Source organism: Amblyomma americanum, chromosome 8, assembly GCF_052857255.1.
Source record: "Amblyomma americanum isolate KBUSLIRL-KWMA chromosome 8, ASM5285725v1, whole genome shotgun sequence".
NCBI classification, from domain to species: Eukaryota; Metazoa; Arthropoda; class Arachnida; order Ixodida; family Ixodidae; genus Amblyomma; species Amblyomma americanum.
Window position 1 is genome coordinate 44,580,775 of NC_135504.1, and position 72,089 is coordinate 44,652,863.

Below are 72,089 nucleotides of genomic sequence, written 5' to 3' on the forward strand. Positions count from 1 at the left end.
TTTTAACCTACCTTTGATTTAGGGACCAACTGTATTAGCATAATACTGAACCTATTACAGAAGAATTAACACTTAGAACTGTTTTCTTTGCCACGAAGAAGGTACATACAATACTTTATTCCGAAGAAGCCAAAATATGCATGGATGCTAGTTGAGATATAAGCAGTAAATGTGATCCTCTTTCTCGGGACCATTGGTTGGTGCGCCTGATTTCCCTGGCTTAAATGTTCTGCTTGAAGGTATTGTATCATGCATCATATTTTCGGTTAATAAAAAGAAGAAACAGACGTAGCAGCATTGTTCGTGTACAACGTACAAAGGCACTGGCCTTAGAAACAGACCTTTTCCATCGACGACCCTCTCTTACATAAGGCATTACTAACACTGGACGAACGAAGGATGGGTATTGAGAAAAACTAAATGGCCCGAGTGATTGGGGCAATTGCGGGTTTAGGAAATAAAACGAACTATTCAGAGTTTCGGTAATTAGGGATTTATTCAGGGGCTCAGTATACTGGCAGCGCACATTTTCGGTAAGACCACTCTCAAGCTGCAAGGAGCTTCAGTGCAATAGTAATAAAACAAAATCAGCGTTCTGTGTGTTCTCATGGTTGAGCCTTTGTGGGATCAGGTTTAGGAGATGTTAGAGGCCTTCGGATGCCCATCTGTGGCGGTATATACTCACGAGATCTGCCCCGCCGTGAAATTTAACGACGTATGACACTAGTCGATGAAAAAATGGGTGGGGCCATGGAGATGCAGTTTTTGTTTACTCAGGAAGAAAAGCAGTGATAGGCCAGCACCTGCGCGTTGTCAGCGGCGCTGTGTAACATATTTGCCACAGCTATTTACGTTACCTTTAGTTTCAACCAACTGTGTTAGGGTCTGAGGCCGACGTAGCTAACGCCGAATTGTAACATCTTGTCTTATGCAGGGAAATGTCTTGTTATCAATTATTCGGAGGGCAGGAAAGTTTCTTACTGCAAATAATACTAATACTAATAATAATAATAATAATTGGTTTTGGAGGAAAGAAAATGGCGCAGTGTCTGTCTCATATATCGTTGGACACCTGAACCGCGCCGCAAGGAAATGGATAAAGGAGGGAATGAAAGAAGAAAGGAAGGAAGAGATGCCGTAGTGGAGGGCTCCGGAATAATTTCGAGCACCTGGCAAAAGTAATAATAATAATAATTGGTTTTGGGGGGAAAGGAAATGGCGCAGTATCCGTCTCATATATCGTTGGACACCTCAACCGCGCCGTAAGGGAAGGGTTAAGGAGGGAGTGAAAGAAGAAGGGAAGAGAGAGATGCCGTAGTGGAGGGCTCCGGAATAATTTCGACCACCTGGGGATCTTTAACGTGCACTGACATCGCACAGCACACGGGTGCCTTAGCGTTTTTCCTCCATAAAAACCTGGCGAAAGGTCAAAACCTAAATTCGGAATTAGTTTTGAGCCGTATCCTGCTGCAAAAGCGGCCCGCAGATGAGTCAGCAGCCGCTAACGTCCAAATCATAACGCGAAGGGAAGAATTTCCGGAGTGTTCGTATTTCTCAGCTATAAACGCGTCATACCACTGCACCGCACCCTCAATGAGCAAATGACTAGGATAACACATTCCGGTGAGAGCATAAATTCAAAGAGGCTTAGTTGCAAAGAAAGGTCGGCCAATGATTACTCTGCGGGCTGCTTTCTTGGACTTGTGGAGGGAGAAATGTTATGACACGAGAAGAGAATAACAGCGGCTTCCAAGGCTCAGCTGGATTCATAAGAGAGTTCAGTGCATTGTGATGACAAAGCTTCACAAATGCCACTTCAATTTGTTTTGCGCTGCTTTTTTATGGTCTCCAACTTGCATTGTTCTTTTAATGATTTCCATCGAAAGACAAGCCGCTGTGTTTCGTATGGGGTTGGATCTGCAGCCAGCATGACATTTATTAAAGGGCAGCTTGCGATCTCAAAGTTGTTTGTGCGACCGTCTCATTTCTCACGCGCTAAAGAAAACAGGCCTAGATAAAGGGCAATGAAAACACAAGTGAGAGCCTAGATGGTTTTGTTCATAGTGGAACAACTCGTTTCAAGGCAACGCACAATGTTCTGATCGTCATATTTCGACTGAAACTATTTATTCACGGAAACCTAAAAAAAATATAGAAGCGAAAGCAAAGCCGCCACGGGACTGGCAGAATGGCACTCCACGAGTCTTTTGACTCCTCCTACCTTGAGCGTTGAGTTAAAAAAAGGCGGGAGCCTTCACGTTTATTCCGACTTAAATTAAGAAAACCGGTGGCACAGGGCAATAATTTTAAGTTTCTAAGAATGCCTTCAACGTATACACCGAGTTCCCGCGTTAAAGAGGCGAGTTCAGATTCCTTTATTGGTTTCAGAAATGTTTTGGCAGACGTACTTGAGCATCCTGTCCCGATCTGCATTTTGCGATGAGCGACCCGACTGCATTCGTCTTACGTTAGACCGGCGGCACGTTTGGGGTGTTTTGCCTCTCGCATACGTGCTACGTTCAGAGAACTATGCTCCACCTGTGGTACGTCCATAGTCTTCTGTCACCGCGACCACATGCCACTACGCCGCTGACAATTTTACACAAGAATTTATATCGATTGAGATTTTAAGAGCGTTAGCTCTTACTCATCACGTTTCGCGATTTCCGCTTTCTTGGGGTCTGCTACCACATTCCTTCGGCGTGAAATTTTCTTCTAAGTCCGACGAATTCAAGGTGGCGCCCCCAGTAGTTAATCGATATAGCATCCCAATTGGTGGTTGATTGGTGACGTCACTGATATATCGAATTGGCGATAGATTGGTGATGTCACCTATAAATACATGATACCAAATTCGCGTATCCATTGGTGTACCTCACTTTAATCTCATACCTAAAAAATCTTGCGATTCGCTGAAGACATTGCCTTGCTGAGTCACTCAGGAGGTGAACTGTAAATCATGATCAATGAGTTAGACAGGCAGAGCAGAACGCTTGGTGTAACTAGAGCAATAACTAACTAGGGCCTAACTAGGGCAATAACTAGAAGGATAAGAGTGGAGAGGAGCGCATATGGCAGGGTCTCTCAGATTATAAATGGCAGTTTACCAATTTCCCTCAAGAGAAAAGTGTACAACAGCTGTACCTTACCGGCACTCACCTGCGGGGCAGAAACTTGGAGGCTAACAAAAAGAGTTCAGCTTAAGTTAACGCAGCGCTAGCCACGGAAAGAAAAATGATAAGTGTAACGTTGATGCCGGAAGCGGGCAGAGTAGGTGAGAGAACAAACGCGGGTTAATGACATCCTAGTCGAAATCGCGAGGAAGAAATGCGCTTGGGCAGGGCATGTAATGTGAAGGCAGGATAACCGCTGGTCTCTAAGGATAACGTAGTTGATTCCAAGAGAAAGTAAGCGCAGCAGGGGCCGGCAGAAGGTTAGGTGGGCGGATGAATTAAGGAGTTTGCAGGCGAAGGGTGGATGCAGCTGGCAAAGGACATGGTTAATTGAAGAGACATGGGAGAGCCATTTGCCCTGCAGTGGGTGTAGTAAGGCTGATGATGATGATGATGATATCAATTCTAGTAAACCAAACAGCTAACGCTCGTTTCCAACGCCTTCCAAGCTGTGTCGGCTTCTTTATTTAATCTCGGTAGTACTCTGTATCACTGGCTGCGGCTGACACTAGTAGTGGGGACTGGCCCACGACAACATGGCAGCACGAGACAGCTCAGATTCTGAGGCTTCCAATGAACGTCGGTCACTGAGTGGACAGCATGGATACTACTGGCAAGGGCAGTGCTGGTCGACTTGGTTTTTCTGCAAGGAAGATGTGAGCTCTCAAGAGATTCACCGCCATTTGTGGAAATGTGCGGCGAGCACGCAGAGTGCTAAAGAATCATTTTCTCCTGTTTGAAAAGCTGGAAAGCAGGTCACGCGTCATTGGTGAAGGGTACTAGACCCGGACGGCCACTGACATTGATAACAACCGCGATTATCTCAGAAGTTTAATATTAATGGTATCTCGAGATTGGGCGACGCGGTGGCTTGTTAGCGCTTGTACGCTTGCTTTAGTCTATATTTTTGTGCTACAAATTATTTTGCGTTTAGCCGCCGCGGTGGCTCAGTGGTTATGGTGCTCGGCTGCTGACCCGAAAGACGCGGGTTCGATCACGGCCGCGGCGGTCGAATTTCCATGGAGGCGAAAGGCTTGAGGCCCGTGTTCTGTGCGTTCTCAGTGCACGTTGAAGAACCCCAGATGGTCGAAATTTCTGGAGCCCTTCTCTACGGCGCCCCTCATAGCCTGAATTGCGTTAGGACGTTAAACCCCGTGTACCATAGACCATTATTCCGCGTTTCGTGTTCTTCCAATGCATGCACTCCAGAACTCTTATTTTACACGTTCTTGCTGGTGAATCTATTTCTAATTTTGGGGACCCTCATTGCATTTTCTAATTTCATAGACTGTGTTTTTGGTGGCTTATGAATTGCGAATTTCGGTACATTTCTTTCTTTGACGTTTTTTCACTCAGTTCTTTTAGGTGTCGAGCGAACGGTCGTACAAAAGACTTCATTTCTATCCTCCAGCGGTCTGAATGTATTGCATTGTGCACCTTGACGGGCGTCAACATGAAGTACTTTCACAAGTACATAAAAACTTCCGCTGGCGTGGTCACGAAAATATATGGCGTTTGCGACACACCAACGTATTGCCCGTTAATACATGGCGCCAGAAAGATGGAATTTTTGTATATTGGGTGTTGTGCTAGAAATAATTGAGCATTATTTCATCATTTGCAAAGACGCAATGCTGTTTTGGGATACCGTAAAGCTGGCATTTAAGAAGCGAATTGATTTTACTTATCTCCCTGTGATACCTCACAGCGCTGCAGTATGAAGACGAATACAAAGACGTGTTGTTCCTTACTGAACAGCACAGCCTAAAGAAAGCTGCTTTGATACGCCGACAACGTGAGCCTGTGGTTTCAAGATCCTATTTCATCTTAAAAATGTGTATGGCCAGAAATACTTCGAAACCGAAGTGCCTCATTCCTTGGTCCTTGGTGACCTCCTGGTGACTTCATCAGCCGTTCCTTCACTCTACTGCTTTTATACCTGCGCGTGTTTTCTTTCTAGTTGGCTGTGATACCGCTTGCTGGAGACTTTTTAAATGTTGTTATATACCATCGTTTCAGTATATTAATGCCATGCTTTTATTCGGTAGCGCACCCGTTTCGGGCGCTAAATGGCTCCAAAGGAGAGGGCTTCCTGTCTCCGCACCGCTTCAATAATTTTGCGCTCGTGCACCATTCTTGTGACGTGTACGTTATGGAGCCTTGCGTAGAACACATTGTGCGATGAATTTTGGACGACAATTTCGTTGTTAATCTTTATTATTGTCGTAATCATTTAAAAACCGCATTCTTATAATGACCAGCAATCAGTGATCCTGCTCACTGTAAGATTCGGCTGTACGCAGTACAGTTCGAACATGTATTCGCAGGACCAATGAAGGTTTTCCATGCGGCTGAGTGTAGTCCATAATGTGCAATTCGTTTGCTCTGCAAAGGAGAATAATGCACATCGGCTGTTTTAATGCGAAAGGATTACTAGGCTATGTCTAGAAGGTCGTGTCCGCAAAATGTGTCCGCAGCAGTTGTGAGGTACTTAAAAGAGGTAACGTGAAACAAATGGTAGTAATCGAAAGAAGATGATGTGAGGATGCTGCGCAAGAAATATTTATGTCGAGATTAGTAAGAACAAAAAAATGTCCGAAACGTGAGCGGAGCCAGAACAACGTGTGGCGCCAGATTTGAAAACTCAAAGTGGGCAATGGATGGAACTTGATTAAGCAAGAAAATTAATTGTGGTAATTGGGAAGTAGAATGAAGTTATATCAGTGCTTAATCGAGTAGATGTCAGGAGAAGGGTCAAGTGAAGCAAAAAGAGGCGACGAGTGAAGCAAAGAGAGGCAAGGCGTGGCAAAGATAAACGAGGAGGCGTCAATCCTTTCGCATTCCTTCATTGCGGGTGCCAGCAGGCACCTCAAACGTTTTTTTTTTTTGCCCCTACATCCTAGCATTCACCGTAAGTTCGACTGCTGCCGCGCGTAGGTTAACTGTATTGCCTGTACTCAGTTCTGTGTCTATTAATCATACGAGGCCACCCGGGATGCTTTCGAGAGGTTTCTTAAAAAAACATAGGCTCAGCTAGTAGTACATTTGGCTGCTGACTGAAGGCTCCTGGCTGTCTCATAGGACTGTGAACGCTTCGACCGAAAGACCTTAGGAAATGCGATGAGGGCACGAGTTCAGCGCATGCGTTCTTGAAGAATGACGATATATGGTGATTTGGAAACCCACAGGCATCACGACAGTACCGGAAAATGTTAGTCGAGCCTGACTTAAAAATTCCTTATAGAAAAGCCAGGCTAGTTGGTATTGCCAGGGTAAACAATCAGTAAAATTGTGCGCAATGTGTTTTCTTTCTTTTTCATTATGTTTGCTTTTCTTGCTTTAAACTCCAATCTAAGTAAAGGTCTGGAAGTTTTCATGAATTGGCTCGAACCTGATTTGTTTTATTTCATGAAAGTCATGCCCACGCCTACAGTCGCATATTCGTTACGGCGTGGCTTATTACAGCGAACAGTTTCTCCACCACACGGCACAGACGCTTTTCGATCTGCAGAGGCTCATTATTACATTTCTATTGCAGATATAAATTGCGGAGTTTGTAGCTAGATCTTATCCGACCTACTCTGATCTATGCACCGCACAGCTCACTAGATAACAATCCAGACCGGAATTGACTTTGATAGCAGTAAATAGTAACGATATCTCTACAAGTAGACATTGTATAACTGACTACCCATAGCAACACTGCATGAATGACAATGTAGGGATGAGATACATCGCTAAAACCAAGGAGCATAGGGATGTATGTTTTTTTTTATTTTGCGGTATTCTTCAATGAGAGGTTAATAAAAGTAGGAGAAAAAAACAACCACATGCCGCCATTGGGAGCTAAACCCGAGACCTCCGAATTTCGCGTCCGGTGCTCAACCAACTGAGCTACTGCGAGGGCTGACCAATCTTCAGCTTTCGGGGGTCTTTATGTGTAGTGCAACCGAACCTTGATAGCGTTCACCTGCGCCATCCTCGCCCATATTGGCGGACGTAGTACGCTCTGTATTACCGTGAGTGCCACGTATGAAAGTGGTCGAATGGGGAGGGCAGAGGCTGTGCGAGAGTCCCCTTATAATATTCGCTTCCTTCATGTGTGTCATAACGAGCACCTCTTTCCATTCCCTTGTCTGCTGAATATGGGGAGAAGGACAGGTTACCTTAATATCCAGGTCACTTTGGAAGCACAGGGTGGTGAAAATGAAAAGTACAAGGCAAACAGGAAAAGTAACCCTCGCAGAGTGCATGCGCTCCTACGGCAGCAGCCAGAAGATTTGGAATAGCAAAAACAAAGAGAAGCACAAGAGGCGACAATGCATTTCTGTAGAAGCAAATGCAGCGTTTTAAGAATTTTTTTTTTTCACTGCTTCGAGTATTTACCGGAAGAGCCTTTCTCTTTTCATGAAATTCGTACGTGTGGAAACCCAGAAGAATGCCCCCGGGAGTGATTCTGGTATAGAGTGTCCCACCGACATCATCTCGCACAGCTACAAACGCATTTAACTAGCCTATCCAAATAGATTTAAATACTGCGTAAATTATTTTCTCCCAATTGCACGGAAGTACCAATTCAAACAGTACGCCACAGATTGTATGGGACCATTCAAATCAGCCATTTTTTTTCTCACAAGCATCACTATACCTGAGGTTACAAGATAACACATATTCGATAAAACAATCTACACGCCGTCACGTTTGAACAGAAAAAAACTAAAGAGCGTTGTTACCTCTTCCACTAATGAAATTCAATCTCCTGTTTGACGCGTACCAAAACCCAAAGCCAGAGCACTGCGAGGAGTTACGGATAAATGGGCCTGCTTCAGAAGGCGCTGTTCTACATTCTCGTAAAATTTCGCCTTTTAACGCGTAGTATCAGAGGCCCCTTGGGGCCAGAATGCGTCGTTGTCTTAAAATTCACCCCTTAGATGGAAGGATGTGTCGTCACCCGACGGGAGCATTTCTATTGGCTCTAATGAAGTCACCGCATGACGGGAGGCGACGTCATTTCCTTTAAAGGCACCGGCAGCTTCTAATGGCATCGCACTGCCAACATGCAGGGTGTTTCAGTGAAGGTGAACAAATTTTTTAAAAAATCCGGGTTCGCTTTTTCAGCTATGAAAGCGGCTTTTGCGCCACAATAATAGCTGCGTTGGCGGACATCAGGAAGCATATAAATAAAGATAACTAGTTCGCCCCTTGACTAAATTTTGATAATTAACTTTTTAACTGTAACAGTTGGGCTACTCGTTGCGACTAGAGACCTGTAGCCGGTTGTTAGTAACAGCCATCTCAGTATTTAGAATTTCGAAAACGCGATTACCGTTGACGCCGTAGCTTGGAAAAATTTGGCTATTTCGACTAGTTACGTGCACTGGAGGGGTTGATTTACCTCCATGATTTGCGAAAGCGCACGTATTTTGGCACGATATTAGCAGACGTTGTTGGGCCACAGCGCAAGGGTTATTCTGTTTTCTAGATTCTAAAAACTGATATGGCTATTGCTTACGACCGGCTAGAAATCCCCAATTTCAACCCGTCGCCTAACTATGACAGTGGCTACGTTGGTCAATTTTTCCGCCTGCTTTTTAATGTCCTCCAAAGCAGGTATTATCGAGCCGTAAAATCCGCCTGCATACCTTAAAAAGCCTGTTTATAAACTTCCGGTTCACCTTCGCTGAAACACCTGGTATAACAGAATTAGGTATCCACGTGAATTTTTCAGTTTCATTCCCCGCTGCCCATTCATGATATTCATTCCTTTTTTATCTTTCCTGTCTTTTTTCACACATCAGCGCCGTGTACTAAATAGATTGTACTCTAACCTAACTTACTACACCTATATCTTCTTATCCTCTCTTTTGGCAGACAAACCCGATGTCGTGTTACCGTCATGAACTGTGTAAATCTGTCTTTCTTAAGTTGCTTTTTCTTTCTGTCCTTGTTAGGCTCATGCTCTAGGAAAAAAAAATTACAACGGTTCCAAGAAAGAGTGCTCAATATTAGGCGAGTTAAAACGGCAAGATTACCCTGATAATCAATGATGTAATCATAGTAAGTTTGTCTTGCGATTTTCACTACACTGTCCACGACGCGGACGACGAGCACTTGAAACTATTCAAAATCTTCCATTGATCGACATTAAAGGATCGACAGAGTAACTTACCCTCTGGTCTCGGGTATTCATCGCCGATTAGAATACAGTTTTCGCTAGCGTACAAGATGGAGTACATTGGCTTACAATCTGGTGGCCGCTTTCCACCACCTGTAAAAAAATGGCTGGGGCTCAACATGGCTTAAACCTAGTTATACGAGCGAAAGCTCTGTTAACCATGGTAACTACTTTTTCATAGTAAATACCAAGGTCAAAGTCAAGGTTAGGTACCCAGTGGTACCGGGATGGTATACAGTTGTCCTCCGGTGGCTTGCTTGGCTGTAACGCAGGATGGTTTGCGTCAGTTCCGCCTTGAATGCTGTTCCTCTCGTGGTCATACTACCATATCACGTGGTCATACTACCATAGCTTGAGTCATACAACCACGCACTTAAATTGAGTTTGACCTTGTGAGGAATTGAAGGTCAATGTTTCATGCACATCGATATCGGAAGTTGTACCCCGAGAAGTAGTGTTCTAGCTCTTTATATCGGTGCCAACCTTATGCCACCAAGAGCAGCAGTGGAGACTCGCTATGCTAAGTATATGCATGGTACTCGAATATGTTCATGCAGATTACAATAATAAAAAAATATCGTTTCAGAAATGACACCAGCTGCTTTCATACTGATGCTCAACGGAGAGGGTACCATCTAAAGATCACTCGCAGTGAGCACGAATTGAAGCAGATCAGTTTTCATTTTTATAACTCATGCAACCTATGGCCACTGCGTAACATGAACTGGTGGGCACGTTGGTCAGACATTCGACAGTTTTAGCTGTGCGTACGCAAGTGCTTGCGTAAGCAAAGCGCTATGGCGCTGCGTGCGTTACGCTGTCCGCTCCGAAGTATAGTTTTAGCTGGCCTAGCCATAGCGGCCCTCAGGCGCACGTGGCGCCATCTAGTGACAAGACGTCAAACCACATCAACACTCGAAGAAAATTTAATCCGTGATTACTGATAACTAGTGTGAGTGCATTTGGAGTCTTTTTTTGTTCTATGAAGAAAAACTATGCAAACTGACGAAAATGTAAGAACTGGCTAAAAGCTGGAAAACTGCTACGCCAGGTGTCGTTGCTACGAGGAAAACACGCTGAATTTAGTTAGGCCTAGGAGCTTGAAAATGGCCAAATTATCTGAAAAACCGGCTAGTTATCGTTTATACCGCTACGTGTGAGCAAGAGTAGGCGAAATAAAAGCGAACCGCTACCATTTGAGCGAGCTATTGCGTCGGAGAATCCAGCGGCGACATGGTATTTATTCCGAAGCGGGCGAGCAGGCGCCGCCATCTTGTCAAAGTTAGCGTACGCAAGCCACGCAAGCGCCGCAAAGCAAAGTCCGCTGGCTAGCGTACGCAAGGCTTACGCTTGCGTTCGGCGCATGCACACTACCGTCCCCGCAAACTCCTTGCGTACGCTAAGCCGTTGCGTACGCACAGCTAAAACTGCCTATTGTCTGTATTGCAACAGCGCAACGGCAGAGGCCAAAGGAAGAGCTGCGTCTCAGCGCTGTGTCTCGTCACTTCTCTTCCTTTGGCCAAAGGAAGAGCTGCGTCTCAGCGCTGTGTCTCGTCTCTTCTCTTCCTTTGGCCAAAGAAAGAGCTGCGTCTCAGCGCTGTGTCTCGTCCCTTCTCTTCCTTTGGCCAAAAGAAGAGCGGCGTCTCAGCGCTGTGTCTCGTCCCTTCTCTTCCTTTGGCCAAAGGAAGAGCGGCGTCTCAGCACTGTGTCTCGTCCCTTCTCTTCCTTTGGCCAAAGGAAGCGCGGCGTCTCAGCACTGTGTCTCGTCCTTTCTCTTCCTTTGGCCAAAGGAAGAGCTGCGTCTCAGCACTGTGTCTCGTCCCTTCTCTTCCTTTGGCCAAAAGAAGAGCGGCGTCTCAGCGCTGTGTCTCGTCCCTTCTCTTCCTTTGGCCAAAGGAAGCGCGGCGTCTCAGCACTGTGTCTCGTCCCGTCTCTTCCTTTGGCCAAAGGAAGAGCTGCGTCTCAGCGCTGTGTCTCGTCCCTTCTCTTCCTTTGGCCAAAGGAAGAGCGGCGTCTCAGCACTGTGTCTCGTCCCTTCTCTTTCTTTGGCCAAAGAAAGAGCGGCGTCTCAGCGCTGTGTCTCGTCCCTTCTCTTCCTTTGGCCAAAGGAAGAGCGGCGTCTCAGCGCTGTGTCTCGTCCCTTCTCTTCCTTTGGCCAAAGGAAGAGCGGCGTCTCAGCACTGTGTCTCGTCCCTTCTCTTCCTTTGGCCAAAGGAAGAGCGGCGTCTCAGCACTGTGTCTCGTCCCTTCTCTTCCTTTGGCCAAAGGAAGAGCAGCGTCTCAGCGCTGTGTCTCGTCCCTTCTCTTCCTTTGGCCAAAGGAAGCGCGGCGTCTCAGCGCTGTGTCTCGTCCCTTCTCTTCCTTTGGCCAAAGGAAGAGCGGCGTCTCAGCGCTGTGTCTCGTCCCTTCTCTTCACTTGGCCAAAGGAAGCGCGGCGTCTCAGCACTGTGTCTCGTCCCCTCTCTTCCTTTGGCCAAGGCAAGAGCTGCGTCTCAGCGCTGTGTCTCGTCCCTTCTCTTCCATTGGCCAAAGGAAGAGCTGCGTCTCAGCGCTGTGTCTCGTCCCTTCTCTTCCTTTGGCTTCGTGCCGTTGCGCTGTTGCACTACACAAATATGGTCCCTAACAGACGATACAAACGGGGTTATTAAAGAGCGCTTACGCAAAAACATTTGTGGGATGCAAAGACGCTAGAAAACGTTTTCTTTTCCATCTAATACCAAAGACAGCAGCCCAACCGAATTGAGACTAGACGAAAAAAGCTGAGAAAGAGGTATTCGTGGATCCTTAACAGAAAAAAAAAAAAAAATTGGCAGTGGCTTTACTTGGCTAACCCTGGAATTCAGTGAAAAGGAAGCACGCTTGCTGAGCGTTGAGGCTCGTCCAAGGCAGCTCCGCTACACGCTCGCGACAGCCGTTCTATATATAACCACACAACCACGTGGCTATGACGTGGTATCACATGGTCTTACGACACCTCCATCGGATGTCATCACGTGGCTTCACATCACCCCGTCGGATGTTCTTAAGGTCAACCCAAATGTCACCCAATGTCAAAGTCAACGGTCATGGGTCAACGGTTCGACACCATAACTGTGCCACATATTGTCATACACAGCTAATGTGTTAAGGTTGAAGGTCATTCTCCGGCCTACGCGACGACTGCGTTACCTAGCGTAGGGAAGCTATTTGATTCAAAGGTAGTCTAATGCAGTATTTAACAGAAAAGTACTGGACAGGCGTATTTTGCTTCGGGGAAGTTGTTCATGAAAGCAATTTTAAAGCTCTAGTGCTAAATGCCCCATGTCCCAGAAAAACCGGTGCTGGCCTTGCCTGGCGCCGTAATCGACAGAGCCGTGTTGTCACTACCACAAACCTCTCGCGGTAATTCAGACTTTTGTGCGATCACACTCTTGCTTTTCGTATATGCAGGGTCTTTCACCTAAGACTTTAAACAATTTAAAAAATATCGGCTTTTTGAGCTAAAACAGCGCTTTTTTCGGCATAGCATTTTCAACGTTGTAGTACATGAGAATACAGCCAAGACGGGCTAACTAACAGGCTGGTTAACTAGTATTGAATTGAGTAATGAACTTTTAACTATCATTGTTAGGCTCTTAATTATTGAGAGACGTGTAGCCCACTGTAACTAATGTCCATATTAGTTTTTAGAATTGCGAAAGCGCGATTGCCATCAGCGCTGTGGCCGGACTAATACTGGCTACATCGCGACAAAATACATACGCTTTTGTGAAGCTTGCAGGCAGAACCAACTCTTCAGTCCACGTAATTTGTCGAAATAGCCAACATTTGTCGGGGAACAGTACCGGATCTAGTGTGTTCCGGCCTGTGTCGTGCACTACCCTTATGAAGGGCTGATTCGTGTGAGTCCAGAAATTGACGCCACCGTGGCCAGCCCGTAAATAAATGGCTGAATCTTCTTTGGACACCAGCGGATCGCGAATCACTTCAACAAGAAGTAGAAAATACTTACCTTCAGCCGCTATAGCAAGGTATGCTTCATCTCTCTTCTCTGAGTAACTCAATTTGATCTCAAGGTCGTATGATCTGCAAGGTAATTTTACACGCCCTGTAGGACTTTCAAGCATGTTCCCGCAGTAAAATAACCTGTTTCAAGTTTGCAAGTTGACATGATGAGCCTCATTATGAATGAAATTAAGCAAACCCAGAAGTTGAGCGAGTTGGGTAACGTTCATGATGAAAAAATAGTGTGAAAGGAACATAGGGACGGAAAGAGAAAGACGCAGACGAGCGCTAACTCGAAACTGGAGTTTATTGCTGAAACACGCAATTTATACAAGTCAGTTTGAAAAACCTAAAACAAGCAGCCCCCCTCCCTCTCTTTGGAAGCCCAAGTCAAAGGGACATCACGGAGACATATGTGAGACTATGGAGGCATACAGGATATGGAAATGTCTAACTCGAAACTGGAGTTTATTGCTGAAACACGCAATTTATACAAGTCAGTTTGAAAAACCTAAAACAAGCAGCCCCCCTCTCTCTCTTTGGAAGCCCAAGTCAAAGGGACATCACGGAGACATATGTGAGACTATGGAGGCATACAGGATATGGAAATATCTAAATCTGTGTCAGCGAGCCCTCTGTTACATGGCAGACTGTGAAATTGATTTTTTTAGTCTCCGCATTAAATTGCTATTCTTTTCGATAACTGGCCTTTTTTTTGCTGAATTGATTCTTACCTAGGAATCAGTGGTACAGTCGCGGGTAAAAAAGATTATCACACAGGACGGAACAACGGAGCACCGTAATGACAACGCGTGGCGCTGCGGGTTACGAAGAGGCTGATAAGGAGAGTGCTGGGCCGTTCCCATTCTACAGTGTTAGGGGGGGTTCGCGGAGTGTGACGTCCCAGCAAGATATATTTTTCTGCCACGCCCTCTCTTTTTCTTTATACAGCCTTGCTTTCGCAGGCGAATGGTGAAGATTAGGATAATTTTTTGTTTTTTTTTGCTTGTTTTGCAGTTATTTTTGCGAGCAGCCTCAGCCGCGCTGCTGAAGGATGACTGTGAAAGAAGAGGAAACAATTGCCTGAAATAGGATGGTTTATTGGATGTTGCCTAAGCGATAGGCCAAGCGAAGAAAAACGGTGATATCGCTCAGCCTGTTCGCGATGGGCGATAACAGGTGTTATAAATTAGACCCACGCCCTAAGAATCTCGCCAGAAGGAAAAAAGACATGCCGCGCGTCAACCTCGCTACATGAGCGGAAATCCTGACATTAGTTCAGGAAGGCAGGTCCCGGAGAAGCATTGCTGCCGAAGTAGGGTGCGCAGTAGGGACTGTGACCCGCATTGTGCGTGCCTTCCTAGAAGAAGAGAGGACTGGCGACGCGGAGCGTAGCGGACGTCCGAGAGCCCTAACTGAGGAGCAAGATCGGCTGACCATTGACGCCGTCTTCCGCAGCCCTCATATTACCGCTGCCGAGATACAGCAGGAACTGGGCCTCCAGGGAGTCTCTTTGTGGACGATTAGGAGACGCCTTCGGTCAGCCGGACTCTATAGTCGCGTCGCTTGTCGGAGGCCACTTCTCAGTGCACATTACCAACGACTCCGTCTCGACTTTGCCACAAGTCACCTCACTTGGACTGCAGAAGATTGGGGGCTAGTCATATTCTCAGATTAATCGACTTTCTCCACGAAGTGGGACCAGCAGCGGCGCGTCTGGAGGCCGGTTGGCGCGCGGTAGGTGCACAACAATCCTTTTTTATCTGTTAGTCGAGGGCGAGACATTGATCTGGCCAGTGACTACGGTTAGTGCTCCTTCTCAAGTGAAATGCATTGTATGCTGCTGTTATTTTTTATACGGTTTTATCGCTAAAAGTTTATCTTGGTGCCCTTAAGGTGTAGCATTCTAATCTTTAACACTTAAGAGTCATGATTGACTATGCTTATGTTATTAGAAAATTCAATCTTTTACTTCATACTAACGAGAGGTTTTGGCCAATTAGTGCTCAGCTTTTCTCAGACAAATTGCATAATCGTATTTATTTTTTGCAGGTATGACCCACAGTTCTCGAAGGCCGTCGCATCCAGCGGACGTCACTCCATTAACGTGTGGGGTTGCATTACGCACCAAGGGCTCGGGCCACTGATAAAGGTCGAGGGAACGCTGACTGCTGCTTCCAACGAAGCTATTATTCAAAATGACCTTCTCCCTTTTGTTTTGGACGGCCCGTTCCCTGATGGGTGCTTCCTCTTTCAGCACGACAGAAGTCCTATCCACACATGCAGGTATGACAACGTTTTAGCTCAGGTTATGTCACGCCGAGATAGTGTCTGCAAAACGAATTGCATTTCCATCACAAGTGTGAACTAAAACTGAGTAGAGTCAAGAGCGAAACAAAGCTACGCTGATAAGCAGGTCATATCTGGCAGCAACGCGCATATAGCAAGGCAGACAAGACGATCAGCAAAAGTGAACATACCGCCAGCATAAAAGCCTTCATTTCGATTTCACTGAAATAATAAACGTTTCTTGTCCCTATAAGCACCTCTTCCCCCTGTTTTGGCAATGCACTATAAAGCAAACAGTCACATTTTCGCAAGGAACATTTGTTTCCATGTGATGTCATACTACACTAAAAGCGATACAAAACTGACAGAATCGTTCCGCTTGCTTTATTCAATGTTCCCTAGCGTATTTTTCACTGTTCTTACTTTCATGCAAACACGAAACGAATGCTTGCTTGCAGCGTGTAATTGTTTTCTTTTTTTTTCTCAGGCGGGCGCGGCAACTGCTTGAAGAGCTCTGCATCCAGGAGCTACCATGGCCTCCCAAGAGAGCAGAATTTAATATCATTAAAAATATATGGGGGCTAATGAAAAAGCGACTAGCGAAAAGGCAGCTGCACGAGTCATCGCCAGATATTCTTTGGGCGGCGGTTCAAGAGGAATGGAGCAGGCTCCAGGCTCTTCCTGGCCTTGCAAGGAGCCTGTTTGAATCCTTGCCTGAGCGCCTTCAAAGTGTTGTGAGAGTGGGTGGGGCCTATGCACGCCACTAGTGCAATGACGTGTTTGTTTTCGCATACCGACAGCCAGCTGGCTATCCTCCTTACTTCTTTTCTTGAACTGATGGGATAGTGCTAATGTCAATATTATGTGGATTAGTTGCATTGAAAAAAATAGTCTATCTGTTTGTCGAGCTTGTGTAATACTGGCTAAAAGCAGCGCTGTCATCTATTCTCCCCCGAGTTTCTTTTGACAAACCATCACGGACATAAAAAGACAGTAATAGAAAAGAATACATCTTTGCTGATGATAACCGAGCCAAAATAAATGCTGCCTGCAGAGTCACGTAGGGTAGGCACTTCGGCGCTAAGGCGATAGCACGCTTGATAAAGCTTAATTCCTAACGCCCCCCCCCCCCCCCCCCCCCTGTGCGGCAAGAATGGAAACGGCCCGATAGGCAGGTCTGCGAACCGCAGCGCCGCGTGGTGAGATTCCACAATTCTGATCGCCAGTGATCTGTGCTAATATTTTTTGCCCGCGACTGTACGTGCTGCTTACAATTCCTTCTTTTTTTTTCCTTTGACTTGCGCTTCCGAGGAGGCGGAGGGGAGGCTGCCTGTTTTTTTTTTTCAAAGTGACTTGTATATATTGCGCCTTTCAGCAACAAAACCCAGTTCCGAGTTAGCGCTTGTTCCCTTTTCGTCTGTCGTGTTCCTTCTGTGCTATTTTTGTGGAGGTGCCAAAGTGGTAGGTAAACAGTTGGAGGCAGAAGAGCGTGATGCAATGAACGCGATGTCTTAGGCCTGAATTGGGGCCCTTTTGAAATATTTTCCTCAAATGATTAATGAGTTTTAGAGTTTATCTCGCCGTATGTCAGTAGCCAAGTTCTAAATAAGGTGTCCCGTTCTCGTTTATCCCACATACGTGTCTTAATTCCCAATGAGAAAAGATTTAAAGTCAGTCAAACGGGACCTGGATTCGTACTACGTACCTGGTTATTTTCTTATCCTGGAAGGAAAGAAAATTCGTATTTATATTTAGTACTGTGCACATGTCAAGCATCGAACCAAACGTTAAAAAGTTTGCGGTGGTTTACCTCTGGTTGAACATGAAGTGACGCGATAGCTACAGCTGGCCAAGTGGAACTTGCTCAGTCGAATTGCAAAGGCAGTCTTTCGCCGCTCCGTTTCGCTAGGCGTTCCTTCATCTTCATCCCACTTGACACGGCGCATGCGCAAAGCTGTGGCAGCTCGGTTTCACCGGCGCACCGCGCCGCCGGCAGCAAGAGCTGCTCCGCACTACGTGGGTGGTCACATGACCAACCACGTGGCGGTGACAACGCCGCAACTCCATGCATGCGCTGCCACCGTCACGTGCCGCCGCCACGCTGAAGGCTCGAAATGCTACCGTGGGGGAAGAAGAAGTGTGTCCCTGCTAAAGTGGCTGCACAGCGCTCTTCAGAAAAGCCTCGCGATCCACGTAAATACGTGCCCTATTTAAAGAGAACTGCATCCTCGTCTTCTGAAGAAGCTCCGGACGTCCTCCCACCGTCTGCGGCCTCCAGGGAACCATGCATGAGTGCAGCTGAGCTGGTCACTGACGCTAGGCTTAGTGCCTCCGCTGCCACGCTGGCGGAGGTAGCTATGCCGGCGTCTCTCGTGGCATCACCTGCCACGCAGTCGACACCTGATCCGCGGCCCCAGGTCCAGCTTTGTGTTCCCGGTTCATCAGCAGATGCACCCCTCCAGCCTTCCCGAAATGCCGAACTGCTCGTGCGTGATCTGCCACCAGAGCACATGGCCATCAACTCTGCACCACCGGATGGGCCTCAAACCGCACGGCATGATGAACAGGGCATTCCAATGGACTTATCGGCACATCTACCAGTGCAAAAGTGCCCTCGCGCTACTCACAAGCGTCCCTCAAACGACAGCCAACCGATTTCACCCTCGGCAAGTGATGGCTCCCAAGGTAAGCGCACTTGTCTTACGATCGAGAACTCGGTGGAGCCTACACCCGGATCGTCTTCTTACACAGTGACCATTAAATCACTGGCCAACAAAAGCCTCACGGATATACCCAACAAGATTTTACGAGCTAAATTGGACGCGTGCCTCGGAACTAAAGGTTTTCGGGGCTTCACAGCCAGGACAAAGTCCAACACCATTGCAATGTGGCTTCCGACTATGACTGCCGTAGAACGGCTGCAAACGCTCACCAGTATTTCACTGACAAGCGAAATCTCAGTGCCAGTACAAGTGTATTTAGTTGAAGGCTCCGACTTGCAGCGCTGCGTCGTCTACAACGTCGATATCACTGAGGATTGAACTGCCCTCCAGCGTGAGCTGTACTGTCCCACGCACCGTGTCATCCAGGCCCGACGCATGGGAAAGGGGCGCTCTTGCATAGTCACCTTGCAAGGCCCTCTGACACTACCAGCCCGTCTGTACTATTATGGCTGTATTTTACGGCTTCGGCCATATAAACAGAGTGCGGTATATTGCTATAACTGCTTCCGTGCTGGACATATGCGCAAATCCTACCCCTTCACTGCTGCCGGTGAAAGTACATCGGAAGGAAAAGTGGCTTATCGATGCGGCCTTTGCAAATCCGACGACCACGAGATAACATCTCCAAGCTGTCCAACAAAACAAAAGGGAACACAACAGGCTCGTCGTCGAATGACTAAGCATTGGCCAATACAAGACAGTATAACTTCATTGCAGACATCCAATCGGTTCGCAGCTCTCCAGTGGGATGACGACGAGTGGCCGGAGCTCCCTGAGCACACCTCGCATGATCCTTCAGCTCAGCAGTCTTCTAATGGTACTGTGCGAAAAGAACGAATCCGAAAACAGCCAGCAAAGCAGTGGCTGAACTCTCGCAGGACGATATGGCCGCAGTCGACGAACAAATCGCACGTCTTTTAGCCGAGGTCACCAAGCTCCGGCAACACAGTGAACTGCTCGCTCGACGTAGACGGGCAGCGGTATCATCCGCCGCATCTATCAATGGCGCAGCAACATCGCCTTCCTGCCGCCCACCAGTGTCATTTCCTGCCGCCTCTTCCCAGATTACCGCAATGCCACTGGACAACTTTGCGACTTCTTTGCTCCGGTTCATGGTCAACCAGTTCTCCAACCTAACGTCCGTGATTCTACAGCGCTTGGGCTAGTAACTAGAAATGGCAAGTTCCAGTCGTGATGGTGTGCTGCAGAGGAATTTCCACGAAGGTGGGAGGGCTCAAGACCCGACTACAAATTCACAAGCTCCAGGTATGGGCCATGCTGCTACAGGAAACAAACGCCTTGCCATCGAATCCAGGCTTCAGTGCCTACATGTCTCCTTCAATGATAGACCGTCGTGTACAAACTGCTGCTCCCCCGGGGGAAAGGCGGTGGTATATGTGAACTCACGTTATCCGCATGTACGTCTTGCTCTCGAAAATTGGTGCACGTCGTATCAAGAGGTAGTGGCAGTGGCTGCGAAACTTAAGAAGGGAACCGTTGTGGTCGTTTCATTTTACGTTAGCCCAGCCGGTGGTGCTTCCTCCCGTATTAATCCTGGCTGGTTAACAAGTGTACGTCGGCAGAATCCCGGGTGTCCGATTTTTGTCGCAGGTGACTTCAACGCCCCTCACCAGGATTGGGGGTACCCCACTTCAAGCCCTCGTGTCAGGCGTGTGCGGGACGCCTTCACAGATGCCCAATTTGTGCTGCTCAACTATCCTGGGACAGCAACACGGCCTGTGCGTCAAACTCTCAGTGCTTCCTATGCTCCAGACTTGGCGTGGTGGTCGGGACCGAGTACTCCCTCCTGGCACATGGAGCCAGACTGCTGGGGAAGTGATCATCACTCTATCATCATCGGTCTTCACACCTCACATTTCCGACCTTTAGGCTACAAATGTTCTGTGATCAACTGGGACAGTTTCCGCTCCTGTATGGACACTCTCTCCTCAGATTCTTCTCCAATCCTTGTTGAGCGCATACAAACAGCTCTCAAGAGTGCTACAACTACCACCTGGACTGATGTTCGTCGACCGGCACCAGACCTCGGCCTTCTTAACTTGTGGGCGGCACGCCGTCAAGCCGAGCTGGCTGCTACGAGAGACCCTACTTCGTCGCAGGCACGTATGCGATTGTACTATCTTACAGCTAAGGCACGCAAATATGAACGCGACCTCTCTCGGCGGCAGTGGCATGCGTGGTGCGAACAATTTTCTACAAAATCCTCGAATGCCTCTCTATGGCGAACATTCCGTACAATGGAACGCGGTTGCCGTTCGGCTGACGCAGGAGCAACCGCATGCTTCGCGACTAACTTGTCGCCAGATGATTTCGCCAAAGAAGCAGCGCGAAAATTTTCCCCGAAATACGATGCTGTGCCTTCTTCATCCGCTAGTTTAAATATGGCAGGCATCCCAGCCCATGTATATCAAGTACCGTCTAATGTCGACGTAGATGGAATTGCGTGCTCATTCTCTATGCCTGAGTTGCTGGCTGCGATAGATGATGCGAAACGGAAAACAGCGCCCGGCCCGGACAATATTCAGTAAGAGGTGTACAAGAACCTGAGTAGCGCTGCACCCCCTCAACTACTTGACAGCATAAACAAAGTATGGTTGGATGGCGTAGTGCCCGAGAGCTGGAAATCCGCTGTCGTGATTCCTATCCCGAAACCAGGAAAGCCTCCGTCGGACCTCGCCAACATGCGACCTATCTCCTTAACTCCTACGCTGTGCAAGCTGGCGGAGAAAATGCTAGCCACACGACTGTCATGGTGGTTAGAGCAGCACGGTTTTTATCACCCACCACAAATCGGCTTTCGTCCATATATTGGTACAGAGGACGGGTTGGCTGTCTTAGCATCTGCAGTTTTGTCATCTACCCGTAGCCGCAATGTGCGTACTGGTTTAGCAATGGACGTTGAAAAGGCATATGACAACATCAGTCATGCAGCCATTCTGAACTCCATTGACATGCTTCATCTCCCCCTGAGAGTGCGTAGCTTTGTCCAATCATTTTTGGGGGGCAGAAAATTTGCAATACGCCTCAGCGGCGAAGCGGTCGGATCATCTGTTCCTCTCTGCGGCGTGCCTCAGGGATCAGTATTGTCACTGACGTTATTTAATATTGCTTTCATCCCGCTGGTTAGGCGCTTACATTTCATCCGTGGCATAAAATTTCCCCACTACAGGAAAGTCCGAGTGTAAAAATCCTTGGCTTAATGATTCACCAATCAGGATCAGCGACTGCATGGCTTTCTCAGGCAAAAAGGCAAGCTATTCGGAGTTTGGGTTTGATTATAAGAATTGTCCCTAAAACTGGTGGCGCAGGCTCGTTCGTTGCACGGCAATTGGTGAGGGCAGTTCTGCAGCCACGTATTGTTTATCAAGCCCAGTTTCAACATCTTAAAGAGCCCAATGGGATCGCCTTAAAGCCGTGAACCGAGAGGCTATGAGGACCATAACGTGCCTTCCACGCATCACACCGGTCATAGCTTTACAAGAGAATGCGCAGCTCAATCCCATTGATGAGCTGGTGCAGCAGCGCCGTGAATCGCGCAGCCTTAAGGCCAGTCTATTGCACTCCACGCATGCACTGAGGACATATGCAATGTCACACTCCATTCTTCAGCCGCCAACGCCTGTTCTTCCCCCATGGAAGTTTGTACAGCTCAGCGACAACAAGCAAACAGATAATCGCCGGCCAACATCTGCTCATTCGGTATCATTGCTTCGCCAGAAATTTGAGGAACAAGATGCTTTCCTGCCTGAAGGACCCATTGTTGTCTACGTAGACGCAAGCATACAAGACTGCAAAGCAACAGCTATCAACTGCCCCTGCAGACCTGCCCTGAATCAAACCTCTTGGTTTCAGCTTACGGAACCCCCTTCGTCCTTTTGTGCTGAGCTCGTTGCAGTTCAAGATGCACTATGCTCTGTTGCCGACATATCTATGCTCCCTGCGGCCCGCGTTGTCATCCGCACTGACGCCCTTCAAGTTGTCCGGTTGCTACGACGTGTTAGCCGCTGTCCCACGATATGTCAGGACATCCACCGGCTCGCGGCACGCATCCCGAAGCCAGTACGTATTGAGTGAGTCTCACGGGATCTGCTGATCTATCAAAGCCAGGCAGATTTAGCGACCTGCCTTGCGAATCCAAACTCATCACCGCCTCCGCTCCTTCATTTGGACAATTTTACCCTCCTTTCATCAAGAAAGGAACTCCTCCGGCGCCGCACACGTGCTCTCATCCCTCCGTTTTCGGTAACCCTGCCCCGCGCTCTTTCCCGTTTAGAGGAGGTTGCGCTTAGGAGGATCCGGGTCGGGGTTGCCCTCACACCAGCCATCACTCGGAAGTGGCTCAGTACCAAGAATTGTTTCCTCGGCCAGGGTGTCCGATATGTAAACACGAGCACATTGAGGCCGACATTCATCACTTACTGTGGGACTGCCCAGCTCTCAAGCCTACAAGGATCCGGCACCTGATGGTAGCAGGTCTTTTACCAAGCAACCCTTCTTCATACTTTGCCTGGACGCAGGGACCATACTATCGTTCTCTACTGGACTTCATCTAATCAGCTAACCTTTTTCCATTCATTTAGATCATTTATCACACCTTCACCCATCATTGATGCCCTGGGGCAAGAAATTTCGCTTTAAAAAAAAATGCTACCGTAATGCTGCTGCCGCTACAAAACTTTTCAAAATAGTATCAGGTTGTCAGATTTTGTTATAGCAGTGGAGATTTTCAAGTCTTTTTTTTAGAGTAATCTACAAACTTTGTGAAGAAGTTTAGATGGTACTCACCTTATATTTCATTAAGAACTGCACAGTTCGGTAAAAGGTATTGCCACTTTCTCTTTTGTACTTAGATTTGAAGCAGCTGAATGGATACAGTTTGGTCATATATCCCGACATACATTTTTGGTAGATGTCATCCGTGCTTTTCAACCACTGCAAGTAAATCGCAATAATTTTTTTTCAGACAAGAAATAGTGCTTCGGCAATAGGAGACACAATTCACAAATGCAGACCACGTTAGAAAGTAGGCTACTTAGATGCTTCCACGGTGATTTACAGCTCTTTCTTGAATCAGCACCCTCTTTGACCCGCAAATCACTGACGAGAGCATGCTAAGTGTGTAAACAAGAATCTTTTGTTCATGCACGCAAAGTAATATCCAAACGTCACAATCAACATCCAGAACTGTTCCCGTTATATTTCTCGAATTAATGTAAAGTGTCAGCAATCAAAAATATGTTACGTCTGCTGTAAAGTCAACCAGAGCAACAACCAAACTCTGAGCCTTGCTGCGAAAGAAAATTAAAATTTTTAAAGATGGAACAGCTGCATCTGCAGGTAGTGTAAAATTTTTAAAAGTTTACCACTATCATTTAGGGCCTATGTTGAAAGGCTGATCTGTTTAGACTCCTGGGATCGGCTTAAATTTTGCTAGCTACATATTAATTTTACAAATAGCAGTATTCCAGAAAAAAATATGCTAGATATGTGCAGCACTGCAGTGTACGTATCATGAATGATCCAAGACTGCAAGTTAACTATTATTCGACAATTTCTTTTACTGGTAATTGCAGAGATAGTAAGCTAACCTATGCGGATCCCGTTTCAATATGTTGATATCAATCATGCGTGGCAGCTCCTATCAAAAATGGAAAGCCAGAAGGCCTCATGAAGCAAACAACCCTCAAAAGGACACGCATTCAAGAAGCCATTTGTCAAAGCAGGCACTACTGTAACCGAGTCGAGCCTCAATGTCTCGAAAACCGGATATACCGAATTATTCTACATATCGAGCATACATCTCCCTTCCAACTTCTTTGCCAAAATGCAGAAATGCGGCGTGGTATATCGAACTCCAATTTTGCCTTTCGTTCGGTACATCGAATTCATATTCAGGAAGGCTGCAGGAGCCGACTTCATCAGCGGCTCCTAAATAACCTCCGCACGGATGACAATCGGAAATTTTACCTGTTTTGAGCCATTCAGATGATCGCAGCCGCACTGAACGATGTGAAGCAGTACATGGTGGCTGAATGTTTCCGTTAGGCTTTCAAGTGTCAGGAGAGGAATGTCCGAAAGCCTTTGACGACGCGGCAGCTTCGTACTACGCGTTACGCGACTTGCCCTGTTCTGCGAGGGCCATCTCGGCCGAAGTGGCAGTTTAGCGTTTTGTTAACGCTTACAGCGGAATTCAAGCTGTAGCCAGCGTCGATGACGAGGGCATTGCGACGAGCATTGCTGTTACTAAAGCGACGACGATGGTTTTTCTGTTAAAGAGGAAACGCGCGGGCACAGCTGCTGGGCTGGCATCAGCGTTTTGCGTAATTAGGGGTTGTTGTGGCGAAAGGGAGGGTGTCGGACTCTTGCATATAAACAGCCTCAATAAAATGGAGACAAGCGTTTTTAACATTAATTCCCACAAAGGAAGGGATCAAAACAAGTGATCATTTCATCGTGAAATAAAGTCTGCCTTCACGTTGCCTGCATAACTTTGTGGCTCTTGTATGCCCCAATAAGTAAACCTCCGTTCATAACTATGGCGAGTCGAATATTTGGCCTAATTCTGCGTAACTAATTATCTTTTTATTGAATCGTTTTCTCATCTTTGATTTCGATATGTCCGGTTTCAAATGTAACAGGCAAGGTTGAAGCAACGCGAAATCAACAAGGTGTTTTCGATAAAAAAATACAATTCCTTGTCAACGGTCAAAGTGAAAGCTCGCACAACAAAAAGATATTTGTCCCGAGTATTTTACCGCGCATACGTGTTTGCACACAGTTCATCTGCAGATCAAAATAATTGCAATCAGTAAAATAATCTTCTGAAAATGTTCACTTTTAGGCTAACGGAAACTGAAGAAATGACAAAGTAAGCCGTAATAAGCCGAAGAGTAGATGAGCCCAGCCCATATTTAGTAAAAGTAGGCTTGAGTTTAGAAAAATGACGATGAGGTTATTAAGAGAACAACTTCAGCAAAATGCACGGAATGCAATGCTCACCTGTTCTGGTCTCAGCTGCCTCGGGACTTTAATAGGTATTTGGTATCAGCATCAGTGAGTGAAAAAAGGCGAAAAAATAAATAAACACTTGGCCGCTCAGCTTCTCCATTAATTTATTCTCATATTTATTTATTTATTTATTTCAGAATACTGCAGGCCAATATATTGGCCCACGCTGGATAGGCTATACAAGGCATTTCAAATAACAAATGCCAAAGGAATACATGAGGTTACAATCAAAGAGCAAAACAAGAAAATAAAACGCTCATTCACTGAATAAAATGCTTCTCGACAGTTTTGCTAAAACTGGAGCACTGAAAAATGGCCTCGCGAAGAGAGTTCCCGTCGGAAACAGACTGTGGAAAAAACCTGTGCTTGAGAGAGTCAGTCCTTACACATATGGGTTCGAGCACATGAATTCGTGAATGGTGTGTTCGGCGCGACAATTGTTTTAGAATTGCGGGGCGGTGTATGTTTAATTTATGTGTTAAAAGGTTGTGCATAAACAATAGAGCTTAGATTTTTCTGTGTACTGCAAGTAGTGGATTAAGGTTGGTGTTCATTAGTGTTTTAGGTGAGTCTAATCTCCTGTATGAGTTATAAATAAACCTAACCGCTTTCGCTTGCAGCATCTCTATCTGGTATATGTCTTTCATTATGAATGGACCCCATAAAACCGAAGCGAACTCTAATTTGAACCTAATGAATGCTGAGTATGCAAGGAGTTTGACTTTACTTGGGGCACCATTAAGCTTCCGCCTTAAGTAGTAAAGCTTAGAAAAAGCTCCTTCCTGTTTGTGATTGAGTAATAAGCGTTTTAACATTCAATGACATAACACGATACTGTCTTGCTGCAAGGGGTGTCTTCTTTTCACTTGTGAATGCTAAAGGCACAGAAAAAAAAAATATCAGAGGTCTACCGAAAACATCGCCGGAATATTTCAGCTAATAACCAAGCCACAGTGGCTCTACGTTCGACTGTTCCAAAATTCACAGGACAAAATCTGCGGCATGGCGATGCAGGCGGAATCCAAAAACGTTTTTTTTCTTGCTGTGTGGCTTAAGCGCAGGTTATGTTTACCGAAGTGGTGAAAATCGATCGGCAGATTTCTCTTACATGCTCTTCCACAGCCCATGCGTCGCTTCGGGATGTCAACCCCGTGTGCCAGACCATGCCGCCTTATACCATACAATACCACATCAAACAATGCCATATTATACCACACCTTACTATACAGTACCACATCATGCCATACTATGCCATGTAGTGTCGTGCCATATCATGCCGTACCATACCATACCGTACCATACCATACCATACCATATTATGCCATACCATACCATACCATACCATTCCAACGCAAAGTTATACTACTTTACTGACGGCCCAAAGAAATATTTCTTTCCTTCAATGCCAGACCCTCCTCCTAAGCCTATGGTTACAACTCGTGTCCAGACATGAAAAATCACAGAATTTTTGCTATATTTTATAAACGTGCGAAAGCAGATTTACGTGAACGATAACGACGAATGGCACTCATGCTTTCGTACTCACAGCATTCTCTCTCCTTCACACACTTGTAGTCCCATCGTCGAAAGTAGCCGTCTTTGCAGTGGCACTTGCAATCCCCACTATTACACTCTATAAAAGGCACTCCGGGACAAGTATCTTCCGCGAGCGCCCACGACCCGCACGTAGCCTTCTCTTGGTTGGGGTACCAGCACTCTAGTCCATGAGGACAAACAGCAACAGGGAACGTCAGCACGCGAAAAACTGATAGTGAGGATACGGAGATAAAGAGTTTAAAGCGCGTAGTGTTAAACAGAAATGGTTAGACCATCTTTTCTTAGATCTGAGGACAAAATTTAGCTGGAGTCATCAACATCATCATCAGCCTCACTACGAGTTGAGTTGAGCTGTTGAATGCTGCAGGTGGGGTTAGTCTTGCTTTATCTGCCGGCAATTGCTCCACCGCAGCGTCCCTTCTATATTAACAATGTCCTGAAGACTCTCGCATCTACACCGCTATGCGCACGGTCTCTTATAATAGCACACATTCTCTCCCGTAGTCACCATCTATGCACACAATCAATCCACACAGTCCACATCACAGTCCACTCCAGAAGTCACCATCTATGCACATATTCAGTCACAGTAGAACATAGGCCATTGTAGCGCCAAAATTCATACACACATTCACTCACAGTATAACGTAGTCCACTCCGAAAGACACCATGTACGCACACATTCCATCACAGTAGGCAATAGTCCGTAGCCATAGCCTCACTACGCTCGCTGCAGGTCAAAGGCCTCTCCTATGTCCCTCCAATTTACCCTGTCATTTGCCAGCTGCCCCCACCGTATTCCCGCAAACTTATTTGCATACTCCCACCTATCTTTCAGCCGCCCCCCGCTACGCTTCCGTTATTCTGTTACCCTTAAGGATTTAATCCACTCCGTTACCCTTAAGAATTGCATGTCTCTCCAGTTAACCCTGTCCTTTGCAGCTGCGGCCAACGTATCTCGCAAACTTCTTAGTCTCATTGTACATTTCTATAATTTTGGGCAAAAGCATTTTTGAGCGGGAAACCGTTTATGGACAAAATTTTTTCTTATAATGTAAGATTTCACTGTAACAATCCTTTAGCCGCAGATCACTCGACAGCAGTCTTGCATTTTTTTTGCTATTAATGTTCGTGCTATCGTCAAACTTTCCGCTTTGGTTTTTTGTGAAAGTTTTAACTCTTCAATGCCTCCGTGCCCCTTTTGAACCTGTGCGATGTCAGTTCGCGTTAAAGAACCCCAGGTGGTCAAAATAACCATTGTAGTAAAGTGAGCCGCCTTTACACAAAAATCAGTAGCAGCTAAAATAACAAACATTTCGAATCAATCTTGAGCTACTTGTCCAGCTTGATTGTTGAGAAGTTTTCTCTATTGGACGAGCGCTTCCTCAATTTATTTTATGCTAGCCACAACCCTAACTCCGCATTTGGAAGCCTTTCAGACATCTTAATTGATTGCTGCCGTGACGTGGCGCTAGACATGTAGAGCAACTAGGATGTCTTGATGTAGCGTTGTTTTTTTGTTGGGGTGGTGATATCTTCGCCATTATAGATCACCGGAGTAGTTAGCCACATGAAAATATATTTGCAGAAATCGGCTGTTTCGCGTCTTTGACACAAGCAAGCACCCAGAAATTATAGGACTGCACTTGAGTCTGCTCAAGAGTGCAAATGAGAAAGCCTTTCCCTGGCCTCATTCTCCCTTCATTTCTAGTTTCCGGTTATTTTCAGTTTCCCTCAATTTTGTTTTTTATTGTTTTTCATTTTTGATTTCCTTTTATTTTTACTTGTCACATTTTTTTTAATTTATGGTTTATTTTTTACTTATATGTTGCTTAAGAACTGTTGTTTACATTTTGTTTTATTTACCACGCAACTTATGATTGACAGTTCGCTCGGACACCTTCCGTCTACAACTTCCGCCTACAGCTTCCGCCTACAACTTCCGTTCCACGCCAGTGATGAGCCAAGAAAGGCTTTCTTTTTGATATCGCTTCCCGGATATAGATTTGAAATTTTACATATCAGAAAAGCAGGCAGCACTGCACTTCATCCACTATGGTGTGGCGCATGATTGCCAAGATGAGGTTTTGTATTTGCTTAAAGCTATTCTTAAGGAAATATTGAAGGTAACGGTCCATTCTGCCCATGGACCGCACAATATGTCTAATTTTTCCACCCCTCGCATCGATAAGTTAAGATTGGCTCAGAAAACCCATGGGCAACGCTTCTAACGTTGGTAAAAACGTTAATAGCAAAAAAAATGCAAACCCACCAAACGAACATCTGCGGATATATTGAGTGTTACAGTGAAAACCTACAATGTGTCAAAGAAACTGTTTTCATAAGCTATTTTTCCGTTGAAAAAAGCTTTTATCCATAATTGCTGGGTATGGTAACAGTAAAAAAACTCTGAGTAGGGGCGTGAAAAAATACTTGTGCTGGAAAGCGACGCCTCCCAATCGGGCAGTGGGTGTCCCCAATCTACGAAAGAAATGCTGCATCGAGGCTTCATGGGAGAGAGAGAGAGGGTTTATTGATAGGAAAGGCAGAGAGGTTGGCCTGAAAAATAAATATCTGGCCTGCTACTCTGCTCTGGGGGACGGGAAGAGGAGATAAAAGAAGGTCACGATGGGGGACGATGATGATGGGAGGAGGCAGATGAAAAACTACTTTAAAAACAAGGCACACTTTCTGACATCACAAACGCGAGACAAGGTCCGTGTCGCTCAAAAAGCGTGAGAGCGCTCGCGTTGCCTTCACAGTTCTAAAACTATCTGGCCAAGCGCCGAGGATCAAATCCTCAGAGAGGAGCGATGTGTCCATAGGCTTCAGAGCAGATGCGAGTATGAGTCTTTCACGTGCATACGCTGGGCACGCCACTAAAGTGAAAACCTACAGTGAAAACCTACAATGCACTTCATCGGAGCCGCTGGAGGGGACTATAGGATCGCCTAATTATGCTTATCTCTGAAGCTGCATGAAGCTGCTTGCGGCACCTGCAGTTGTTCCATGTTCTGCCGCACGGCGCTACGTGGAAAGCATTCTCCCCGTAGCCGCAGACCAGGCACGAAGGCTATAGCTGACAGGATAAAGCAGAAAGGGGGGACAGGAGAGGGCCTCGATAGGTCGGGTCTACTGCATCTAACTGGCATTCACCAAAATACAGGAGGCTCAGGCAGACCGACCGAGGGTGAAAAAAAAATTACAGGCATGCAGAACATTTTAATGAGGGCTTACCTTCACAAAAGAGTTTAGGTGCAACCAATGTCCCCAAGGTTGTGAGAAGCGTGACTTGCAGCACATTCATTGTTCTGGTAGCTTGACTGTCCTATAGTGGAAAAAGATTTGGCAAAGATATCGAATTCACAAAAAGTGCAGAAGGCTGTCATTTTATACATTACAATTGCACCTTAACTGAGTTTATTGCTACTTTATAAAACATAAGCTTGGTCTGAAGTTGAGCTCACGGTTTGTATTATAAATACATGTGGCCCCTGAAAACTGTGGCCTGGCTCTTGCTTTGTCGCGCTAATGATAGCGGTGACATTGTGCCAGCATGGCATCGTCTTGATCCTCAGCTACCCAAAGCCTGAGTGAAAAAAAGATCTACACTTGAAAAAATTGACTTAAGATAGTTGTACAGCTTCAAAAACAGGAGCTGTCAATTGTAAACGTAACACGGATCTGCTCGCTCAAAGCTTAAAAGAACAGTGGATGAAAATGTGAAAATTGTGATATAGCACCACATTTGTGTTTTTACTTTCTTTTTATTTGTATATTTAGGCCTGGCCGCACTCAGGGCGCCCCGGAAAACGAGCTGGATTACGTGACGCCTCGCCTGCGCTTATCGGCACCTGTAGAAACAGGCTGGTAGTTAGCTGTTGAGGATATTTCGTCTCGTGCTGTACTGCGACGGTTGCAAAACGGAAAGTGAAAGTTGAACTGACGCATGAGCGACGAACGCGACTCCGAATCCAATGAGCGCCGAACAAACTGAGCGCAGACGATAAAGGTGTATGCTTATGATTCATCCTAGTCCTTTGGCGACAACGAAGGCGATCCGCCGCAGTCCCCCTACACGGTGGCGACGGAGTCGAAAACAGGAATATGTTTATGGGGAAGGTTACCTAAACGTGCGGTGACTGCAGAAGATGAAACATTGCTTTTACTGTAATGGCTGTCAGGACCAGTCGGTATGGTTTAGTTTTTGAAGAAACCGGCTCCCATAGACGGTAGGCAAAGGTGTGATGGGTAACCGAGCCTGTACTCTCTCGTGAAGTTTTTATTTCACAAAACGTGTTTACAGACACGCTATTCACGCAGGTGAAATATGTTACGTACATGCAGATGATCGCCCCTTCTCGAACTCCGCTGAGCAATGTGGCTTATGCAGTGGGTGTTCGCCACCACGGGATAGCATGATTTTTATGTTCAGGCTCTTAAAGAACACACACGGGTTTGCAGAGTGCGTGGTAGAGAGAAGCTGGTAAGATGGTTCTCCTCGGGGGGATGACTGTATTTAAACCCCGCCATTGATGAACGCTTTCCACCGACGAAGACAACTCCACTTGTCGAAATGTTGGCAAGCACCCTGAGGCTTCCCCCTCCTTCGTTCACTTTGTGATTACGGGATAGCAGAGGCGGTTGACATCCCAAGGAGGAGTATGATAAACTTTATTTTCATCGACGAAGGTAACAGTTGGTGTGGGGTTATAGCCCCATCAAGTGGCCATGAGCCCGCGGCGTTCGGCGACTTCTAGGTTTCTTGTCACAACCCGGATCTGTGTGTCCGAGACGGAACTGAGAAATGCAGCCTCCCACTGGTCTGTATTCGAGAGCTGCAAGCCTCGCGAAGGGGAGTCCTGAGGGCAAGCCCAGAGTATGTGGGATAGAGTGGCATGTTGGCCACATAGTTGACAAAAGGGAGAGTAGACCCCAGGGTATATGCGGGCATATATCGCGGGGTTGGGGAAGGTGTTCGTTTTGAGTTGCCTCCACGCAACCTCCTGGGGTTTGATTGGAGAAATATGTGCGGGGGGATATAGAAGTCTACCTAAGCGGTAGTGCATGGTTATGTCATGAAATGTAACCATACGATATCTCGCCGTCCGCAGGACGGGCGACAACACATGCCGGTCGACGAATCCTCGGGCATGATTGTGAGCAGCCTCGCTCCCAGGACGGGATGAGTGCACAGGGACCCAGATCAATTGGATCGGGCGGAGTTGGTCCTTGGTAGAGCGGAGGAGAGATAGGGTGACGGGGGAGACCCGGCCTTTGGCGAAATTACGAATCGCAGATTTAGAGTCGCTGAAGATGGTTTCTACAGAGGTGGAGACCATCGCCAAGGCTATGGCCGCCTCTTCAGCCTCTTCAGGCGATCTGACGGGAATTGAGCACGCAACCAACGGCCGTCCGCAGCAGTTTACAACCGCGAGAAAAAAAGCATCGCGATCAGAGTATTCGGCGGCGTCGACGTAGACCGTTGTCTAATCTGTTATATACTTTTTAAGCAGAGACTTAGCCCTGTCCTTGCGGCGAGTGACATGATACTTTGGGTGCATGTTTTTCGGGAGAGGGGTAACGATAAGGTTGCTGTGGATATGGGACGGAAGCTGGGCCTTGTCGGCGACGGTCGTTTCGAATCTTATTCCAAGCTTGTCGAGTATGTGACGTCCCGTGGAGGTGTGGGCGAGACGCTCGTACTGAGCGGTGAGATGAGCTTCTGAGAGCTCTGTCACAGTGTTGTAGACCCCTAATGCCAGTAGTTTATACTTGGAGGTCCGGTAAGGGATATGGAGAGCCGCCTTGTATGCCTGTCTATAAGGCATACAAAGCGGCCCTGTTACTGGCAGCTAAGGTAGACGTAAGGGAAGGTATATGTGAGGCGACTGATACCAAACGCCTGAACAAGACGTCAGAGGTAAGCCTCTCGCATTCCTCTATGTTTATTAGCAATGCGACGAATTGACATCCCAAAAACGGGCGACAGGTGCGTGAGCCGAACTAGTGAAAGTCTGGATAAAAAATCGCAGACTGTCCGTCATTGGGAGTATATGTCTGCATGAAATGCACAGCAGGAAGGCGTGCCGTAATCATGGACTGCTCATAGATACCGATAGCGGCACTCGTGTCTAGGGGAGTGTCCTCCAGATATTAGCCGTTTTCTTTACTAAGCTTTGCTTCGCTAGGGACAGCGCACTCGGCTTTGTCTGCTGCTTTTTATGCAAGGTGACTCGCAACTTCGGGTGTCGATGGATGGCGCCATGGCACCTGCGTCGCCATCGTGCGCATTACGTAATGACGGCAGCTCACGCGGCGCTGTCGCCCTCGCTCATCGAGTGCCAGGAGGATTTGCGCGTATGCCTCTCGGAATGCAGGGCAGGACTTTGGCGCTTTCGCACCCCGTACGGGCTTTTACCACCGCGGGACTATAGAGACGCTGTTGCTGACGCAAGCTCTACTCTGGCGGCGGGGCAGTAAGTAGCACCAGAGGCGAGTGAACTGAAACTTTCGCCAGTACTCCTTTAAGATCGGCTCCGTGTTCTCCTCCGTTCTGACGCCAAGGCCTCGCACAACGCGCCGAAAACGGGAGCTGTAATCCGGAGCATGTAATCACGGATGATCTGTTGCCTCTCCCCGCCGTTTAAATAATGTACTTGACATGTGCGAATAGGGTCAATAAAACCTATTTTCTTCAATGAAATATTCAATTCATAATTCGAGACTGTTTTCCACGTCATGTTTTGTACCAAATATGCGCGCTGAGAACATACAAATGATGATGATCCATAACAGCGTGACGGACGGGACAGAGAAGAGAGGACACAACACAGAGCGCTGACTCACAACTAAAACGTTTATTGGCCGCCAGTCAGTATAAATACTACCCTGGTGGCCGGGAAGGATACAAGCACGCTTGACTAGCGTGACATTCAAAATCACCAGTACATCAGGCACGTGTCAACAGGTAAGAGTCATACGTGGGAAATATCACCGCTACAGCAGGCACAAGTATGCATTCACAAGTTAGCATTCACAATCAAGGTAACGGTTTTCCTCATCTGACAGTGCTACAGAGGGAGTACTGATACATTGGTCAGGGGTCCTAGCTATCAGGTGGGCTTCTATTGTTTCCCTAGCTAGCGAGTCGCGGTTCTTTGCTATCACAGAGCATTTATTGTAGAGTGGAATACAGGCATTTGAGTCGTCATCGTCTTCCTCGTCTTCGTCATCTTTGCTGTCTCTGCAATGTTTTGCTACGTGGCCTGTGATGGCGACACGAGAGACATTATAATCATGCTCCATTAATCTTTAGTTCACACATCTGCCAGTTTGGCCGATGTAACACTTGCCACATCACTGTAAAAAAATATCCGTCAAAATGACGGGAAATACCTTGGCAGCTCTATTTCCAAGCATTTGACCGTTAAAATGATGGCACCAAGTAATTTTAAAATGACGGTGTTTTTTCATCATTTTGATGTTTTTCTTGTCAATCTGAAATACAACCGAACCGTCAATTTGATGACATTTGACCATCAAAGTGACGGCAGAACATCATTTCTAAATGACAGTTTTTCCATCATTTTGACGTCTTTCTTGTCAATCTGAAATACAACTGAACCGTCAATTTGATGACATTTGACCATCAATGTGACAGCAGAACATCATTTCTAAATGACAGTTTTTCCATCATTTTGATGTTTTTCTTGTCAATGTGAAATACAGCCAAACTGTCAATTTGATATCATTTGACCGTAGCAGTTAGAGCAAGCTGTCATTTCTAAATGACAATGTTTTTTCCTGACTTCGATGTCTTTTTTATCGATTTGAAAATATAGCCAAACTGTAATTATACCACTGATTGTCTGCGATGGCAAGCTGTCAAGTTTAAAACTGTTTTTATGACTTCAAGACTTTTTGCAAATTTGAAATTATCTATAACTGTCAGTACAGCATTTGGCCATCAAGGTAATAGCAGGCTGTAATTTCAAAATGACTATGCTCTTAACCATTCCAAAATTTGGCTTGTCAACATGAAATGCAACTGTGTTGTCAGTATGATGGCCCAACACGACAAGTCTCAACATAATTCTGTGTCAATATATAGTGTGGTGAACCTGACCACATGAGAGTCACTTGCAGTGGGCAGTACCTCATAAACCATCCAACAAAAACAAGTTTACATTTCTACTTGCACATTTATTCATAAATTAAAGTGCCTTCAGCAGGCTAAGCAACTTTGGTGCGATTCCGCAGGCCCTGCCTTTGCCGCGCCCTTTCGTTGGGTTGATCTGCCCAAGGTAACTGGAAACAAAACGAGGATAGAATAAATCCATGCTCCATAAACTGTGCCAATCACAAACTCTGCCTACACGCGTGAAATGCCATGAATGTGTGAACTGCACTACCTTCTGCAACACACAGTATTAAAGACGAGATTAAAATCAGGTAGCAACAAATGTGAGCACACTAGTAGTGCGCTTAAATAGCTACATATACATGCACTAACAATAGATGATGTACCTAAATGTAACCATTATTATAACTCGTAAAAACAGCCCACAATTGCACATACACACCGTATAGTATTTCTAGTAACAATAGGTGCTCATCATGTACAGGGACCATGCACAGAGTCTAGAAACCATAACTATGCAAGAGCATTTTGCTGCATTTCAGTGTTTTCTGCTGTCAGCCGCAAACATTGGGCAGTATTGATGTAACCCTGATGTCCAGGTATAGGCTGCAATTGCACATGTGGCAGCCATGCATACATTTACAAACCTCATTATCATGCCTCATCATCTTACCATTTGCACAATGCTCATTCTAATTTCTGTGCCCTTGGCCACAAATAAGCGGAATTTCACACCTGAAATCTTCTGAGCAATCAACAAACCTGTCACGATGATGAATGTGTAATGGGACCGACAGGCGCAGCGCAGCGAAGAAGCGAACGAGTTCAAGCGGGACAACGAAGAAGCAGACGAAGTGCAGCTGGGTTTTTCGAACGACGCCTGTGAGCGTGCCCGTCGTGTCGCCGGTCAACCAAGACCAACCGACCTGTGCTTCAAATAAACGCCTTGACACTTGGTGGAGGTGCCCCGGTTCCCGTCCCGGTCCTCATCCTGGAACTTCGAAGTGGAACGCTCCTCGTCTCCGCCACCATGCCGGAAGGTCCGAGTGAACCATCGCAGCCCATCCCTGCCACCGTACTCTGTCACGGGGTGCAGCGCCAGCGTGACCCTTCTCCATTTAGTGGCACCGATGACCAAGACGTCGACGATTGGCTGGCCTCCTATGAGCGCATCAGCACTTACAATCGGTGGGACGATTCCGTGAAACTTAGCAACGTCCTCTTCTACCTAACGGACGTTGCCAACCTATGGTTTCGCAACCATGCGGCCGATCTTCCCACCTGGTCGTCCTTTAAAACGAGCTTCGCCGACGTTTTCGGCCGCCCCGCCGTCCGGAAGCTTCGCGCTGAGCAACGTCTTCGTGCTCGATCTCAGCTCCCTTCCGAGACGTTCACAAGCTACATCGAGGACATCGTTGACCTGTGCAAGCGTGTCAACCCCTCTATGTCCGAAGGGGATAAAGTCAACCACATACTTAAAGGCATTGCCGATGACGCTTTCCAGATGCTGCTGGCGAAGAACCCCACCTCCGTCGCTACCGTCATCCAGCTGTGCCAAAGCTTCGACGAACTCCGCAAGCAACGCGCATCTACGCGGCAGTCCGGCGCGCCTGCGGGGGGTCTTGCTGGCTTGGCCCTTGGTGGCTCGTCTGCTGAGCAGTCCCTGTTCATGCAGCAGGTTAAAGACTTCATCCGCGAAGAGATCGCTCGCCAGCTTTCTCTGTTGCATCACATTCCCGACCCCGTCTGCCCTCCGCACGACCTGGCGCCATCTCTCACGCCCACTATCCGTCGTGCTATTCAGGAGCAGGTCGCTGCAGTTCTGCCATCCAGTCCCCCACCTCCTCCTGTGGCAGCGCCGCTCACCTATGCTGAAGCAGTCACCGGTACACGGCGCTCGCCCACCTCTGCCGCCTACCCTTGCAGCCCGCCCTTTTATGCTCCACCGCCGTCTATACCCCCGCCGCAGGTCCCGGTTCGTCGACCCCGCCGAAACCCTACGAACCCCTGGCGTACCGAGGAAAATCGACCGATATGCTATTCCTGCGGTCTTCCGGGCCATGTCGCACGCTTTTGCCGTCAGCGATCTCCTCGTTCTGGCGATTTCATGCGCAATTTCCGCTACGATTCAGGGCCGCCCTTGCCTAATGTCTCTTCTGCCTCCTCTACACATCGCTCCCAGTACCCTACTCGCCGCTCACCTTCCCCTCGTCGACGTTCCATTTCTCCGATGCTCCGTCGCCCGGACCCTCTCCCAGAGGAAAACTGACTGCCGCAGTTCAGGAGGCAAGAACTGCGTGTTTTGCCAACTTTTTAAGTCCTCCGTGTTCTCCTGCTAACGTGATTGAGGTGTCTGTTGAAGGCGTCCCCGTTCTCGCGCTCGTCGACACGGGTGCTGCAGTGTCAGTAATTAGTGATGCTCTTCGCCGCGAACTTCGTAAGGTGACAACGCCGCTGTCTGACTTTTCACTACGTACAGCCACCTCTCAGCGCATCCACCCCATTGCAGCCTGCACGGTCCGCGTTTCTATCAACGACGTCGCCTATACCATCGAGTTTGTTGTGCTGACCGCCTGCTCTCACGATGTCATCCTCGGCTGCAGTGATTGATTGTGCCCGTGCGGAACTTGAGCTTTCTCCCCTGTGTGATGTTTCGTTGTGTGACCTACCTGTGCGCTCCGCTAAGCTTCTTGTAGCTGCCGACACCGACATACCTCCCTCCTCTTCAGCCCTCGTTCCGCTCCGCCCCGACTCTTTCCTCAGCGGCCCTGTTCTTTTTCACACCTACCGCAGCAGCCACTCGCCATCAGCGCCTCCTCATTCCATTCGCCGTTGTCTCGATTTCCGATGGCCACTGCGCCATCTATGTCACCAACCCATTTTCTTGCCCGTCGTTTGTTCTTCGCGGCGAATGCCTCGGCTCTATTGAAGAACTGGACCCTGCTCTTGCTTCCGAGTTCTCCGATACCCGTGCCTGTTCCCCAGTTACTGCCTTAGCCTGTTGTGCGACAGCGCCCGATCCGATTTCCATCGACGTCTTTCGTCGTAACATCGCTCCCGACCTTCCGTCCGCTTACCGTGACCAAATCTTGGAACTTCTCTGCCGCTTCCGCAACTCTTTCGACCTTTCCCAGCCCTCCTTGGGGCGCGCATTGGCCGTCTCTCACACAATTGACACTGGTACCCACGCTCCCTTGCGTCAGCGACCGTACCGCGTCTCGCCGAGCGAGCGCCGCGTCATCCGTGACAATGTTGACGACATGCTTCGGCGCGGCATAATACAGCCTTCACACAGCCCTTGGGCCTCTCCTGTTGTCTTGGTGACGAAAAAAGATGGCTCCATCGGGTTCTGTGTGGACTACCGCCGTCTCAACAAGATCACAAGCAAGGATGTTTATCCTCTACCCCGAATCGACGACGCACTGGATTGCTTGCAGGGAGCGGAGTATTTTTCATCCCTCGACTTACGCTCCGGCTACTGGCAGGTCCCGATGGCAGCGAACGACAGGCCGAAAACCGCTTTCGTCACCCCAGACGGCTTGTATGAGTTCAATGTGATGCCATTCGGCCTCTGCAATGCTCCAGCCACATTCGAAAGGATGATGGACACTATTCTCAGTGGCCTCAAATGGGAAACTTGTCTGTGTTACCTAGATTACATTGTCGTTTTTTCCAAAGATTTTCCTTCCCATCTGCACCGCCTTCAGCGCGTACTCACTAGCCTTACTGACGCCGGCCTCCAACTAAACTTGAAAAAATGTTACTTCGGTGCAACGCAGCTCACAATATTAGGCCATGTCATCTCCAAAGACGGCGTTCTTCCTGACCCTGCCAAACTTCGCGCCGTCGCTGACTTCCCCAAACCAACCACCTTAAAAGAACTTCGCAGTTTTATAGGCTTATGCTCATATTTTCGCCGCTTCATCCGAAATTTCGCCAGTATCATCGCCCCTTTAACGCAGCTTCTTGCCGGCAGCCCGAACCTTTCGTCTTGGTCCCCCGCCTGCGATACCGCGTTCAGCACTTAACGCCGCCTGCTGGTCTCTCCCCCCATCCTTCGCCATTTTGATCCCGCCTGTCCGACAGAAGTTCACACTGACGCGAGCGGTGTGGGCTTGGGCGCAGTTCTTTCCCAGCGAAAGCCTGGGTATCCGGAATACGTCGTCGCTTACGCCAGCCGCGCCCTCACCAAGGCGGAATCAAACTATTCTGTCACAGAAAAAGAATGTCTCGCCATCATTTGGGCAAACATGTGCCAAGTTCCGCCCTTACATTTACGGCCGGCCCTTCTATGTCGTCACAGCCCACCACGCCCTATGCTGGCTATCCTCCCTCAAAGATCCTTCTGGCCGACTCGCCCGCTGGGCTTTACGTCTCCAGGAGTTTGATATCCACGTCATTTATCGCTCCGGCTGCAAGCACTCGGACGCCGACGCCCTTTCTCGTTCACCACTCCCATGCGAGTCAACCTCTGCCCTCGTCTGTGCCTACGAATTCTCTTCGTTCAACATCCCTGATATGCTCTCCGAACAACTGAAGGATCCTTGGATCATCTCGCTGCTAAACTTCCTGAACACTCCCTCGCCGCATCATTCGACCCGGACCCTTCGCCGCCAAGCCCACCACTTTGCCGTTCGTGATGGCCTCTTATACCGCCGTAATTACCTCCCCGACGGCCGGAAGTGGCTGTTGGCCATCCCTCGACACCTCCGTGCTACAATCTGTGCCTCTTTTCACGCCGCTCCACAATGCGGCCACGCCGGTGTACTGAAAACATATGCTCGCCTTCGTCAGCGATTCTACTGGCGAGGTATGTACCGGTACATACGTCAGCACATTCGGTCATGCACCGCCTGCCAACGTCGCAAGCAACCTCCCCACTCCGCCGCCGCTCCTTTGCAGCCGTTACCTTGCCCTGGCCGTCCCTTTGACCGCGTCGGCATTGATCTTTATGGCCCGCTTCCAACTACTTCGGCTAATAATCGGTGGATCATCGTTGCCGTTGACCATCTCACCCGTTACGTCGAAACGTCGGCTCTCAAATCTGCTACCGCAAACGATGTCGCTCACTTCATCCTACACAGTCTTGTTCTTCGTCACGGCGCCCCGAAAGAACTTCTAAGTGACCGCGGCCGTGTTTTTCTCTCGGACGCCGTCGAGGCCCTGCTCAAGCAATGCCAAATCGTTCATCGCTACACCAGCGCCTATCACCCCCAGACCAACGGCATGACTGAGCGGTTCAACCGCACTCTGAGTGACATGCTCGCCATGTACGTTGACACCGCCCACTCCAACTGGGATCAAGTGCTCCCGTTCGTCACGTACGCGTATAACACAGCTACTCAGACAACAACGGGGTTTTCTCCTTTCTTCCTCTTCTTTGGCCGGGAGCCTACATCCACCATGGACACCATCCTTCCTTATCACCCTGACCCTTCCGAGACCACCTTACTCTCCGAAGCTCACCTGTATGCCGAAGAATGCCGGCAACTTGCCCGCTCTTTCACCACACAGCAACAATGGGATCAGAAGCACCGTCGGGATTCCCCGGACCCTCCAGCGTCATACCCATCTGGCGCCCTCGTTTGGCTCTGGGTGCCTTCCTCCACTCCCGGCCTCGCCACGAAACAACTGTCTCGCTTTCACGGACCTTACCGGGTTGTCCACCAAACCTCTCCGGTGACTTATATCGTTGAGCCGCTCGTTCCCTCTTCGGACCACCGTCGCCGGGGGCGCGAAACTGTGCACGTTGAGCGCCTCAAGCCTTACTATGACCAGCCCATCCTCCCCTCTCCGTGAGTCGCCAGGATGGCTCCTTTTTCGGAGGGAGAGTAATTGTATTGGGACCGACAGGCGCAGCGCAGCGAAGAAGCGGACGAGTTCAAGCGGGACAACGAAGAAGCAGACGAAGTGCAGCTGGGTTTTTCGAACGACGCCTGTGAGCGTGCCCGTCGTGTTGCCGGTCAACCAAGACCAACCGACCTGTGCTTCAAATAAACGCCTTGACAAATGTCTTAATTTTTTTTTCTTTTACGCTGCAACTGTTGACACAAAGGGTGGCCAACTTCTCAGGTGCCGACATAGCAGACTTTACGATGGCTCTTTCACCTGTCCATTTCAAGTACTGAGCAATTCTGGACAAATATGGAATCACAGCATAATAACCCTGCCAGCCCCTAAAAGATCACCAGGTGAAAGGAGAAAGTGCCATGTAATGGTTGTAACAGTACCTGTGAAGCTGTCCTGCCTTTGTGTCACGTCTCCCGTTTCAATGCAAAATGAAAAAACTGACATTCATCATTGCAAAAGGTTTGTTGAGTGCCCAGAAGGTGAGGTTGAGAGCTCTACATTCTCGGGGCTGATTGTACACAGGCTAGAGCGAGCACTGCATCAATGGTAACAAGGAAACCTGAGGCCTGTAAAAGTGCAGACAGCCATGCGGCAACTTAGTGCCACATGTGTGGACGCAACCCATAGTCAGACACACTGTAATGTTGCACTAGGACATTAGCCAGTGGACACGATACATAGTAGAGCGACTTAAAAGAACTGCATTTACACTTAATCCTCGCTCCTATTTTTCCTGACATCGGTACTTATAAAAGTGCTGCACACATTACATTTAGCAATAATTGACAGTAGCGCCTGTCCTATCTGGTTCTTCGTGCTAGCCCCTTTCTTGCAGTAGCCAACCAAAAAAATAAGCAAAACACCGAAAAGTGTTATCTAGATGCACTCACAGGACATGTGACCAAGTTTAGGCAATGCAAACTGCCAGGCTGGTGCATTCATCACATGACAATGATCAAATCCGCAGTTCTGCAAGTGTCAGAATAAAAGAACTGGGTGCAATTTAAAATCAAAAGTCTGACCTTCATCTCGCAATTGCCAGAGCTAGCCAATGTGCAAAGCTTGTTAGCATGTACTGCTGGCAAGCAGCACTATGTCAATAATCTTGCCATTCTACTTTCTAAAGACGCCTGTGACTGGCAAATCACCATACAGCTGTGCCAAAAAAGCAACACGGTGCTGTGCCAGAGAACAAAGAAATGCACGAGAGGAATGTCTGTGACGAAATCAGAATTTCAGGGGAACAGGGCAGGACTGATCACTTGCTGGCACTGGCTAAGGAGGGCGAGTGCCTTTCCTCAGGAAAAAGAAGCCTGCTGCTCACACTATTGCCTCGGATTCCGATTGCTTATCAAACGCATCATCCACATTCACTCATTTACCTCTGCAAAAACTCCATGGTGAGGGGGCAGTCGGGAGGGTACACAACGTTGAACACAAAGAAGGCACCAAGGAGGAGGCCCATGGCCTTCTCAAGACTTCTTGTAGAAATGAATTCTACAGAATCCACTGCAACGATGATCTTCTTTATGTCCCCCATGCTTGATCCTGCAAAGAAAAAAAATTAGTCACACGCAAACGCTACCCACTAAAGGGGTGATCTAATATTTCGAGTAACTCTATGGCCTTCGATGTGTACACTGAGAGAAGCCGAATTCAAATGTACTCGTAAAAAGTCATACTGGGTCTTGTTGCTAGGCCTTATGGTACCCTAGCAGTAGACAGACACATGCAACATGCCCTCCCTTATCAGTGCTTTACACGCCACTAATTATATCTGTTGAAGACGCTTGCTTCATGTAAACATACTACATAAAACTTGTCTATGGAAAAAGCTTTACAAATATTGCACGACAAAAAAGAATTAACTTTGTCGACAGAGTACTTCGTTTTTTTTTTAAATAATGGGGAATAGTGATGAGGTAACGAAACTTGGGCAAGCACCGAGGCAACTTTTCAAAGGCCCTCCATTTTGTACCTAGCCTACCATGACATTGATGAGAAAAGCCAAGCTCAGCTTCGTTCATGCTTTCTAGCAAAACGTCATGCTTTTGGCAAGTCAAAAGGCCGCACATTAGTCTCGATGAACTCTGGCATATCACCTTATAGTGCGGAGATTGCCCCATCCTCCCCACTTATCAACAGTACTGCTACTGAGTTCCAAATTTTTTGTACACTCTAATAAGAATAGAAAACTACTGGCCAAACTTGCACATTGTTATCATGTTTAATTATTAAACAAACTGCACGTACATAAGATGAAGCAGCAATTAAGCCTTTCATCCAGGGCTAGCCTCATTCCTAAGTTTTGAATATGTCCTACTAAGTAGAGTGAAGTTACACAAAATCAGGTTACATCGTAGAATAATAAAATACACTGTACAAGCCATGTTTTGAGCCAAAGTTCTATAAATGAGAAATACACACCAATCACAGCAAGGTACGGTGTTGTTGGAAGTCCTTCCAACCCCCCTTCAGCTGCATGCTGGGAATTCACAAGCCACATGTTATTAGACTCCAGAGAAAACATCAGTGATCAGATACATGCATCTCAATAATAAATCATAACCATACTTCCAACGATCCTGCTGTCATCAAGGCACTTTCTACACCTCGGGTGCAGTTGTTTTATGTGGAGACTTAAATATTGATTTTGCCTCTCCTCAGCCTAACAAACAAAAGCTTGAGGATATCCTCCTTTGCTTCGGATGTGAAAACCTGATTCATGTACCGACTAGAGTACCAGAAATATCTGCGTCCTCACTGGACCTGTTTTACAAATTATGATATGAATGACCTAGAAGCTGGAGTATTATCATATGAAATAAGTGATCACCTACCAATATTTTTATTTCTGAACCACATTAAAAGTAGGGAACCTCAAAATACCACCTCTAAAACCATAAAATATAGGAATTTTTGCGCAGAAAAGGTAACACTTTTTCAGAACTTACTAGCAGAAACAAGGTGGGAACAAGTATATTCTTCAGCCGATCCTGTTCTAGCGTATGATATCTTTATCAGCGAAGTTAAAAAGCAATACGAACTTGCATTTCCTGTCGATGAATTTCGAAAAACAAAAAAGGCAAGGAAACCCGGGATAAACACTGCCCTTGTTAGAAGAATAAAGAAACGTGACAAGATGTTCGCACTATTTATCAAAACCAGGGATCCAAATACTCTTACTCAGTTAAAAAAAAATCAGAAATAAACTTAATTCTGATATCAAACGTTCGCGAGCCATGTATTACGAAAACAAGTTCACTGAGATTTATAACAATCCCAAAAAAGCTTGGACCACCGTAAATAATTTGATGTCTAAGGGTGAGAGAAGGGACCTTACCGAATTGACAATTATTGAAGGAGTGTCCTACACAGGGACCCCGCTGGCAAACAGACTTAATGATCACTTTTTAGCTGCTGGGGCTCCCAGTCCCAACATAGACAATAATATTCAGCATAAAACACACATGAAATCAATATTCAGGGACTCGATTTTCCTGGTTCCTACAACTTCAGAAGAAATTTGTGCCATTATACGACAGCTAAGTAATAATAAACCTTCTGGAATAGATGATCTCAGGGTCCAACCCATAAAATCAGTAGCACAGCATATCAGCAGTCCGCTTTCTCACATATGTAATTTAATCCTTTCTACTGGGGTGTTCCCTCATGAGCTAAAGATTGCGAAAGTGTCAGTAATTTTTAAAGGGAGAAACGAAAACGACTTAAATAATTACCGACCAATATCGATTTTGCCAGTCTTTTCAAAAATTATGGAGCAGATTATTTACATTCGCTTATTAAATATTTGTAAACAAGAAGGTATAATTGTAGAACAACAATATGGCTTTCAGAAAGACAAATCCAGTGAAACAGCGTTACTTAATACTAAAGATAAAATAATAAGAAACTTTGAGCAAAAATATCATACAATAGGACTTTTCCTTGACTTCAAGAAAGCGTTTGATTCCATCAAACACAATATATTGTTGCAAAAGTTATACAACTATGGAATCAGAGGAATTGCATTTGATTTAATAAAAAGTTACTTAGATAGTCGACAACAATACGTGCAGATAAACCAAGCAAAATCAGGTCTAGGAACAATAAAATACAGGGTCCCACAAGGCTCCATCTTAGGGCCCTTACTGTTTTTGTTTTATATTAATGACATTATCGATATTCCACTTACGCCAGATATAATCCTGTATGCAGACGATACTAATGTATTTTTTTCTGGAACAGACTTAGAAATGCTTGAAAGGCAAACAAACAGCTGGCTAAGCAACCTATCACAATGGCTTAACATTAATCAATTAGCCTTGAACACTAATAAAACAAAGTACATTATTTTCCGTCCCAGAAATAAAGCTATCAATAGAGAACCTATTATACGATTTCGTGGGGAACACCTAGAACGAGTAAACTCTCACAAATTTCTGGGGGTTATTTTTCAAGAAAATTTGAGCTGGTCTCTGCACATAGAAAAAATACGAAAAGATATTGTGACGAAGAAGACGACGAACTGCGCAGTGGCGCGGGCAGGAGCGCTCGCGCTAGGCCGGCAGCCATTAAATCATGTCATTTCCATCGATCATCGTGTCTCTTTCTTCGGCTGGCCGCCACGTAACATTTGGTGTGAGGTGCTGGGGTCCCTTCATCGCATCCTGGTCCCGGAGCTTCGGCGTCCTGCGCCTGCCGTGGTCGTCGGCCGTGTGTGCCTGGTCCGCACCGCCCGGCTGTGCCCAGCCCGCCAGACCTGAACCGACCTCGCCGCTTACCCCAGCCCCGTCCACCGCCCCGACCGCAAGACACGACGAACTGACCACGTTGCCGCGACCGGAATGACCCGACCGACCCGAGACGCTGCCCACACGTGAGGACACCGCCCCCCTGCCTCTGCCGTTCGGTGCGTCCAGGGACCTCGGCCGTCGGCTCCTGGCAACCTGCGGCCCGGATGCTTCGTGGACCGGGACTCATTCGCCGATCGTCTCATTCACCGTGGCGGCAAGCCCTTCACCTCCTTCTTCTGTATCCAACCATTTTACAAGCCCATCATCATCTGCAGCATTTCATCTTCAGTGCCGATCTTCTCGTTCGCGATCGGGACGATCGCTCGGTGGCCCCGAGTAGTGTGACGAAGAAGACGACGAACTGCGCAGTGGCGCGGGCAGGAGCGCTCGCGCTAGGCCGGCAGCCATTAAATCATCTCATTTCCATCGATCATCGTGTCTCTTTCTTCGGCTGGCCGCCACGTAACAATATTTCCAGATCAATCGGAATTATCTTCAAAGTAAAGAACTTACTACCAATGTGGTTAAAAAAGCAGTTGTATTAAAGTCTAGTTTTTTCTCGTTTGCAATATTGTATTCTTGTATGGGGAACTAGGACAAAAGCAAACATGGAAAACCTGCTTATACTACAAAAACGAGTCATATGAATAATAGAAAACTCTCCATATAGAGCCCCCTCAGCCCCACTTTTCGAAAAACATCAGATATTAACTATCACGAATATCATGAACAAAAGAGTAGCTTTGAAAATATATGATCAAATAAAAATGGACCCGGCTGGGTTCTCGCAAACTTTCTTCTTTAGAGACCACGACCATAACCTTCGGCACATGACCTTTAGAAAAGAACTAGTGCGTACGAACTACGGTACACAAACGCTAAAATATCGAATCGCTGATCTTCTAAATAAGTACCCGGGTATTATAGAAACCATTCACAACAGTCGTTCCACAAAAGCATTTAGCAAAAAGTTAACCCATTTCTTTTTGTGACATAGCAATGGCTTACTTTTTCTGCACATATCTGCCCTATATTAAAAAAAAAGAAAAATCCATGTTTTTATTAGAAAACAAAACCTTACTTTGGCCGGCCTAGTTAAGCTCTTCTTGCCTTTTGTTATGTTCAGTCACACCGATATTTGTATTTTATGAGCAATTCTGTGCAACTATGTTGACTCGCGAATATACTTTTTACAGCATTTCTTAATTGTGTACCTTAAATGAATATGTGCTGTTCTTTTTTCTTGTTTTTTCTTTTTTGATGTTTTCGTGTATGATGTTATATGCAATGTCTCTTTGGTGTTGTGATCTGTTTTTCTTTGGTTAAACCTGCCCACTGCTCAGTGGTAGAGTGTAAAGGGGGCGGACGCTTCGTCAGGCAACTTTTGATTGCCTTTTTGTTTCGCCTGCTCGGCAACCAAGTGTTGTTGAAATAAATCTGAATCTGAATCTGAAATCTGAGTATCATTTCAGCAGAAATGGATGAAAATGTGGTATAAAATTAGAAGACTACAAATTTACTTTGCTAATGGATACGACAGTGGAAAGAAATATTTGGCCCTTGTTTGAGGCTTATAGGCAATAAGCTGTAAAAACGAACAGAATTTATTTGGAAATAACTATTGCTGAAATAATAAGGCCCATATCATAATGCTATACAAGAATGAAACTGCACACTATCAGTACACGAACTAAACACTGAGCTGCCCCATCGCCACCGGACACCGACGTATGGGGCTCGGTGTGCCAGGAAGCGAGGAACAACAAAAAAGAGAGAGCGTAAGAAATAAAACAGAAAAAAGCTGATCAGTGCACGAAAAGTAGTCTGATTTTTATTCACGAATACTTTTACGAACCAACGACAGTAGTGCCGACACCATGTATTCAAGGGAGCTGCAGATGGCCAGCATGGTAGTCATAGCACATGTCTTGGCCTGAATTACAACTTAAATTGTAAAAAATGGTTTTTACGACTATTTTTACTGCCCATTAAGCCCATTCATAAGGTGTTCTGCATTTAAACAGAGGCGCATGGCGCGCTAGAGCTCGACCAACTCGATTTCGATCCTTGGCCCGCGTAGCAGTAATCGTACCCGATAGTCAGGCTCGTTCGCGATTGTATGTGCCCGCATCATAGAGATACTATAAACGACTTTCTGCGACTTTCTTCAATTAACGTGCGCCAATGCTCTTCGTACGCTTCAGTGTTCCTCACAGGAAGTTTTTTTTTTTTTTACACGTGGGCGCACGCAGCCCCTGAAAATCGCTGCACGTGGCTGAACCATGAGGCCGCGATTCACGCACGAAGGACCACGCGCGAAAAATCGCGGTTGTGTGGTTTCCGCTTTACCTAGAAGCACGTCTCTGAACGGCAATCTCGGGCCCACGGCCATCGGTGCGTGTATACATTACGCGTGAGAACTAGCGTGCTCCTCGTAGCTATGTGCCTCACACAACGCGTACTGCACGAACGAAGCATATAAGCAGAACACTTACCTTTACCCGCTGCAGTTGATTTTCGGCTGCAGCCCATACGCTCCTTGATTGCGTCTTCGCGGCCTTCCAACGCGCCACACACAAAAAGGCAAAATGGCGCAAAAAGCAAAACGCACACCCGGGCAGAAGCAGCGCGCACAAAGAAAAGCGAGAGGGAACCAGATCACACGACAACCGAAGTCCTTCCTTGACAGCTCCCGCGGGGGCCGGAAGCGCGCTTTGAACGTCGTCTCACATGACGTACCCCTACGCGCCAGCCAATAGAGTTTCTCGTTTTTGTGTTCGCGAAGTCTCCGTCTTTCCCGTTTGACGCCGGTGGCTCGTCAAAATAGATAAAAAGGTGGCCGTCAAAATGACGGTTTGTTTTTACAGTCAATGCACATTAACGTTGATCAGGTTTTTTTTTTTAAAGCACGGCAAGTACAGCAGCAATATGTTGCAAATGTCAATGTGTAAATGACACGCTGCTTGAAAAGAGCTTATTTCAGCCAATTCGATCTTCACAATTGCTCCGCCAGTCATGCCCGTAATGAAGCACAGTAGCTTTAACATGCATGGGGATGACTGGGGTACAGTTGATTCCGCACATCACGTACCCACTACCGACCGTTGATCAGCTGATAGCTAACCTCTCAGGCTGCTCGGTATTTTGAAGTCTCGACCTCTGTAACCGCTGGCTCCCGGTCTATAAGACCACAAATATGCTTATCATTGCGAAAACGTAACATAGCTTTTTCACAGCTACTCGGCTTCTCTTTGGAGTGGGATTCGTTCTTGCTTCCTCTTAATAGCATACAAAACAACTTGCGAAAGGCAACCAAAAGACACAAGTGCATGCGGTTGATGTCGTTATGGGAGGGTAAGACACGGAATAACACCGCAGGAACAGCGCGCCGGACTGGCCACGGTGCGAGACGATAGTTTTAGTGTAAAGAAGGCGAAAGGTGTCTTTGGTTCAGCAGAAATCACAATCCTAGACTGTCTTAATTTACCCAAGTGGAGTTTGCTCCATCGCCGGAAATGTCAAGACAATTCACGGGCTTTCTAAAATCGAAAGAGGAGCAGCTACCCTAGTTGCAATCGTTTCTCTGACAACTCAATTAATAAACAAGTTCCTGCCAAAGGTTTTACGGAAACCTGAACCACTTGGCCAATTCATCAGAAACGATGCAGCATGGAAGTGGACTCTTGAAGAAACAGCTGCCGCCGTGGCTTAGTGTTGTGGTTTTCGGCTGCTGACCCAAAAGACGCTGGTTCGATCCCAACCGCGGCAGTCGAATTTCGATGGAGGCGAATTTCTAGAGGCCCGTGTACTGCGCAATGTCAGTGCACGTTAGAGAACCCCAGGTGGCAGGAATTTTCGGAGCCGTTCACTACGGTGTCCCTCATAACCTGAGTCGCTTTGGGACGTTAAACCCCCATAAAACGTAAACCATCAAGAAACAAGTGTTTTCAGAAAAGCCGAAAAGCTTGTCCAATCCTAAGTTGTGCTGCAGCGCTACATTCGTGGCAACCCATTGGAGCTAGTGTTTTACGCTCAACTTCTGGTCTAGGGTTTGTTTGGACCCATGTGTAACAATCGGCAAGCAGCAGACCCAATTCGCTTCAGACAGCTGATAAGCACGGAGCGCAACTACTCTCAGATTGTGAAGCCCATGCAGTGGTTGCAGGAGTTAAGTGGTACGAACACTACCTTTACGGTGATAAAATTCTGTATTTCCGGGGATCTCAAACACTTGCATGATATGTTGCGCAAAAGAAAGCCGTTGGCAATATTTCTCTCAGTGCGCATGGTGCGCTGAAGTTTGTTTCTTCCCCTAGTATGCTTATGAACCACTCGACAAACAAATAAAGGCTATGGCTCATACAGACTCAATAAATTTGATTCCCTTTTCCGACGGACATAGTTGAGGCGCCGTCCCTGATTGAAGTTTCGTGTTAGAAGCCGGAGAAACCGGTAGACGCTGCCCAAATCGTCTCGGTCATTCGAACGGATTCATTCCTGGCTCAAATGTTGAATTCGCTGCTAAATTGATAGCTTGAAGAGAAACAACGTGAAATTTGCTGCCGTTAATGCCATATCCTTGATTTTGTAGTCAAGGATTACATCCTGTGGGGCAGCTGAGTAGTTTTACCCTCTTCAGTGCGACTAGCTGTGCCGCAGTACTCCATTCCACACATAGCGATATTGTCGGGATAAAAGGACATCGAGCAGAGAGCACGCAACTGAGGGATCTGTCAACAATCACGCAATGCGTCATCTCATGCCTCAACACCTCCCTTAGAACCAGCAAGCATGCCATAGTCCAAATTTGCTTGCTCGTTGATGCACAGGTCTCTTTCAAGAAAAATGGCGCGGCTGTGGCTCAATGGTTATGGCGTTCGGCTGCTGACCCGAAAGACGCGGGTTTGAACCCGCCCGCGGCGGTCGAATTTCGATTGAGGCGAAATTCTAGAGGCCCATGTACTGTGCGATGTCAGAGAGAGAGGGGGGGGGGTTTATTGATAGGAAAGGCAGAGAGGTTGGTCTGAAAAATAAATATCTGGCCTGCTACTCTGCTCTGGGGGACGGGAAGAGGAGATAAAAGAAGGGTACGATGGAGGACGATGATGATGGGAGGAGGCAGATGAAAAACTACTTTAAAAAAAAAGAAAAAAAACAAGGCACACTTTCTGACATCACAAACGTGAGACAAGGTCCGTGTCGCTCAAAAAGCGTGAGAGCGCTCGCGTTGCCTTTACAGTTCTAAAACTATCTGGCCAAACGCCGAGGATCAAATCCTCAGAGAGGAGCGATGTGTCCATAGGCTTCAGAGCAGATGCGAGTATGAGTCTTTCACGTGCATACGCTGGACACGCCACTAAAACATGTTCTATAGTCTCTAGCACGCCACATGTGGTACATTCCGGGGGGTCCGCTTGTCCTATTAAGTGCAAGTATTTGCGCGTGAATGCCACGTTTAAACGTAGTCTACGGATAACGCATGCAATAGGGCGATGTATTCCGCGAGGAACTGAAAAGGTCATCGTCGGATCTAGCCGTTTAAGGCGGATGTGGCGGGTGTCTGGCAGGGCCCAGTACCTAGCCGTCGCCCTCCTCATCAATTCCGAAAGGAGACAAGTTGTGCCCTCTATAGAGAAAGGTACAGCTGTACGCAGGCCACTGCTGAAGGCGCTCCTTGCTTCAGCGTCGGCGGTCTCATTTCCATCGAGTCCACAGTGTCCGGGGATCCACTGAAACACTATACGGTGGCCGTTTCCCTGAGCAAATGATACGAGACTAATGATATCAAGAGCCAGAGCTTGGTAGACTGTGTGGCGTAGGAAGCATCCTAAAATGTGTAGCGCAAGTTTACAGTCGGTGAAAATGCACCACTCCTAAGGCGGGTCTCCACAGATGTGGCGAATCGATTCCCGAAGGCCTACAAGCTCTGCAGCGGTTGAAGTAGACTTGTGTCCCAAAATGAATCTGCGGGTCGTCTGTTGTGCAGGGATTGCGAAAGCTGCTGTTGATGCATTTCGAGACGCAGATCCATCCGTGTAGACGTGCACACATTTGTGGTATTCTGACCAGATGTAGGCAAGTGCGAGTTGCTTCAGTCCGCTAACCGGCATCGCAGACTTCTTGATTATGCCAGGGACATGCAGGCAGACTGAAGGCTGAGCCATTACCCATGGGGGCTGCAAATAATGATGCGGCAGGGCATAGTCGGATGGCAATTCGGAGCGATGGAAGCGCAGTGCGCGTGCAAAACTGCTGTCCGGTCGCTCATCAAAAATCTTCGTCAGCGGGTGACAGCGGTTCCGTGTAAGCGCACGTAAATATACATGAAGTGGTTCGTGTGACAGGTAGACCGATATTGGGCACGCACGAGATTCCTCAATCGTGCCTTTGTTCGAGGCACAACGTGGTAATCCGAGGCATATTTTGAGCGCCTGTGCTTGGACACTCTCTAATGTCCGCAAGCAGGAAATACTCATGTTAGAGAGTACAGGAAGGCAGTAACGAATGTAGCCAATAAAGAGGGTATAGTAAAGTCGAAGCAAGGAGCGCTTCGTTGGGCCCCATTTAATGCCTGCCACAAAGCGAAGCACATGGCAAAAAAGAGGGAGTCTTTTCTTTAGCATGTTTATATGCCTCGACCATGACAGATCGCGGTCAATGATAATGCCCAAAAGAGTTGCCCTTGAAGAGTTACCGGGTAGTGACAGACTTGCGCGTGAATGCGACCACAGCACATTTTTCAGCTGGCAAGTGCAAACCCTGACGCCTTAGGTACCTTGAAGTAGATGACACGGCACGTTGTAATCTCGCACGCATTTGCGGACGTGTCGAACACGACGCCCAGATGCAGATATCATCAGCATAGGCACTGATGTGAATGTTAGTGGGAAGTTCATTCACCAGTCCAATCAATGCCACGTTAAATAGGGCTGGGCTAAGAACTCCTCCCTGAGGAACTCCACGGCAAACCTGATGACGCGTAGTCTCCCCATCAGGCGTAGACATGTAAACAGGCCGGCCGTTGAGGTAGCTCCCAATCCACGAATACATCCGGCCGCCAACGCCAATGTCGTCAAGGGCATCAAGGATGGCGTCATGAAGTACATTATCGTAGGCCCCTTTGATGTCCAAGAAGACAGCAGCGACGAGTCGGCGATTACGTTTTTCATGTTCCACTGTCGATATGAGGTCGATTACGCTGTCAATCGAAGAACGTCCCCTCCGGAACCCGGTCATCATATCCGGATAGAGAACATTCTGCTCTAAAAACCATTCGAGCCGCGCCAGCACCATTCGTTCCATAACTTTGCCGACGCAGCTTGCTAGTGCAACTGGCCAGTATGAGGTAAGCTCATAAGGAGGTTTGCCAGGCTTCAAAAGTGCAACCAGGCGGCTGATCTTCCAGTATTCTGGAACGATTCCGGAAGCCCATGTATCATTGTAGTAACTGAGCAGCACAGTGCGGCCTTCCATGCCAAGGTGAGAGAGGGACGCGTACGAAATCCCGTCAGGACCAGGTGCAGATGGACGCCTACACGAGGAAAGAGCAGCTTCTAGTTCAGGCATCGTGAATAGCATGTCGTAGCGGTCATCTGGTCAGGGTGGTACAAAAGCCTCCAAACTGGTTGATGGTACCATAGTTGTGCCCACAACCATTTTGCAGATTTCTTCTGCTACCTCTACATTATTGCGGCGTTGGTAAATAGACAGGGCATGGAAAGGATAGCGTTCCTGCGGGGGTGAACGCAAGCTCCTGGCTACATGCCAAATACGCGACAGTGGTTTGTGAGGGTCCAGCGATGAACAGAACTGCCTCCAACGTTGTCTCCCTAGTCTCGCTAGGTGGCGCTTTATTTGTCGTTGAGCTCGGCGACAAAGGGTAAGATTATACGTGGATTTGGTTCTTCTGTATTTCCTTTCGGCGCGCCGACGGACTGCGCGTAGTCTTTCGAATTCCACGTCAATAGTAGACCCTGGCGTAGGCGCACATATATACCGCGTGGTCTCACTGAGAGAGGACTTAATCAGGCCTTCTATTTTAGATGGTGTTGAGAGGTCCACACAGGAAATCTCCGCGGACGACCCGAAGGCAGGCCAGTCTGTATATCGCACGCGAGACGGAGTAGTAGGTGCGTAACACTTGACGCAAAAACATACGTTGGAAGGTGGTCACTCCCATGTGTTTCCACGTCACTGTACCAGCTCACGTAAAACTGGAGACTTGCTGAAACAAACGCCAGATCCAAGCAGCTGCTGTACGACGTGCCACGCAGAAACGTAGGTGAACCATCGTTGATATTGATGAAGTTCTGGGAGTGCATAAAGTCAAACAGGCTCCTGCCTCGGTTATTCATAACAGCACTGCCCCACTGAGGGTGATGAGCATTAAGATCGCCCACTATGATATGAGGAGCTGGACAACTCTGGATGGCTGAATATAGGTACGAAGTATCAATGGCACCTCTAGGTGGAATGTAGGCACCGATTATCGAAAAGACCCGTCCTTTTAGCGTGACTATCAAACAGATGTAATGGTTTGTGTTGTGTGGCTGTAGAACTTGGCGGACGTGCGCAATGTCTTGGCGTATGCGAACTAACACTTTGCTAGTTTCGTCTTCTGTGCGAGACCACAGCAGCACGTATCCAGAAAGGCGGAAAGGCGACGGCATGTTGGGCTCACATATAACCAGCACAGGGAAGCGGTACTTGCGGACGCGTTGCCGGAAGTCACTCAGACGACCTCGTAGGCTTCGGGCATTCCATTGCACCACTACACTACGGCGCACGTGCATTGGCACAGATGAGGTGGGTTTTGGTTGTGCCATAATGAATTACTGCAACGCCGCCAAGAGCGGCTCAAGTGCATCCAAAAACTGCACAACAATCCTTGCTGTTGGCGTGTTAATGCCTGAAAGCAGCCAGCGCATTGAACACACAAGCTTTTTTAACATTATGCTCACATCCTGACCTTCTGGCTTGCCAACAGTGTCAGCTGGAGTGGCAACCGGTCTTGGTCTTGCCATGGCGATCTTCATGGATGGCAGAGCAGGCCATTCAGCATCAGAGGAAGAAGGTAACACAAACGCATCAGACTGAGCTACTGCGGTAACATGGGACACGGCCGCAGACGTCTTGTTATCGTGGTTAGGCTCATGCTGCTGTGCCGGCTGAGCTGATACTTCCTGCGACTGTGGTGCACGTGGACTAGAATTGTGTGGAACCGGACGACGCCGCCGGGAACGATGTTTGCGGCGACGAATACGCGCCACCGCTTCTTAGTGGGTCGAATTGTCCTTCACCATCTTTTTCAGGATGAGTCTTTCGTTTTGCAGCTTAGGGCACTTCTTAGCTGTGGCTACATGGGCACCCGGGCAGTTGGCGCACTTTATAGTCTCCGTCGTGCAGGTGTCATGCTGGTGCATCCCGCCGCATCAACGGCAGGATACCTCATTCTTGCAAACAGCACTCACATGACCTATCTTGTTGCACTGGTGGCACTGAACAGGTTTGGGAACATACAGGCGGACAGGATGCCTCACATAGCCCACCTTGACGTGGTATGGCAGAGCGTCAGTTTCAAAAATTAGTTTGAAACACTTGGAGCGCCCGAAACGATGAATGTCAACAATCCGGGCCGAAGATTTAATCAGCGACCAGAGGTCCTTGTCAGCTATCTCCGGGTCAACATCAGTGATAACTCCAGGGGTTGTCCGCTTCCCGTAAGCAACGTAGGAGCGGACCGCCATGCCACCGAGGACGCTAGTTTCTTTCAGCTTGTCTACTGATGCCTGAGATGTAACATCTACTGTCAGGACCTTCTTCCATGCATTAATTCTGACTTCACAGACATGTCCCGGAACAACCCGGTCGAAAAACTGGGTTAGCCGCTGTCTCTTAATGGTGTTCAGATTAGCCGTCTGCGTTGTAGGAACGAAGGCCACTGAGAAGACACCTGGCTGGTCAACATTCCTCGTTAGCAACTCACCCGCTGTCGATGTCTGGCGCAACTTCCTTTTCAGGCGGCGCGACTCAACAAGCGTGAAGCTGCTGCTGTGAGAATCCATCGCTGTCACCGTGGATTCATCAGACGAATCTGGAAGCTCCACATCAGCACTAGAGTTGCCGCCTGGTAGAGCCGCAGTCTTGTCAACGGCGACCACGGGAGGACGCAGGGGTTGTACTCCCGCCATCCCGAAGGATGACGAGGACACAGTTCACGCACAAAAGCAAAAAACTGCAGAAAAGTGGAAGAGCTCAAACAAAGAACGTTCGGCACCACCACTTCTCTGCGAAGAGGAGATGCGATGTCAGTGTACGTAAAAGAACCCCGGGTTATTGAAATTTTCGGAGTCCTTCACTACGTACGGCGTCCCTCATAGCCTGAGTCGCTTTTTGACGTTAAACCCCCATAAAAACCAAACCGAACCTTTCAAGAAAGGGCCTGCCGTGTGGTGATCGAGAGCGAAGGAAATGGCTTCAGACTAGCATCGTTTCATCCACCGTAATTGCCGCTGTCAGAAAGAAGCTGAGAAAACTATCTACAAGTCAAGAAATACCAATTTTGTGTCAAACAACGGCACCGCCTTGGTGTTAGAAGAGTTAAGCGATTTTCTAGATCACAATCATTTCCGTAACTTTTGCGCTGCACCTCATCCCTCAATGTCAAATGGTCTACTAGAGCGACTTCAAAAAGAAGCGAAAAAGGTGCTCCGACGATCGTTTCGAGGAGATGTGGAACTAAACATCTCCCGCCTTTCATTTCACCAACACATCGTATCAAGCACTTAGCAACAACCGGTCTCTCGCAACTCGTTTCGAAAGACAACTAAAATCAGCAACAGATGTATTGCATCTACGTCACTGTGAGCCGCTGCCCTACTCCCTTGCAAAATTGCTCTGCAGACAGTCTATAGACTTCTTATAGACTCTATTGCCTTTCTATAGATATTTATTTTTTTCTATTCATAGTCTATAGACTGTCTATAGACAAAAGTCTGCTTAAAGTGTACGGCACAAATCTATATATTGTCTGTAGACTGTCTGTAGGATTTTTAGTGCCTATAGACTGTTCTCTAGGATTCGTGTATAGAGAGTCCATAGACTTTATAGACAGAAGTCTATGGGCAGTCTATAGACTGTCTAAAGAAATTTTTGGAACGGCTGGCAGCTTGCAACAGGGCAGTATCAAGGAAATGAGCGCACATTCCCACCTCCAAACAGTGTCTTCGTAAGAAAATTTCGTTCCCAAAGACAACATTGGTTACCTGGAATGGTCAATGCCCTCTGTGCATTTTTGTCATAGGAAATCAAGCTAAGGCCATTGCTGCAAGGACCATGTAGCTCATATCAAGAAGCGCACGTTAGGCTTGGAGGACCTACCTGTTTTAACACAGTGTTCGCAGAGCCAACCGACGAAAGCCATCAGAACCACAATACTCTTCCAACCGCTGATGCATCGTCGCAACGAAAAGAAGTCTGATGTCTGAAAGTGATAGAACAAGATAAGTCAAGAGGCACTAGCATACTCAGAGCTTTCGTAATGATGCCGCTTAGTCGTTCCCTAAGATCAAGGAAGCGCAGGAAATATTACAGCACTTCCATCTGAGCGGCAAGAGGTAGCTTGTATTCGCACGGTCGGCCGTGCATGCTCCCAAGCCATACCACAGCCGGCGCTGGTGCTTCCCAAGATTTATGTGCGTATGATGCTTGCGTATAAATGTCCGGGCCTCCACCGCCGCGGCTTGTGGACTTTATGGGAAACCATCTAGTTTCAGTATTGTGCCAATTATCTGTGCTGCTTGGTAGGCAAATGTGTTTATGAGAGCAGCTGTTGGGCTTATACTGGGGTATTCCCGGCAACACACGTGACCCCCTTGGAAAGTCGAAATCTGACGCCTCCTGTGATCTGTATTCTGGGAGGGTCCTGTCCTGGCTATCGCCCGGAGCCTACGTGTTTCGTTAGGCTCCACGACTGAAATATTATTTGTGTCACTTAAGATGTTAAGCAATTTTAAAAATACGGTTTTTGGCTTAGAACAGCTCGTTTTTCGGCATAGCATTGTCATTCATGTACAAAATCTTAATAGCGTTGAGACGGGCTAACATGTAGGCTGGTTAAATAATATTGTGCATTTAACTTTTTAACTATTACTGTGTCTCCATATTCATTGAGAGGCGTGCAGCCCACTGCAAGTGATATTCATACCTCATTTCTAAATTTCGAAAAAGCAATTTCTCACGGCACTGTGGTCAAACAATTTTCGCGATTTCGATGATTTATGTGCACTGGGCGGGGGGGGGGGGGGGGTATGGGTTTATTTGCCTGCCAAGCTTCTCGGAAGCGCGCACATTTTGGACTGATACAAACAAAACTTGTTGGGCTATAGTGATGATAGTAACAGCATTTCGGAAATCCTTATAACTGATATGGGTGTCACGGTGGGTTGCATGCCTCTCGATAAACACGAAGACCAGCAACAACAATTAAAAAGTTAACTATTCAATATCGGTTAAACAGCCTACTAGCTAGCATGCTCTAGCTGTATTCTGATGTGCAGCATGGCTGACAATGCTGGGCGGGAAGAAGCGCTGTTTTACCTCAGAAAGCCTGTTGTTCAAACTTTTGGAACATCTTAGGTGAAACACCCGGTATATCTAATAAAACGAAGACATAAAATTTATTAACGTGATAAACCATGAAGACAAAAGAAAATGCTTCCAAACACTCGACATGACATGTCAGACGGTCTAAAAGATTTTGATGACAATGTTTGAAGGAAAGTCGTGGAAAGTTTAAGATTCCATGAATTTTAATGCCTCCTGTCGAAAAATCAGATGTTGCCTTTCGTTGATGGTTGAATATCCATCCAGTTAGTATAATCATTTAGTAAAGTTTAGCTTGAGATCTGATACGTCGTCACCCTATCATTTCTCCCAGGTGAAAGATTGGCCAGAAACGCCAGTGACGATTGAACCAGCGAGCGTCGAGCAGACATTGTGTAGATAAGAATAAACCATTGGGGCAAAAACCACATACTTCTGATGGAGCTATCTCAAAATCGAAAGGACCACCCTCTCAGCCTAAGAGGTCAGTTTCAGTGGTCTCCTGTTGGACAATTAAACTGCGTGTACGATGATAACCAAAGCAATGCAGACACGCTTTGTACTAGCAACCAAACTTTATTGGGATGAACAGTGATTGCATATCTGCGAAAAGCAAGAACACAAGGGAAACGAACGATCAAGTAAAGGTAAGGAGACAAATAATTTTAAGTGTAACCGTTCTAGGCTTGCAAATGAAGCAATGCGATGTCCACCGTAAGCTCGGTCTTGACGAAGTCGTGCTATTACAGCATGGTGATCAGTTTCCAAAATCAGGTTTCATGGCTAACAGTTTCCTACGCACGTTATATGCATAGTGTGTGATAATGGCTGAGGATGTGTAACAAATACGACAGAATTTGTAAAAGAAAGGCAATGCTGGGAAGAGAAGTGCCAAACGGGCATTTTTGTCTAAGTGGTGCCTTCAACCTGCATCAACCCTTAATAAGTAATTCGCAATGCGTGGCATTGTAAAATAGTAAATGTGGTTAAAAAGGCTACACGTGTGGCACGGTCGTCATGGTGCTCGACTGCTGACCAGAATGAAGCCGGCTCGATCCCGGCCGCGGCGGTCCAATTTCGATGGAGACGAAAATCTAGAGGCCCTTGTACTGTGCGGTCTCAGTGGATGTTAAAGAACCCCAGGTGATCGAAATTTCCGAAGCCCTAGACTATTGCGCCCCTCATAGTCTGAGTCGCATTGGGACGTTAAACCCCCATAAACCAAACATAATTCTATATATTTCCCACATCAAACATACTTTAATATTCCAATGACTTCGGGTCCATTGCTGATACCTAAATTCTTGAATAGAGTTAGAGAAGTTTTGCGCAGCAATAGAAAACGTCCATAACCAAATGCTGACTTGAACCAAAGGCAGTTTTCTCCTGAAATTTGCTATAACTCTTCAGATTTTTCACTAAATTTAGTCACAGAAAGCCGGCCGCTGTAGTGGTTGCACTGTGAGGCGATGATGGACAATAGAAACTTGTGAGCTGGTGCACATTTTTCGGTAGTACATTGCAACCACCATCGGTAAATAAGTCTGCGACTAGGAAGTTTCAGCCCGCCGGTCTGGTGTCCGCATTTTCTCTTCTAATAACCTACCCGCATTTCTTTTGTGTCCGTCTTTATGCTCCTACGTTTTATTCGTGATTCACGGGAGCCATCTGCCATAGCAAAGCGAAACTCGACTAGAAAAACACTCACATATCAGACTACTCCTAAAGGCAAATGCACGGAGACCTTTTGATGATGTAGACAGGGCGCGGGCATGTCAGTCAGTCACACCCATGTTAAAAAGAAAAATGTCTCACGATGCAAGCTGGAAAAAACACACGAATGCAAATTTCTTTATCCACTTCCCTCTTTGTAGAGGAGGGCGTTGATTGAAGTCCAACATTTCGGTTGTCACAAAGAACTTATTCCTAGAACATCTATACACTGCGTCTCCTAGGCTCTGCACTTCTGCATCGCCTCGTATTGTGGTCTTTCCGCGAAATCTAAGACTTCAGAGCCATTCCCTCCGAATGAGGCTTTTATGTGGTGATTTTTGTTCACACGTCTAAGAGGTCTGCATGAAAAAAAAGGGAAGTATAATCGGTTAGCTGCAAGAAGCCCATAACATTCAAAAAGGGACAACAGAACCTTATTTTCGCAAGAATTTTAAAATTTCAGAACAGATTTTAACTCTGCGTTCTTTCCACTCTGAATAGAGAACTTTCTTGCAAAACTGTTCAACAGAGTGAAAAAGCACCGCCTTTAGCTCTCCAAATAGTACTTCTTGGCGCACTATCATTCCATCACTGCTGTGCGAAGGAGCTGAAGTTGCTTGGCTGCGCCTAATAAATTCATGGTGGGTGAACAGCGCCTTTGTTGCGCTGTTCACCCATCATGAATGCTTACCAACTCACCCAAATTTCAGCTTTACTCAATGCGCCTAATAAAAGTTACCCTGAAATTGCAGTTTATACGGCTTATAGACCGCGACACATTTATAATGATTTGTCTTAAGCTTCACTGCAGAAGTTAGCCTGGCGGCTGATTAAAAGTTTCAACTCAGCAGTGTGTGAAATATTTGTTTTAAAAAAGAATGAAAATCTGTTTTGAAGAAAGGAAATGCAGCAGTAACTGTCTCCCTTATATCGGTGGAAACCTGGACCGCGCGCTAAGGGAAGGGATAAAGGAGGGAGTGATAGAAGATAGGAAGAAAGGGGTGCCGTAGTGAGGTGCCCGGAATAATTTCGACCACTTGGAGGTCTGTAACGTGCGCTGTCATCGCACAGTACACGGACGCCTTTTGTGTTTCGCGTCCATCGAAACACGGCTGCCGCGTTCGGATTCAAACCCGGGTATCCTGCTCAGTAGCAGAGTGCCCTAACCCCTGATCCACAGCGGCACCTATATTGGTATTGCGGTTTGCCTTGACACGTTTGGGACCTTCTTCTCAGTTGTAAAATATTTGGGCTCCCTCACTAACAGCGTTATGTTAGAGTAGGTGAATAACATTCAGACATTCTTCTTAATAAGCATGGCATGAGGGCCTACACGTTGTTTCTGGGAAAATCATTACACCGTTTCTTGGAAATGTGCTAGAACTGGTGGTGACCACGCGAATCTGATGATTATAAATACTTCATTTGAAATTGTGCAAGCGGGACTGTTGACTTTTCCAACTCTTTAGAAGCTTTTACCCATCAGAAGCCTATGCAGCCTTGGAATAAAAAAAGCGATGGCTAAATCAAATTGATGGAGGAAAAGGCAAGGAGATGATTTTAAAAGCGAAGGTGTAAACAATAAGCCAAAGTTAAACCAGTACTGCTGACGCAGATTCGCCGCATCCATTCGCATGATCGCCCGGCACTGTTCTTTGTATTTTCTCTGCGTTTAATTTGTGCATAGGAAGGAAATTATCGCCCTTTCAGTTTGCAGCTGCTGGCTCCCTTCTTTCGACTTTTCGTTTCTGTCTTCATTATAATAACAATAAACCAGCAACTTCACTCTTTAATCAAACATAATTTTTGTTATCTAAATTGTGAGTACCCCAAAGTCCGAGCAGTCCGCGTGCTAATGTCACGGAACATGATGAGCCGCCGGCAGGCTGCCAGATCTGTAATGCGGGGAGCGTGGAGCCATGCCAAAGTCCCATACTTGTTCATCGCATCAGCGGTATTAGAAAAAATGCTCGCAGTTTAGATGGTACACAGTGATGCCAAAGCATGTCAAGCGCTGAGCCTTCGCACCACAGAGCTGCTTGGGAAGAGTCATGAGGAAAGAGAGGAAACATGTTGTCTCTATCAAAAGCACAAATTATCGGTAGCGACCATGCCTCACTGACGTTAAAGCCCCCTGGCCAGATCTAAAAAAAGGTTCTCTGTAAGCGCAAAGATATCCAAATAACGCCAATAGCGTTTTAGAAATTTTCAGATTCTTAGTGGCGTAAAAATGGCGGACGCTTCCGCAAGCTTACAGACGGGAGGGGTGTACAGCCAAAAAAAGCTTACGATATAATTAGATCATTGAATTGTCAAGTCAGTCCGCTTGCGTTGAACGAACAGGTGGTGTTAGTTAAATCAGAACATTGCTCTGACTGAAACACACGAAGTCATATAATCTCAGCAGCTCGAAACACCTTTTCAGAGCACATGTCCTAAGAACTCAACCTTTCTTATTTTTATACTCCACTTCTGTGCTGTTTTATTCGCCCAAATATACAGGAGCTCAAACTAAGATATAATATGCGACAATGATCCTTTCACCGTGTACGAAACACTATGCGCAGGTCTCCAAAGCACTTGTTCACGATGCCGCGGTAAGAAAGCAAGAAACACAAACAACTGAATAAGAAGTTACAAATACAGTAGAGATTTCAATTACGCTCAAGGAAGCACAATCGATTTCTTCTTGTGCATGTTGTTGTTCAATTGACGCAATATCTGCCTTTCTCTCAAGCGTGAAAAACCACAAAAGTTAGGCGCTCGCCTGAAGCCGTTAGCTAGCATAACCGCAAGTCGCTATACTGTGCATTTTAATACGACCCTTGCAGCTCTTCAAATTTCCTTCTCTTCCTCGCAATCGCTTTTTAGATCAGGAAATTTAACAACCTTTTTCCATTTCTCGGTTCTAGACTGCAGCTTTCTCCTTTATTTTTCATACCTTTGCTGTTGTATCCTCCCTGCCAATGACTAGCCTGCTCTATTAGAAGACACGCAGTGACCAAATGCCGGTGGTAAGCGAATTTTCATCTCACACGAGGAACAGCTTTAGCAACAAAATCATCTGAAACCTCTGATAAGATCCGTGAATGAACGAAACCGAAGCCCTGATGGGGATGCAACTCGTGAATCATGGGGTACTCAGACATTCCACATGCTGTAAGGGCAACACAGTCCTTTCCAGCCACCCTTTTCTGCACAAGCCCACATCGTTGTCGTGAGCAAACAGCAAGTTTTGTGTCTTTGCCAGCAAGGCTGGCAGTGCCTGCGTTGAAGGAAATTGGACTTCTTCCAAGTCTGAGACAGTGCGAGAAGATGAAAGGATCGCTTAAAACCCACCTCCACAGATAAGTATGCCTGTGCGCCAAACAGTCATGTTTATTACAGAATATTTAAATCTGCTCTAGGTTAGAATACATAACAATCATTAATATCGGGCTAGATGGTTCATGCTTTCAGGAAGCATTGCAGCAGAAGATAATGAATAAAGAGAAGAAGGACGCCAACTTTCAAATGAATTTATTTACCGCCTATGACAGCAAAATATAACGAAAGACAGAGCCATGCGCAGTATGAATCACCGTTAACGACGCCCATTGAAGCCAGCCGTTCAAGATACTATTTTATCCTAAAGAGCGCCACAGACGTATCCCTAACACACTCCCTTGCTTTATTTTTATAATGTTACGTGACGGTCAGCCGACGAAAACAGGACATTTAGGATGATGACGGCATGACTAAGTGGATGCGGACCCAGAGCGAGCGCTCCTGTCCATGCCACTGCCCGATTCGTCTTCTATTCCGTGACAGTATTTAAGGTTTCCAACACCTTGAGTGTTTTTGTATCAGAGAGCCTGCATAGAACCTGGATCGCGTGTAACCGTGCTTCACTCATCTGCAGTGAGCCCAACGCTCAGGTAAATGCATCCGTCCTTCCTTCTTTAACTAGCGCAATTGTTTCATTAATGCAATTGGCCATTAATGCTAAGCCTCATCTGCATATTGCCAGGTGGCGTTCGTGGCGCTCGGAAAGAAGCACCGGCGTCCTTCGTTCCGGCTCCTGCTGAAGTGCCGGGGCCGCCTGCACCCGTGCTGCAGTACGTGGAAGCTCCCCGACCGTCCGCGCGCAAAGCCGACGTGTGGCGCACATCCGACAGACGCCCCCTATGCTTTCACTGCGGGGAACCAGGTCACCTGTATCGGCACTGCCCCTACCGCCGTCTGGGCCTCGAAGGGTTTCCCCCCGATTCTCCTCGACCCCGCTATGGCGAACGACCCAGGGCCGTCGCGGATTTTCTTGAAGACCAACGTTGGCAACAGTCTCGTCGCCAGCGGGCTCGATCCCCATCGCCCGGGAGTCGTCCTTCACCTTCTACCGCGAGTTTTTTCCGGGCGGCGCAAGGCCGGTCGCCCAGCCCACGGCGGGAAAACTGCAACCAGCGACCTTAGGGGGTGGGCTCGCTGGACGTCGTTCTGAGGGGGACCCCCCATCGCCGCGGGCACGACATGCCGACGCCTCGCGGGTTCCGAAGTCCGCGGTCACCATTCACTCCGACACAGCGACACTCCCTCGACATAACGACGCTTCGACGGTTCCGAGGTCCGCAGTACCCGTTCGCTTCGACACATCGACACTGACACATGACGGCGCCTCACCGATTCAGACGCCCGCATTCTCCGATACTTCCGACGCACTGACCCCATTAGAAAGCACACGCCACGCCGACGAACTACCGGTGGCACAGCCTGCAGACAACGACGCCTGTGCCCGATCATCCTCTCCGGAGCCTGCATCTCGTGAGCGGCTTTCCTTAGACATACCTGTGATGCTGGATGGTCGCCACGTTCGAGCGTTATTAGATACTGGTGCTGATTATTCGATTTTAAGCAGCCAGCTCGCCGCCGTCCTCAAAAAGGTTCTCACGCCATGGGCTGGCACACACGTTCGCACTGCGGGCGGTCATTTGATTGCACCTCTCGGCATGTGCACCGCCCGAGTTCAAATCCGGGAGTCCACATTTGTCGTCTGCTGTCTTGTTCTGAATAACTGTTCGCGCGACCTCATCTTAGGTGTCGACTTTCTGCGTGAATATGGGGCGATTATTGACCTACGCGATAACAAGGTCACGCTTTCAACTGAGAGTGCTGTCGCCCTCCCCAACGCGCCGCGACCAAGCCAGACACTTCGAGTTTCTACGGACACAGTCACCCTGCCGCCTCGAACCAGCGCCTTCATTACGGTTGAGTGCGAATCATTTCAAGACGGTGACGCCATCGCCGAAACCAACCTGTCATTACTGTTGACGCAAGGCGTGTGCGTGGCCCGCAGTCTGATCCATCTTCACAGTGGCCAGTCACAGGTACTTGCTACCAATTTTTCGCACGAGCATCGGCATCTTTTTCGCGGCACTTCCGTAGCCTTTATCGAACGCATCTCCGATGTTTCCGAGTGCTTCTCCTCAGAACCAGTGCAGCCTCCTTTTCCCCTCGAGAGCCTCGATGTCAACTCCGCGCTGTCAACCAGCCAACGGGAGCAGCTGTGTGCACTATTGCTCGAATTCAGACAGTGTTTCGCCTCCTCGTCGAAAGTGCGTCAAACAACCATAGCCAAGCACCACATCGTGACGTACGATGACGTACACCCGATCCGTCAACACCCCTATCGGGTATCGTCTACAGAGCGCGAAGTCATTAAGTCCCAAGTTAAGGAGATGCTCGAAGATGACGTTATTCAGCCTTCCAACAGCCCATGGTCCTCGCCGGTCGTCCTCGTTAAAAAGAAAGACGGCACCCTCCGTTTCTGCGTCGATTACCGGAAGCTGAATGCAGTCACGAAGAAGGACGTTTACCCATTGCCACGTATTGACGACTCTCTCGACCGCCTTCGGCGCGCTCGTTATTTTTCGTCCATCGACCTAAAAAGTGGCTACTGGCAAATTGAGGTCGATGAGCGGGATCGTGAGAAGACGGCCTTTGTCACTCCCGACGGCCTTTATGAATTTAAAGTTCTACCTTTCGGTCTTTGTTCTGCGCCTGCCACATTTCAGCGGATGATGGACACTGTCCTTTCTGGTCTTAAATGGCAGTGTTGCCTAGTCTATCTCGACGACGTGGTGGTTTTCGCCGACTCATTTAGTCAACACCTTGATCGCCTGCGGACGGTCCTCGAAGCCCTTCGTTCAGCTAACCTGACATTGAAGCCCCAAAAATGCCACTTCGGTTACCAGGAGCTGAAATTTCTCGGCCATGTCGTCAGCGCCGCCGGCGTGAAACCCGACCCCGACAAGCTGGCCGCGGTTGCGGAATTTCCACTTCCACGTGACAAGAAAGCTGTTCGGCGCTTCCTAGGGCTCTGCAGTTACTATCGGCGTTTTATCGAAAATTTCGCTGACCTCGCAGAACCGCTGACTCGCCTCACCCGTGACACCACACCTTTTGTTTGGTCCCACGAGCAAGAAATGGCTTTCGCCGAGCTCCGCCTGCGACTTCAAACGCCGCCCGTTCTTGCCCATTTTGATGAGCGAGGTGACACTGAGATACACACCGACGCCAGCAACATCGGCCTCGGCGCGGTTCTCGTGCAACGCCAGGATGGCGTTGAACGAGTCATCGCTTATGCAAGCCGCGCTCTGTCACGCGCAGAGATGAACTATTCGACGACAGAAAAAGAATGCCTCGCCATTATTTGGGCTGCTGCGAAATTTCGCCCCTATCTTTATGGACGCCCTTTCAAAGTGGTCACTGACCACCACTCCTTGTGTTGGTTGACCAACCTGCGTGACCCGTCTGGACGCCTGGCGCGATGGAGCCTTCGCCTGCAGGAGTTTGACCTCACCATTGTTTATAAGTCCGGACATAAGCATGAAGACGCCGACACCCTCTCTCGTGCGCCTGTCGAACTCGCAACCCCCGACACGGACGACGACATCAGTTTCCTTGGGGCTATCAATTCTTCTGATTTCTCAACCCAACAACGCGCCGATCCAGTGCTACGACCCCTCATCGATTATTTGGAAGGCCAGCCAGCCACCGTTCCTAAATGTTTTTCTCGACACCTGTCGTCGTTTTCCCTGCAACGAGGCGTGCTCTATAAGAAGAACCCTGGTTCCAGTTCGCGCGCGTATCTCCTCGTCGTGCCGACAACACTTCAGGAGGAAATACTTTCTGCGTGCCATGACGAACCAACCTCTGGCCATTTAGGATACTCTCGCACGCTTTCCAGAATCCGCCAGCTGTTCTACTGGCCCAAACTCGCCACTGTTGTCAAACGCTATGTGCAGAGCTGTCGGCAATGTCAGCGCCGTAAGGCCCCGACCGCCAAGCCTCCGGGACTTCTCCAACCTATTGCACCACCACGCGCCCCATTCGATCAGGTCGGCATTGACCTTCTCGGTCCGTTCCCTTTGTCCTCGGGTGGCAACCGGTACATCATCATTGCCACAGACTACCTCACTCGATACGCCGAGGCCAAAGCCTTACCCCGTGGCACAGCGTCCGAGGTTGCGGATTTCTTCGTGCATCAGATCGTACTTCGGCACGGCGCCCCGACCTACGTCATTACCGACCGAGGAACCTCATTTACTTCCCAGATGATGGCCGAAATTTTTCAGCTAAGCGGGACGACCCACCGGAAAACTACTGCTTACCACCCGCAGGCAAATGGGCTGACAGAGCGGCTTAATAAGACTATGGCGGACATGCTGGCGATGTACGTCGATGTACAACACAGGAATTGGGATACGATCATACCGTACGTGACATTCGCCTACAACACAGCAGTTCAAGAGACGACCCGTTTCACACCGTTCCGCCTCCTCTACGGCAGGGAGGTTCAGACGATGCTCGACGCAATGCTCCCTTGCGCAACCGATGACCATCTTTCTGCTGACGCTGAGGAGTTTACCCACGAAGCCGAGCAGGCTCGTCAGCTAGCCCGTATTCACATCACCCAGCAACAAGACAAAGACTCGCGGCGATACAACCTCCGGCACAGACAAGTCTCCTACCATCCCGGCGACCAGGTTTGGGTATGGATACCTGTTCGACGACGCGGCTTGTCCGAAAAACTCATTTGCCGCTATTTCGGTCCCTACAAAGTCTTGCGGCGCGTCAGCGACGTTAATTACGAGGTAGAACCGGACGCTGAACTTTCCCAGCAGAGAACCCGTCGAAAGCCCCGTCCAGAGATCGTCCATGTTTTGCGCCTGAAGCCGTATTTGGCACGGGGACCCACCCAGAATCTTCGTGCCTCTCTTGTGTGATTAATTGTGCTTGTGTGTGCTTGTGTGTGTGCTTGTGTTCGCGCGCTCTTCTGCGCGTGTTTTTTTTTTTTTAAGAGGGGAGGAATGCCAGGTGGCGTTCGTGGCGCTCGGAAAGAAGACGACGCTCGTGGTGCTCTCGTTTTGAAAGACGTTGAAGTTCGCCGTCTCGCCAACTGAAGGACGTGCTGCCGAGCCCTGCCTTCTAACAGGTCCTCTCTTGTCACCAACACCGTGACAATATGTAGGCCTTGCCGCTGGTCAGTTAAATTTTATTGGCAACTTCAATGCAGCAATCGAGGAAATGTTTTGCATGCTTCTTGCGCACGGTGTTTCTTCCATCGCGCGTCACGCACGAGTAAAGTTGGCCGAGCTTTTGAAGGGTGAAGACGTGAATTGCACACAGTCTACTGAGCACAACCCGCCGCGGTGGCTCAGTGGTTAGGGCGCTCGACTACTGATCCGGAGTTCCCGGGTTCGAACCCGACCGCGGCGGCTGCGTTTTTATGGAGGAAAAACGCTAAGGCGCCCGTGTGCTGCGCGATGTCAGTGCACGTTAAAGATCCCCAGGTGGTCGAAATTATTCCGGAGCCCTCCACTACGGCACCTCTTCTTCCTTTCTTCTTTCACTTCCTTCTTTATCCCTTCCCTTACGGCGCGGTTCAGGTGTCCAACGATATATTTCCTTTGCCCAAAAACCAATTATTAATTATTATTACTGAGCAGTTTCTTTACGATAAGGATAACATTTTGTACATACAGTACCTCATCGGGTTAGACCGTAACCACTTAGTTCTAAAGCACTAAACCAGAGGTTCAGAGCCTAGAAAAGCGTCTGGTGTATGTCCGAGAAGCTGACCTATTGCGACCGCTCCCACTGCACTGCCCGCTCACCATCATCTTCGGTGTAGCATGAATCAGTGCTTTTGAATTTATTCGAATGGAGTAAGCTCCTTTAGGTGTACCTCGTTTGGTTTTTTCTTCTAGCCTCAGCACTTAACTTGATGACCACATAAGAAAGCCCTGCTTAAAATAGCCGTCAAACGTGTTAGCACTGCCTAGTTGCATGAGGAAAGTACTGAAAAGGATGGTGCTCACACGTATTGAGTGGTACGTAGAGCGCTACCAGGTATGTCCTGTTGATAAGCCCGGGTTTCGACGCACTCTCACCTGTTGACAATTTGATTGATGTGGTGTCAATTGTTCAACACCGCAAATATTTCAAGCCCTTGACCGCAGCGTTGTAACTGCATGTTAAAGGTGCGTATGACACTAACTCACGAGGCCAATTTTGAATCTCTGGACGCTGCCTAAGTTGTCACATGTTCTGCTGGATACGCATTTTTTTGTCCGAAAAGATAACTCAGTGCAGACCGAGGATGGACCAACGTCTTGTCATTTCCCCGTCGAGTCCCACTGTTTTAAGCGGTGAGTTCAACACTTTCGCGGGAGATCACGCTTGCCTCGTGCAATTACGGAAAGATTGTGAACTCGCGTCTAGAATCATTATAGCCTGACCTGAAGCTGCAGCATCCACCCGGCATACCAATATACGTGAATCAATGTTGCTGGGTCGCCTGTGGCTTGCTGTCACATTTAGGAATCACTGCTCGTTTGTTAACGGTATGTAAGATAATCATGCATGCGCCATCCGCAGGTGCGACGAGACCATTGAATATATTTGTGCTTTCTCTGCATACCCGGGATCGAACCCTACCGCGGCGGCTGCGTTTTTATGGAGGCGAAACGCTAAGGCGTTCGTGTGCTGTGTGATATCAGTGCACGTTAATGATCCCCAGGTGGTCGAAATTATTCCGGAGTCCACAACTACGGCACTTCTTTCTTCCTTTCTCCTCTCAGTCCTTCTTTTATCCCTTCCCTTATGGCGCATTTCAGGTGTCCAACGATATATGAGACAGATACTGCGTCATATTCCTTTGCACAAAAACCAAATAATATTATTGTTATTTCTCTGCATACAGGAGCCTGCATGCCGTTCACTGGGGCGTACTGACCCATGCCCATTGATGGAGACGAAGATTCTCGGAGAGCGGCCGTGGAGATCGTCGGCAGTCAAGGCCTGCCAGGCATTTCCTTTTTTCTTGAGAAGGCGGGGCTACATGATACCTTATTCCTTTGCCGCAGGTTTCCTTTTTCTTTGTAAATGGACTTCAGTACTCTCTAACTTACCTTTTCCTTCACCTTTCCATTCCCTCTATTTTTCTCCACGCCTCTTTTTCGGTTAGCATGAGAGCATCGTGGCACCTGCTGGTTCAAGTTGGAAGCCTGCATCGTGACACTGTCTTTACCTTTCTTCCCTTCATCAAAAAAGCACTAATGAAACATATTCACTACTTCATCAAACACATTCTTACACAATGAAATTATAGCCCCCGTGCATCTCTTAATGAAGGAATGTAACGTGATGAGCCGCAGGTAGACTGTAAAACCTGTGAAACGGCTGAACCTCGTCCTGAAGAAGTTTACGGTGCCCCGTATCGCGTGAAGCCGCGAGAAGGGCGCGTACTTGTTCGTCGCCCAGCACGTGTTCGAGAAATCCTCGTCGTCCAAGTCGTACACGGCGATTCCGAAAGGTAATAACAGAGGCTGAGACTTCACGCGACACGGCTGCAGGGGATGAAGAGAAGAAATAAAAGAGAGAAAATAACGTTAGCTTTTCGCCGCTCTCAAGGGTAAAGATTACCTGTAGCGTCCTGCTCTCCGTATTTTAAGGTCACTTTTGCAAACTCTGAGAACAGTCAATAATAAAACCGAAATCAATTGATAGAACTACAATAATGGTCTGGCAATGCTAAGAATCGGTAAAGACATAGTACTGCTAAAATATTCAGCTGGGCTAACAGCGCGCCCCGTAACCAAAGCTCCAGGAAAAACCCTGAAGACGTTAAGGAAGTAAAAGTCATCACCATCATCATCAGCAGCAGCCTAACTACGCCCATTGGAGTGCTTAGGCCTCTCCCATGTATCTGCAATTAATCAAATCAATTCAAATTTTATTCTAGTATTGGGGGATAATGAGGTAAACGCAGACAGAAAGTAAGGCTTGACGAGGTCACCGCTCTCTTACAAGGCATACAGTGCAACAGGTACGTTGGGTCATAGCAATTCACAGACGGTTCACATAGAAGATCATTGTACCTGACAAATACCCGGCAACGTATATGTATATACTAACATTTATTGTACAGTACAAACTTATGAAAGCAGTTATACAGCAGGAGAATTAGCAGTGTTGGTAGTACGTGTGACAGCATTTGGTGCCCATAGTTACTGCGCCTCTTGGAACTTGCCAGTGTGCACTCATTAACTCTGTCCTTAGTAATCTCATTAGCTCATAGATTATTTTTTGAGACAGCGAACCGAAGCTCTTTACCACATTATCTGTAAATGTGCTCTCAGACGAAAGATTGCTGGCCGTGGACTGTGACACAAAACGGTTAGGCGGGCTCAGTATTACGCTGTTCTCGTCGATACCTAACCAGTCAACTAAGAGGGTTCACTGCGGGAAACTCAGAGTTTGTTCAGGACACGCTGAATCATTTGGCCGCGGCTTTGTAACATGACGTTTGTCTTGATGCCAGTGCGCTTGTTTCCTTTCACTAAGAAAGTCATCACTAGGAAGTTTCCATCATGTAACAGTCCTGGGTACCTGACTGTGCAACGTATGGTCTTCAGCATCACAGAGTCCTTTGCAACTTATACCCGCAGCATGATCATGCCTCGAGACGTGGGACTCAATCGCACACAGAATTTGCGGTCTCTTTTCTTCGTGCCA

General features: G+C 47.6%; 2 protein-coding genes across 2 annotated transcripts; both read right to left on the minus strand.

The window, feature by feature from the left end:
* Positions 1-5,382: 5,382 nt before the first annotated feature.
* LOC144101536 (uncharacterized) lies at positions 5,383-48,407 on the minus strand. Its single transcript, XM_077634702.1, has 9 exons — positions 48,215-48,407; positions 30,168-30,258; positions 26,920-27,090; positions 25,365-25,390; positions 23,151-23,297; positions 17,327-17,343; positions 13,340-13,413; positions 9,343-9,441; positions 5,383-5,558 (listed from the first exon to the last, which is right to left on the minus strand). The coding sequence occupies exons 2-9, from the start codon at positions 30,235-30,237 to the stop codon at positions 5,422-5,424; spliced, it is 741 nt and encodes a 246-aa protein (XP_077490828.1). The 5' UTR covers positions 30,238-30,258; positions 48,215-48,407; the 3' UTR covers positions 5,383-5,421.
* Positions 35,118-46,845, minus strand: LOC144101537 (uncharacterized). The gene is made up of 3 exons (XM_077634703.1): positions 43,351-46,845; positions 42,306-42,471; positions 35,118-35,240 (listed from the first exon to the last, which is right to left on the minus strand). Exons 1-3 carry the CDS (start codon positions 43,451-43,453, stop codon positions 35,147-35,149), a joined length of 363 nt encoding a protein of 120 aa, XP_077490829.1. The 5' UTR covers positions 43,454-46,845; the 3' UTR covers positions 35,118-35,146.
* Positions 48,408-72,089: the final 23,682 nt, after the last annotated feature.

Coding starts and splice junctions, on each gene's coding strand:
- LOC144101536 (XM_077634702.1), bottom strand. CDS start 30,237: ATGAATGTGCTGCAAGTCACGCTTCTCACAACCTTGGGGACATTGGTT. Junction 27,091..30,167: donor ACCTAAACTCTTTTGTGAAG/GTAAGCCCTCAT, acceptor CTCATGGACTAG/AGTGCTGGTACCCCAACCAA. Junction 5,559..9,342: donor TGAATACCCGAGACCAGAGG/GTAAGTTACTCT, acceptor TCTCCTTTGCAG/AGCAAACGAATTGCACATTA.
- LOC144101537 (XM_077634703.1), bottom strand. CDS start 43,453: ATGTTTTCTCTGGAGTCTAATAACATGTGGCTTGTGAATTCCCAGCAT. Junction 42,472..43,350: donor ACCGTACCTTGCTGTGATTG/GTGTGTATTTCT, acceptor TTTTCTTTGCAG/GATCAAGCATGGGGGACATA. Junction 35,241..42,305: donor ACCATGGAGTTTTTGCAGAG/GTAAATGAGTGA, acceptor TTTTGTTTCCAG/TTACCTTGGGCAGATCAACC.